The sequence below is a fragment of the Numenius arquata genome, chromosome 8, assembly GCF_964106895.1.
Source record: "Numenius arquata chromosome 8, bNumArq3.hap1.1, whole genome shotgun sequence".
NCBI classification, from domain to species: domain Eukaryota; kingdom Metazoa; phylum Chordata; class Aves; order Charadriiformes; family Scolopacidae; genus Numenius; species Numenius arquata.
This window is the reverse complement of record NC_133583.1, coordinates 41,291,765-41,363,853: the sequence shown is the minus strand read 5'-3', so window position 1 is coordinate 41,363,853 and position 72,089 is coordinate 41,291,765. Positions and strand designations below refer to the sequence as shown.

General features: G+C 38.5%; 1 protein-coding gene across 2 annotated transcripts; it reads left to right on the top strand.

Moving 5' to 3' along the window:
* The first annotated feature begins 21,092 nt into the window (after positions 1-21,092).
* On the top strand, positions 21,093-52,627 carry PLPPR4 (phospholipid phosphatase related 4). Of its 2 annotated transcripts, XM_074152209.1 has the most exons (7): positions 21,093-21,170; positions 35,834-36,019; positions 40,835-40,964; positions 42,722-42,917; positions 47,767-47,824; positions 49,097-49,270; positions 51,290-52,627. In XM_074152209.1, exons 1-7 carry the CDS (start codon positions 21,093-21,095, stop codon positions 52,625-52,627), a joined length of 2,160 nt encoding a protein of 719 aa, XP_074008310.1. The 2 variants fall into 2 exon arrangements, with proteins under 2 accessions (XP_074008310.1, XP_074008312.1); XM_074152211.1 differs by lacking the exon at positions 49,097-49,270.
* Positions 52,628-72,089: the final 19,462 nt, after the last annotated feature.

Here is a 72,089-nt window from a genome sequence, read left to right as displayed (position 1 = left end):
GAAATTTCATACATGTGTGTTTCCACCACAAACTTAATTTGGCATGACATTAATTGAAGATACATTCTAGAGATTGCATCAGCACAAATGTGTTCTTTTCAAATTAATCCTGACACTCTAAGAGACAGATTTTCCCTGGCATAGCCTGGGAGATAAAATACAAACCAAGGCCTGGATTTGTCCAAATTTAATTATTTAACTGAAGTACCTCAGCTAGGAGCTTCCACTACACCAAAAGTCAGCAGAATCTCAGGGAGTATATCTGGTCATCTTAAAACCTGAATCACCCTCTGGAGATGCCTCTCTCTCACAAAACACACTCACTCTTTCCATTGACTATGTAAAAACCTGGGAGCTAAATACCTAAACCTAGGCAGAATTAATCTGTGCCCAGATATCTGGCCCAGATGTGGCCTCCATGTGACATGGAAGAATACAGCACTAAGGGAGAGTATTGTCATACAAAGAATGATAGAACAGACAGATCACAGTCTCCATGAGACATCCAAGAACCATGCAGCTTATACACTACTCACCTCCTGGGGAGGCAGCAAAATCACCCCTCTTTTCTTCTGAGAAAGACAGAAATACAGCTTAACCATGAGTCCCTTTTTCCTTATAAAGCTATTTTCATTAAACACAGATCACTGCACTGCTGGGCTGATAGTATAAAAAAAATTATCAATTGACCATAGAACTCTCCATAATGACAATTTTTCTTTCCAGCATTAATAGACTTTATATAAATGATAAAATGCAGTTATTCTCCATGCCACCTGATCTTTTTCACCACAGCACATACCCCCGAGAACTATAATGATCTTTGTGTTATAGGTTCCAAGATAGCCTTGCCTTTCCAAGTAGGAGGGGGGAACACCCTGACAGAGGAAGGTGAAGACAACTATATATGTTTCAAAGTACATATTCCCTTTGGTGCTGCATCTTCCGATTGACTGTCCCAGTTTTCCCAGTTCTCAAGTTTGGGACAAGCACACAGGACAGTCAGAGAAATATGGCCTTACAGGGCTCTTAGTCTATTTCAAATTTTAAAATTAATATAAGACAACTTGACCTAAAATATACAGTAAATAAATGTCTAAAATTCACATTGTGAGGGAATGCATATTTTGTTCCTGCAAAGTGTTCCCAATGGACTTTCTGTATTACAGCTATACCAAGTCAGCTCCTTCACTCAGGGGAGCTCTACAAATTTGCTGAATTGTTAACCTTTCCTTTCTGTAATACATAGTTTGGAGAGACATAAAAACAAAACACTAAACTATGTTTCCAAATCCTACTAAAAATGAAAGGAGCTACTCTGAAACACCAGGAAGCAATATTTGGTTCTAAAGGTTTTTGCACGCAAGGTGGTTATGTTCTGAGTAGTTCCTACCAGGAAGATATTTTGAAAGATTCATTAGATCCATTGACTTCAGTCATATGCTAGTTTCACTGGCTTAAAATAAAAATGAAGGCAGAATCAGGCTATTTCCTGGTTCAGAACGCAGCTGTTCTCCCCCGATGGCATAACTAATTCATTTAATAATATTCAAAGCATTCTATAACAACATATTCTAGCAATTTCCAGTTGTCCATTATTTTTTTTAGTTTCCCCTCATAATCAGACTTGACTGAGAGAAAATGAGAGGAAAAAATACATACATTATGCATGTGTAGTGCATAATGTCTGATCTATGATGACATTTCCCTTCATTTGAGCAGAGAGACAAAAATCATTTTCTCCTGGCTATGCCAATCCTGAGTTTTTCTTTCTTTTTCTGCTCACAAAGTTATGTTTTATAGTAATGATCTGACATTATATGGTACTGGAGGTACTGAAATGACGTAAGGCGTATCAGTGGGGCAGGAAATATCAATATTATTATAGGAAAGTTTGATGCTTTGAAAAATGAATAAAAATTTCAGAAAGAATGTTTAAAAGGTATCTTAAAATCTAGACAACTATGCCCGTTATGTATAACAAAGAAATGTGAGCTTTATGGGCATATGATTTAAATTTTTTTCCTCCCTTGTATCCTTACTAAGCTTAAAAAAAGGAACATAGATTCATTTCAGTAAACTATTTCCTTAGAGCAACAAAGGGGTGCAGGTCCTCATGAAATACTTTAATTTACAGTATTCAATTGGGACTGGATTTTTCCCTCTTAAGTGCAGTACTAATCTGAAAAGTAATTATGTTAAAATCGCCAGTTTTTATTTGGTGGATCACCTCTATTGAAATATTTGGTAACTTCTGTTGACTATAGTCACAAAACTATTTCCTTTGTGTCTTTTTAACTCTTAAGAAAACATGAAGGAACAAAACACCCTTTTGTTTGTTTTTTTTTTTTTTGATCAGGACGATAATTTACTAAGCAACACAATTTTGAAGGGATTGTGTCTGTTTTGCTAAATACCATTAGCATCCCCCAGGCCCTAAATACAGCATAATCACCTGAAAATCCTGGGGGCAGGGTCATTGACTGAAGATGTGAATGTTTCGCTCAGGCATCTCAGTGAAACCTCTGCCATCTCAATAAAGACAACTTAATGCAACTGGTCAAAGGAGCAAGTACAGAGCATACAAGTACATAAGCTTCATTTTTGCCTTTCTGGAGCCATTAAGCCATGGAAGTAGTAACCCAGTAGAGCAGGATGAAGCCAGAGGCCAAGACACGCCAGACTCACCAGAGGGCACAGCTGAGCAGTAACCAGCGTTTCCATATAGACTCTGCTGGGCACTTGCTCAGAAAAAGTTGCCTGGGCCTAACTCTCATCAATAATTCTCACAAACCAGCAGAAGGCAAACAGCACAGCACAGGGGTCAGCTCAACATAATTTGAAGGCATTGATGTTACCAGGTATAAGTGAGTAACTAATACAATCTGCAGATTTTAATTGCAGGTGAGGATTCATTGGAGGAAAAGACTCAGCATCATTCTCCCATCCAAGGTTAACCACTCAAGGCTGGAAGTGACGACAAATGATTGCTGCTGGTTTCCAACAGTTTTTACAGGGAAACTATTGAAGGGAATGATGTTATCCTGCCATGCTGATTACTAGAAAAATCCATTCCAGATAAAAGTGGCACTTACATTAGCGTTTCACTCTCAGGAGGTTGAGTACGTTGTCTGAAGGAGGTGGGAGAGGGCAGGGGTGAGGAACAGCTATGAATACTTCCTTTTAATTTTTGCATTTAATGAAAAATTAATGCATGCCACATTATACCAGATATAATCTGCACCTCTCTGCTCTGTATCTTATTGCAAATCTTCTTTCTAGGGGTAGATTAACTAGCAGAAAATAACTCAGAAAAACGCGCTCTCTTTTCTTTTTTTATGAAGTAACGTGTTCACTATAGATCTTGTTGTATCAGAGTTGACCTGAAAATCTATGCAACTTGCATTTACAGAACCATGTGGGGATTCTTCTCCCTCCTATCCCTAGAGTCCACTGAACTCCTGAAGTAAAAAAACAAAGAGGAATATTACACTTAACCTGACAAAATTTTCTTCAAATGCATGTGCTTCTTTTTTGCTGTCTTGCACGTGCTAGAGGTGTGGGTTTAGACATACTTTTTATAAATCACAAATGATTATAATTTTTCTTACAAAACTGCAAAAGACTCAGCTTCCATTTCTCCCATATTCAATACATTTTTCCAAAATACAAAAGCTCATCTTACTCAGAACTGGTTTCCATGACATTTGATCACTACACTGCTAACACTACTGTTTTACCACATTTCCATAATGGGAAAAAATTGGAAATATAGCTACTGCATTTGAAAAAAATCTCAGTCATGCTTTTCCAACCCTCATTTCTTTTCTTTCCCATTTTACATTTTAAAACACTCCTTGGAGACCCAGAAAAGATTAGGAAAAAAAGTACTTAAGAACTCAAGTATAGTAAAAGATGATAAATTATTACATTTATATAATAATCTTATGTGTTATATTTAAAAGGAAAACCTGTGACATCTAATTCATGGAACTGTATTAATAATATCCCATATTTCTTGCTTTCTGTGAAATTTCTACATGAAATTCATCCCTTCTGTCATTAAAAAAGTGTCATTGCATTAAAAAAGATACTAGCCATGGAAAATACCCATTTGAAGGCACAACCTGAGGTTCACTGTCTCCTAGAGGAACACTATATATTATATGGATATTCTTCTGGAGACAGAGAGGTAGCTAACAACTGCTGTATTGCCATTTTGTGACAGCATGATTGGAAGAGGTTAGACAGAGTAGGGGTGAACCCCTTGTTATCACACCTGATTTTAAAAATTCTAGGGACAGGAGAGGATTCCCATAGCTCCTCTGGGAAGAGGACTCAGTCTGTAATCTAAATGTATAGAGAGGCAAAGATCACAAGTATTCATTCTAGCTCTCCAACATCTTTAGAAGTTCCTGAAAAATTCTAACTCCCATCAACATTGTTAGAAATTGTACCTGAGTATATTTAAAGATTAGAATTACAGTAACAACAAGAGACTTTCTTCTAATGATCTCACAGTACTGAAGTTAATTATGGTTTACATAACCCTCGTATCATCTCCTGAGACTGAAAAGGACATTGTCCCCATTTTACAAAAGTGTAAACTTCAGCATAGACAGCTTATGAGAAATCAAAAAAAAACATGGAACAAAGTTAATGAAAGGAACAACAAAAGTTTTATGCACTGAGCCAATGCCACCCTCCTGCTTTTTGGAGGGGGATTTTATAATCCCATTTTTCTGGGTTTCAGGAATAGTCCCTGTTAAATCACTCTTGGAAAGAGTCACATAATCAAGTGGGAAAACTGGCTCACTGGAGAAATAAATTAACTACACACAAAGAATTCTCAGATGTACATATTAAGCAAACTAAAAAACAGACACACTTTCCCTAATCTTCTGTGTAGAGGTGGTACTTGCTAAAAGAGATGATGAAAATATTCTAGGCAAGAAATATGATTACTCTAGTTAGAATGCCTATGAAAACAAAGTATTGTGTGGAGCAAGGAGAAGTAAAGGTTGATCCTTTGTTCCTGTCAATGTCTCTCACCACATATTTGATACAGCAGATATCCATTACACACATTCTAAATGAAAGGTTAGGTCAACAGACTGGAAAAGTGTTCTTGGGTCTCAGTTCATAATATTGATAACAATGCGTAGAAGCACATTTTAAATGCATTTTCCCAAACATTTGAAAATAATCAAATTGGATGGTATGAACTGGATATAGAAAAAACCCAACATATCTGCATACCTGAGAACTCTAGCTAGGCAAGCGATTAGGGAAGCAGGACACTGGTGGTCTGTCTGTAATTTCATCTCCACGTAGAAACCGCATGTTCTTTCTGCCAAACTTTGCAACAAGAAGTACTGCTTTCCTCTGTGTTCATTATCTACTTCAGCTAAAGTGGTGTCTGAGCTGCCTGCACTGCAGCATCCAGCACCTTGAGATTGCTATCCTGGATCTTATTAGCCGGCCACAGATCAACAGATACCTCTGCCCAGACTGCAGGGGATTTACTAGTGTGAGAGAAAGCGAGGTTTTCTGGCTATGTCTGAAACCGCTTTCCTGAAAAGCTCAGCGGTAAATACTGAAATGAAAAGAGATAGAGAGACAGGATGGGACAGGGCGGGACGGCCAGCCATACCTTGGACAGCTCCTCAGCGTCACTTCTGCCTGCAGAAACGGGAGCGCGTCAGAGTGGCAGCGATGGCCTCCGTACGGGTGGTATTTAGAGGGGTGCGGTAAGCACAGGGCACAGACACAAGACAAGGGTGTCGTATTGCTCTTCACTTCAGGGCTTGGTCACCTGGTTTCTGCTTACTGTCTCAACTATTGCCCAAAGCAAGGCTGGTTGGCTGGTAATACGCAGGAGAGAGCATGGCAGGGAAAGCACAGAAGTGGAGCACTGTGGAGAAAGAGGCAGGGAGTTTGGAAATAGACATGGTGAAGGTAAGCAAAGCAGGCGAGAAGATTAAAACGGAAGACTGAAAGCACTGGATGAGAGAAAAGGATAAGGAAGGGAGGATAGAGGAGGAGGCAATAAAAGTAAGAAACTATGTAGGAGGGAGTGAACAAGACAAGAAGGTAGAAGAAAAGAGGGAAAAGGTGTGTAGAAAATGGAGTGATAGAACTGGGATGGTGAAATGGCAAGGAAAACAGGAACACGATATGAAAGAGACATGAACAAGAGATGCAGAAGCATCTGGAGAGCATAAAATGAAAGGACAACATAGAAAAATGTGTAGCAAGAACATACAGAAATATGTAACCCATATTATTGACAGTGATACCTGCTTCTGGAGCATCACATCCTTCCTCCAAACCTTACATCTATATCCCAAGACAAATCAATATTCACTGGTTCAACTACCAATCCATTAACAGATTAATGGATACACTTAACTCCTGAGAAGGTGTTAATACTTTCTACCCTCTTAACAGTGGTCATAATCTTGACATCACAGTGATTAAAATTGTAGCATTTTAACCTGTTTAATTAAGATGATAGGTGCAGTCATGGCTTTTAATTTTGCTTTTGCACCATAAATAAATGAGCTGATCATATCTAAGAGTTTACAATTTAACAATTTCCATCTGGTACCCAAGATGGTGATGTGGTTCATCTGCATATTCATCAAGTGGCATGCACATAAAAATGTTTTGCTGATTACTTGCCCTACTTCTTCTACTATAGTGAAATTCATAACCATTAAGATCTTCTAACAGCAGGTCAGACTATCTGAACTTAATTTGACTGTGAATGAAAGGAAACATTCCCACCCTATTATTTAATTATTATCAAGTGAGTGTAGAATTTTATATCAAAAAGGCGAACTTTTCTGTTGCCAAAGTGGTGTACGAGATGCAGAAAAAATAGTAGAAATAAATTATTGCCATTCGAGAGACAGATGAGCCCATTCAAAGAACAGTAAAATTAAGTATTACGCAGTAACAAAAATATCACCTCCTTCATATATTTTCCCTCTTTTTAGATGTATCCAATTTGCCAACAGTCACAGTTCCCATTTATCATTAGAATTTGTATCTGGAAAACATTCTGCCAGGGCAGGAAGGTAAATAGTAACAAAAAACACATGAAAATTACATTCTACTAAATAAGTGCTTATGTTGATGTTCTGTTATCAAAGTCTTTTAAATCCCAATCAACATAAAGAAGTCTTGGGAAAGATGTAGAAAACTAGCGTATTTTATATTTGGATTAATTTGGAATTAAGAAAATATTTGTAAGGCTTTTGCTTCTTTCAAAATCCAACAGTTTGCTTTTTGATTTGAGCTAGATTAAAGATATAAATAATGCCATTTCAGTGCAATTCAGGGGTACTGCTGAAAATTCAGCAGGGTGACATCCATTTATCCACCGCGGGAAAAGAGTTTTTAAACAATTTCTGGTATCTAATTAAGCTGCATATTAATCTGAGACCCTAGTATGTAAAATGCTTTTGGGCATTTTTAAAGTAATATTTCAGTAAAATTTAAAGGAATGTCTGACCATGGAAGACATTTTCTTCTTTTCTTCCATATTGTTCAAAATGAACTTCTCCCCTTTTATAGATCTCACCACATAATTCATAAAGCTTCTCCTCAGGCTGGAACTCCCTGGGAACGGCAGCTGAATTTTGCTAGGCTACATCTCTCCTCCCAAATCAATTCAGATGATCTTTCCTAAGTATCTGTCCTCCTTACACTACTAATGCCACATGTACGCTGAAATGGGTGCATCCTGTACTTCTCTATGTTAAAAACTCTTGATATCAACAGACAACAAGTCCAAGTTCCAAAATTTCTTATTGCATTCAAGCCCTACTAAATAGAGTGAGAGTTCAGGTAGAAGGGATAAGCTTACGCAGTGCAGGATGAAGCCTTCAGCAGGCCCGTCAGTATCATAGAATCATAGAATTGTCTAGGTTGGAAGGGATCTTTCAGATCATCTAGTCCAACCATCAACCTAACACTGACAAAAGCATCATTAAACCGTACCTCTAAGCACTATGTCTACCTGTCTTTTAAATTCCTCCAGGGATGGTGACTCAACCAATTCCAAGGGCAGCCTGTTCCAATGCTTAATAACCCTGTGCCAAGTACGGGGGGACTTCCCTAGACCTACTCACCACACTTTTCCTGATACAGGCCAGGATGCTGTTGGCCTTCTTGGCATGAGGCATTCATTCATTCAAATTAATCAGAGAAGTTGCCTCCATTTTACTCCCACTGCTGACAAGAAATGAAGTAATGGATGAATTTCTTGAAAATAAGGAATCCTTATGGTTTTAAGAGGACATCATTTTCTTGGAGGAACTGAGTTTCTTTTAGAAAATACTGCAGTACAAGATTCTTGTAACTGAAAGCCTTCGGAAAAGCAACATCTCTGTTACATATGTGCTTCCTTCAGGTACTGAAGGACTTCCAGCACTTTCCATCTGGTTGGTTTTAGTGACATACTGGAGAACATCCCTGGATGTAGACACTGCTCTTGTTTGTCACTTGATTGTGTACATCTATGTTCAATTTAATTTCCATTCTAGGTACAGAGTTTGGTATGAATAGAATTAAGGGTTTCTGCTTCCTTGTCTGTTCCTGTTTGGCTACAATTACACCAAGGTTGACTGGAGAGCCTCTGCTGAGCTACCTTCGTATGTCCAAGTAACAAAAGATTTTTTTCTGAGGTTTTGAGGTTGTAGGGACATTTTGAGCTATTCTACCAGGTGAAGAAACAGTAAGTCAATGTGATTGAATTTAACATTAAGCTTTTCTGTAATCATTAGATCACAGAGAACTTGGAAAAGTTGATTTATTCAGAGTTGCTGGGGCATTAAAATATTCAAGCTGCTAAACTTCAGCTATGAAACGAATGAGGTATAAATTTCAATCCAATCTAAATGACTAAGTTATCGAATAAATTATTAAAAGGGCTATACTACATACAGATCAGGATCTTGGAAAAATGTGGAAAACATCACAGTTTACGTTACTGAATTATTAAAGCATGAATGGAATTTTTTACATAATGATTAAAGTTATCAAAGTTAAATCATTTAGAACTATTGGGAGACTTGAGTTTACCTGGAGAAAACTACCTAGATTTCTAATTTCAGAGTAGGAATCCTGTTTTCACCTTTGTATGCAGAGATCCTTGTTTCAATTAAACAAAATAAAAATCCTACAAGCAAATCCTTGTATCTACTCAGGCTACCAGCAGAAGCCAACATGCAGCATTCGAGCTGCACAAACAATAAACAAATGAATCACAGAATCACAGAATATTTTTGGTTGGATGGGACCTTTGAGATCATCGAGTCCAACCAACAAAAAACAAACAAACAAACAAAAAAATCCAACCAAAAAATCCCAGAACACCAAACGCCAAAACCAAACCAAACACCCACAACCACACACCACCCCACCCACAAACAGACACAAACCAACAATCTTGGGCACTAGAGCATGCCCTGAAGTGCCATGTCTACATGTTTCTTATATACCTCCAGGGATGGCAACTCCACCACCTCCCTGGGCAGGCTGTTCCAGTGCCTGACCACTCTCTCAGTAAAGTAATTCTTCCTAATATCTAATCTAAACCTCCCCTGCCGCAACTTCAGACCATTTCCTCTGGTCCTGCCATTATTCCCCTGGGAGAAGAGTCCAACACCCACCACTCTACAACCTCCTTTCAGGTAGTTGTAGAGGGCAATGAGGTCCCCCCTCAGCCTCCTCTTCTCCAAACTAAACATGCCCAGTTCCCTCAGCCTCAGCTGAATGTGGGTTTATATTACATACTTGCACATAATTATTTAAAACTATGCATGTACCACACTGCAAGAAGACAAGAAAGCCAGTAGATGCCTTATAATGCATTTAATTACACATTGGCCAAGTTTTATTCTCTTACAGCTCAGCTACAGGATGTGAAAGGTGATGAATTTGGCCTGCATGTTTTTTCATATAAATATATAATATAACAAATCTACTGCAGTATGTATCTGTAACTATGTCTGCAATTATATAGTATTGGCTTTCCATACAAATTAAATTTTTTATTCTCATTCCAGAAAGAATAGATCATAACATCAACAGAATCTGTCCTCAACCCTTCCACTTAGGCAAAATTTACAACTCAATGGAATGATGCTGGCCCCATGTAATCAATGCAGGTGTTATATTCAGTATATACATCAACAAAATCAAACACAAAGACCAACTCCTATGAAGTTATATGAGTAAACCCTCATTTGGGACTTTCTTACAGTTCTCTGATTCTGCAGAAGCCATAAAAGTGTAAAAACTCCCTCTGAAGACATCAGTAGGCTGAGGGACACACTGCAGATATATAAGGCCAGCAGAACTTTCTACCACCCTGTCGACAAGGCAGAGGTTATGGTTACTAGAGCACTTCAAGTATTTGGTATTCCTGAATGCTTCCATAGGGCACCTTTGCAGGCAAAAAAGTTGAGGTACACTTGAGCTACTTCAGTTTATCTTAGGTAACACTTTGAGCCCTGATTTCCCCGATTTTATATGTACCCACTTTCTTTCTAGACTGTATCAAGTTCAGGAACAACCACCCAGGGACAGCCAGGTGCTAAATGGAAGAACATGAAGCTAAAATCACTCATTAAGTCATCAGATATGTCTAATTCCCTGCTCTTCCTCATTATTTTTTTTTTTATCCTACCATTGGTGTTTACTGGGGCAGTCACACAGAACAAGAACTACCTGCACACAGCTCAAGCAGATACACAGACTCCACTTCAGCTTGCCATATTGCAAAATCACCTTATATTTTCCACACATTCTGCAAACATAACAAGCTGTTGCAGGACAGTTATCTGGGGACTGAATCCAGGATCATCAGCAAGAACTGCCTACTCCCAAATGCCATCTGAAAAATCGGCAGATTTTTGTGGTATGTACCAGAAGACAGACTGAATTTAGACGCAGAGTTGACAGTTTGGAAATTATATGTCCTAATATGCATATGCTCCCAAGCATGTGTAGAAATAGCTATTCATTAAGGCAGTTCATTTACCTAAAGGAATTAATTATCAGTAATTGAATATTATTATTATTTTTTAAAAAACTTTTTGTAAAGTTATTGAGTGAGTACAATCATAGAAAATGCCACCCATTTAACTCTCAAGTACATGATGTACAGGCATGCCTGTACAGAATATGGCAGAATATAAGCAGAATATGGGCCTGTTGTGATTTAACTCCAGCCAGCAACTAGGACGACATAGCCTCTTGCTCACCCCACCTTCCCCCTCAAGAATGGTAGGGAGAAGAGGAAGAAAAGGAGGGGAAAGGGAAAAAAAAATCATTGGTTGAGAAAAAGACAGCTGAATAGAACAATATCGGAAAAGGAAAATAACAATAATAATAACAATAATGGTAAAAGAAGATGTAAGATACAAGTCACTCTCATCACCCGGCGAGTTGGGTGCCCAGCTATCCTGGTTGGAGGTAAAACTGAACCAGGACACCAGTTCAAACCTGAGCAGAGATTGCGGATTCCCCCTCCCCAGCCAACCCATGACATCTATGGTACAGAATATTCCATTGGCCATTCTATTGTTCTGTCTACGCTCCTTCCCATCTTCTATGGGAAGATGAATAAAGTCCTTGACACGTCACTTAGCAACAACTAAAACAGTATGCGTTATTAACATTCCACTCAAGTTAGAAACAAGCATCACCATTTTTTCTGCAAGTTACACCTAATAGTTACAATTCTTAAAAGTCAGTGAAAAGTTGTAATGGCTTGAACATGTTTAAGATTATTCCAGCCAGGGGAAATGAAGAATTGCACCAAGACAAATCACCCCCTTGCATGTTGGATATCTTCTCATTGTTACCGTCACCATTACTTACGATAATTTTCCTTCAGTTATTAAGCTAATTTATTGTCTGTGTTTTATTATTCTTTGCCCTTAGTTTTTGGCACAGGAAAACATGGAGGTTTGGTGAGTGGTTTAAGGCGCTAGCAAGACTCAAAAGATACTAGTTCGGCTCTCAGATTCCCTTCACGCAAATTGCCATGGCACAGCTTACAGAATTTGATTGTGCAACTATGTTGAGGAAAGTTTGACTTTTTTACTTCAGAAGCCTTAAAGATAGCTGTATTTTATACTGCCACAAAGTAAGTCATAACTAGGATAATGTATTCCTACTCTCCAAGTGAAAACCCATAAAGAGAATTTTTATGTCAATATCACTGAATCTGTATTGAGCTCTTACTAGTCTAACTATGCCAGGTACTTCTAATCAAACAGCTATTCCAGCAAAGCTAAGGTCTTCTTAAGGTCTTAGTCTTTCATATTTCATTTCTTCAGTTACAAAATAAGGATAAATATCTTAAATTATGAGGTACTCATTTAGTGTGATAAGCTAAATCAGTAATTTAGATGAATAATCATAATAACCCCAATACTGAATATGAAATGCCACAGCTCTTTGCTTACACAGATTGAAAGCAAGCCCAGTATACTTGTCACTAAAGTCTTCCACTTCCAGTTTTCAGTAAGTTGATAGCCATCACTATATTGCAGAGAATTTCAACGCTGTATTATAGTAAACTATACAGTATTTCCACTGAAGCCACATTTTAGGTAAGAATAAACAAACTGTATGTGTTTTATGAGCAGAAGCAGAATTCTAAAAGGGCAAATTTATACATAGGAATAGAGAAGAAAGTTTGATATTGGCCTGCCCACACTGGGAATGTTCAGATCACTAAAAGGACATTTTTACTAACTTCAAGGAAATCCCAAAGCCAAATTCATGGAGGCAAATAACTTCCCCTAGAACCAGTTTGACTATAACAGTCACACAGATTTTGTTGAGAAGAACTGGTTCAGAACCACTGCATCTGAATTTGCATAATTTTGAATGCTTATCGACCAGTCCACTTTGTGTCTTCTTTCTACATAAGCAAAGTACTACATTTTTATTTGAACACTAATGGAAACTCATTCCTAACTGCCCAGTAATATTTTGCTAACTATATGCAGCTCTCTTTTTATCATAGAATCATAGAATCATTCAGGTTGGAAAAGACCCTTGGGATCATTGAGTCCAACCATCTCTCCTACACCATATCCCCCAACACCACATCTAAACGACTCTTAAACACATTCAGGGATGGTGACTCAACCACCTCTCCGGGCAGCCTATTCCAGTGTCTGACCACTCTTTCTGCGAAGGCGGCCTTATGTAAGGCCTCATTTGTTGCTTTTTCCTAAAATATTTGAAGTAATAGAATAATAGATAATTTGAATAATAGATTGAAACAGAAAAAAAGCTCAATTATTTCAGAAACCAAATTATCAGCAGTCATCGATATTACAGGCCATCATAACTGCATCTTGAAAAACACATTCCTCTCAGTTTCAAAGGCAGAAGCAGTTGTATTAGAAAAATTGAAGTGGCAAAAAATACAGGCTTACAGTGTTTGGAACAACAGGTGCATGGGTGTAACACCTCTGTTCAGGGCTTGCACTCTTAATTTCAGCAATATACTTCTGTCAGACAGAAGTCCAGAAGTTTCTACAAACAATTAACTTGTCACATAGAAAAAAATTATTTTGTATAGAATAAAGATAATATTTAACTGACTGCATACGCCTTTATTCATTGGGAATGTATAGAAACTGAAGTGCATCCAATTAACTGTGTGCACAACTATGGTCCATAAAACTACACCTACTGCGCATGGGCAGTATTACTGATCTCTGTATGTGTGGTAAATCCTGGGAAGCACTGCAGCTACTGAACGTCTGCAGACAGATAGTAAAATGTATGTACAGTAGATTACATCATATGACAGGAGAAGGATTGCAATTTGCAACATCTAATGTCATTGGAAGAAGATTGAGCGCTATAGCTTTAACTGTTTGGAGAGCTAAATATCCATTTCTGCCACTGTCATTTTATGTTCAGTGCTAGAAACCATCCAGAGCATCAGGGTATGTCTAAGAAGCATATCTATTTGGCATACCTCTGTTATGCAGGCACTATTGCTCGACATAATTTTTTAACATCAAGTACTAAATCCTCAGTAATTTTCACTAGTGATAATGCAAACTGTACAGTTATATCTTTATCTATGGCAAGGAATAATTACTCAGTTACTGTTCCCTTTCTGTGGTGAACATCTATTGACTGCTTGCATCTACATGCCCACTGTTAACAAACTTTTCCACATTTAATTTAGTAATGGTTGATTTTAACTCACTTTTTTGTTTTCTAAGCATGATCACAAAAGGGCTGAAAGCCGCCTGACAGCTCTTCAGTCTCACATTACATAACCAAGATACAAAATTATTGTATAGCACCTTATATTTTTGCCCAAGTGTTAATTTTATAAAGAACTTCTCTCTGTGAATATTCAACTAGTTTTTAAAATCAAACTATTTCTACTCAACTTATTCACAGATCGGTTTTTCCACTTTTAGTCTATGATAGACTGATTCTTTAACTGTGCTGTTTCTGTATAACATTTATTGATGATGAGTTTTTCTGCTGCCTGATGATGTAGAATTTTTTCAAGGAAAATGTTATACAGATAACAAAAGATGCATTTCATGGTTTCCCCTTTTCTGTTAGTTCAGTGATACAGTTCTCTATATTTGCTATACAGTATAAATAGTTAATGGCGATATATATTGAGTGCTATTGTGAAATTGCAGTCATTTTTAGCTGACATGTTTTCATTCAATTGCCACATTGCATCTAAGCCTTAAGACCTCATAAACACATAAAAACATACTTATTTGCATACATACACATAAGGTAGGTTCTTATGGCTCAGTTTTAATAACTAACAGTGAAAATCAGTATTTAATTGTGGGGGACAGGAGTTTTCTTCAGTCCTGAGGCCATCTAAATTGTGCCCTCGACAACCAACAGCCCTATGACTATAGACTTCCAAAATAATTTATGTTTTGTAGGAAAGATAATGTTGGATTTAAATATTGCAAAAATAAAATATTTTTGTCTCTTGTGAATTTGGAACATCTAAGAACACTCTGAAAAATACATATTTTAGTATTTTAGACACTTTTCCTGTCAGCTCCTATAAGTCTTGTGTTTTTACTATTCACTTGCTAAATTTCCTTCTCGAAGCCACGCACACAGTTTGTCTTGTTCACAAAATTTGAAGCATACATTTTTCATTAAACTATATTGAATAATATTGTGTTTACACATATTACTTTCAGAAAAACATTTTTGAGGAGGAGGTTATTTAAGTCAGAAAAACATGGATCAGAGTCTTGGAAATGGCAAAACTAAGTTCAGATGCAAATATGTGCAGTGGTTCGAAAGGCACGGATTAATACCAACAGGCTATTGTTACAGTACTCCTCAAAATGTTAGACGTATATCAGCCTTTTTCTGACATTGTATTTCATGCAAACTGCAGGGCAAACAGGATTCCTGCTGGGACTTCTGCATTTCCATTTAGACAAATCGGTTCTACTGTTAATTGCATGACTGCAGCTTCTCACTCAACCTCTGCCTCAGCTCATGCACCAAATGGCTGATATTTAATTAGCTGGTGACAAGTAACTTGCCCAGATTCAAGCAAAATCTCTGTGACAGGTCACTGCATAAAAGTCCAGATTTGTGCCTTATTGATATCTACACAAAGTTACTTTAAAGAGCCATTGATATCTCAGAAACAGTATGGGATTTTCGCATTCTGACATTTTCATGCCTTCGTGCCTGTAACTAAGATCTTAAATCCAGATATACGCAGGTAACCAAGAATACGCCGTTATTATCATCAAAAGAAAAGCAAATTGGGCATAATACATAACATACATAAACTCCTTTTCCCATATTCCACATCAGCCTGCCACAAGGCAGCTTCACTAAAAGCCACATAACCACTCAGGCTGGTGGTAAATCTGATTTAAGGGGAAGCAGTTCATATAACCCACAGTCCAGATTATGCTTCCACAGCCACATAGCTTGCAACCCAAAACTCACCTAAAGTCAGAAAGCACAGGCACATGTTTGAAAAATACTATGTAGACATGTTCATAGGTAGTATTTAAAGCCACAGATTCAGAAGAATGATCCTAGCACAACTCATGTAAAACGTGCAAAATTAATTTTCTAGACCAAGCACTGGAGTGTACAACGCAGCAGGAAAGCCAGGAATCATTCAGAATTGTCTGCTACTTTAAAGCTGTGACCTATATCTAGTAGCCAAAGAAAAGGCATTAGAAGACAGAGCTTTACAGCAACAGGAGATTATTAGACATAGTGAAGAAACAATTGCTTGATGCAATTACAACTTCAAAGCAGAATTTAGCTCTCCCATCTGCACTGTGGATCTCTTCTGTGTTTTGAACTTGTTCCACTATGAATCTCCCAGTGCTGTCACATGCCATCTATCCAAGAGTGCTGCTCACAGGGGAGCTACAGATGGGTGAAAGAGGAAAATTTTGCCCTAACACGAGAAAGTAAGGAAAAAATAATCTTGCATTTGTGAAAAGCTAATGCAAATGTTAATAATTAAGGGGATGTCCTTGATATCATTCAGCTATCCAGTTTTGCCATATCGTATCATTTTTCCCTTTCATCACATTTACCAAATTTGTATATAGGGTATCTTGTTAAGATGACGGAAAAGATATTGCCTTGTTGTCTGACATGGACTTTGTCCTGCGAGCCACCATTTTCTTTTCTGCAAGTGAGGGACTATTAAGGGACTATCTAATCTTGCACCAAAGATTAGAAAGCATGTTTATGAAATATTTGTAAAAATTTATCTGTCTTATGACCACAACAATCTTTTTAAAACAAGCAACATCCTCTCACTTGCTCAGGGCAGATTTACTTATGGAATAACATGTGAATTCAATACACATAGCAAATTCCCCCAACCAGATATTTTCCTGAGGGACTGGAAGGAAAAAAAAATAAATGTATATATATACACACACACTGCTGCATTTGTGAATTCTGATATGGCAAGCAAAGCAGAACAAAAATCATCTGTCAGTTCCACACAGCAGAGCCCAGTTCCCATATGCCACTCTTTCTCCAGAAGAGGATTACTGTTTTAATATGCTGAGATCACATCATCTATTCCATGCTCAGTGGGCAAAACTAAATCAAAAAATCCATCTATATAATATGAAAGAGTTAACCGGGATCCATGCATACAGTCCCAGAAATCGTCTTTGTGCAGGGAAATTGTGTGGCAACCAGAGGAAAGCAGGTTTTCTTAGGCTACTAAGCAACAGTAACTGCAACTGCAGCTGCTGCTGCAGCAGCCTCTGGCCAAACTTCTGCTTGCTACAAACCCCCCAGTTCCACTGTCTGACCAGTGGATCTGCACAGCCACAGATCCACCAGCTCTCAGCCAATTCTAATTCTTCGCCAAATTATTTCATCCTGGTTTTGTGTCCCCACTTATGCAGTGTGCTTTCTGTTCCCATGGAAGCAGTGAAATCACAGCCACTGCCTGTGTCCAGCACTTAGTAAAGCCTGGGGATAAAGGCAGACTTTGCTGCAGAGGGAAGAGAGCACCTGGATAAAGAGATGATGACTTGCAGTCAAGTTCTATACCATGCAGCTTTGCCAATACACTAGACTATGCTGGAAAATAATTTCAAATCATGTTTCTAATAACTGTGGCAGCTCAGCTGCTGGTCTGCCTGATAAGTAGAAAGGTGCTTTGTTCACCTAAAGAAGCTCTACCAATAATACTTCTTTAGGGGGCCAAGGTTTTGTCTCAAGCTGAGCTCTTCCAAATCAGCTTGGAATCACCAGGGGCAATCACTGATGGCCAAGTTTCCTTTTTGTTAAAGGAAAAACAAACCTCTCTTCTTAAAATTTTATTCCAGATGAGTCAGAAGAGGCCTATGCTCCAGATCTATGAATTTTGTCTTTTAGTTCCCCAACTCCTTTGAATTTTTCTGTGAACTCGATTGGTTTTGCTGAAGCATAAACAGTTTTATGCTTTATGCTAACATGTTTCCATGACACCTCCCTGTTCCAGAGATTGCTTGAAGGTGGGTAAAAAAAGCTGTCGGTGTTAGTGCAGATCCTGTACATATGACTATCCTGCATATAGATAACAGGCATTCGTAAGTCATGCATCACCACACCTTCTTGTAAGACTATCTCGATTGAAATGGACATGAGACATTTTCTGAATTTTTTACCACCAACACATTTTCCTTTAGGAGACCATATAGATGAGATACTCATTTACACAAAAGCCATTTCAAACTGTTCTATCAATGTTAAGGGAACTTAGTAAGGATATGAATGTATGTTATACCCATTTGAAGGCTGCTTATATTTCTAGAGCACTCCAATGAGTTTTTATGTAAACGGGAATCAAACCCATAATTTCTAACAACTAACTGCCAAAAGAGCTGAATGCAACAGCACTGGGGAAACGTGTGTGTTTCCAGGTGTTAATATATAGATGAATCCCTTAGTCCAAAAGCCATATCATTACACCCAGCAGAGATTTTTCTCTTTTTCCATCAATATTCATGTGTTTGAAAGAGGACACACAGGAACCTAAATGTCAGTCTTGAGAAGTAGAGAAGAAATATTCTTACTCCATTATGTTAGATCAGGACATAAGGTCCAAATGACTGTACCTTGGTCACTTAGTCTTGAGAAAGTGGTTGCTACAGCTGTCTCAACAAAGAGCAAGTAAAAGCCCAGAGAGATGAGTGGGAAATGCACCCTAGCCATGTCCGTACTTGCCCATCAGTATCACCCTCAGACTAGTGCGAGGCAGGCCTGCCACACTGGAACCCCAGCACTGCTGATCCCTTTCCCCCTCTATTTGACTAGATAAAGGGCAGAAGTTCTTGTCAAGGTCTCTCACTGCCAAAAAAAGTAATTGCTTCACTTCAGCTATAACCCCTCTCCTAACCCCCTCTGCCAGTGTGTTCACAAAATAGTGAGAAAAAACCCCAGAGAATTAACACAACTCTTCCTGACCTTACAGCAGTCATGCAACTTGCATTGTGTCATTCCCACCAGACATTTATTGATGGTGAGAATTTGTAGAATAGGGGCTGGTTACTACCCTGTGTTTTACTGTGCCTATCATAGCTGCGCTCTTAATTGGCCTTTAGGAAATACAATAATGAAATGTAACTAATAATAGGGGGTTTGCCAATTTCAGAAGTTACATCACAATGTGAGTTTCTTGGTTCATTTTACCAAAGAAGCTCCCTAACCTCCCTGCTCTTCCAGAATGAAGCAATTGGGTGTGAAACGGAGGCAAACAAAGGACTCCTGAGTAATTTTTAATGATGTCTGCTAACGATTTTCAAGACAGACTCATGATTTCAGAACAAGCAAGGTTGATATAGTAAATGCAACTCTAAGTGGCCATCGCTCATTAAGCACTCTCCCCAATACTAGTTACATATTTGGCAGTAGCAAAGTCTTGCTACAGCTCCTCAACTCTTGCTATTTTACTTAGAATAACCCAGCAGGAATGCTAACAAAAAGGGACTTTTTCCTACTTAAAGGCTAGACCGCTGATGGGTAGGAACCACTATTAGACACCCCACACTGCCCAAAATAATTTACTGAAATTCGGTGCTGATAGTTAGGCACAGACCTCCACTGTTCACAGCTCCTCTTCTCCCAGAAACCCTCTTGGCCACCTCCGCTGCCTGTAGCCCCCCAACCTGACTTTCACAGGGGTACCAATGAGTCTGCTATACCTCTGAGTAGGCAGAATCCCTAGAAATCTTTCCTCACAGGATTAGAACAAGGTTATGTGTTGGTATGGCAACACTTGCAACCTGTTGCAGCTCTGAAAAGTCTTTTTCAATGATCTGGAGTCTGACTACAGATTTGCCTTCCACACCTGCCTGCAGGCATGGAGTATATTTTTGCTTTTACCCTCTTATGAAACTTCTTTGCGTGTCTGCTCAGTGCAGAGCATGGATTGGCACATTGTTGTGTAAATGAAAGGCGAACAGCTGGAAAAGAAAGGGGTCTGGTCAGAATCTTGACCATCATTGCCATAGCACAGTGGCTACAGGAGCCAAAATATCAGCAACCATCTCAACAAAACACCAGGTTATTTCCCATGTTCCCTCAAAAAAGGAGGGACAGGAAATAAACTATAACTGCTTGAGTCACACTTCTCTCCTTGAGCATTAAAGCTAAACACCACAATGCAAGAACAAGTTTACAGGCATAAAACAAACATTGCAGACATTAGTGATGTGCTACAAAAGAATGAAGATGCTATCTCATACAGAGAACTCCCCTAGGCCTTAACCAGGGTACTTCTCATTGACATCAACAGGAGCTTGCCTGAGAAGGGGCTGCAAACTTTGATCCATAAATAGGATCTCAAAATAACACACTTCACCATGGAAACAATTGTGCAGGTTAATTCTGTTCTCTTTAAGATTGGAGCAGGAACTGCACCAGATACCTCATAGATTAGAGAATTTACATGCCTCAGTATTACACATGGGGTTGAGGAGCTCAGTTTTGTCCAGTCCCAGTCACACCACTCCCCCTGACTGGCGCTGGGGCGAGCTGTCATTAGCAACGAGCTCAAAAAGAGTACACCTGCAAGAGAACATTGGCCATATAAGAATGGCATTCCCAGGGCCATTTTACTACTATGTTTCAGAGAAAGACTTCCCAGAAACAAGATAAAGACTTCCCAGAAACAGATGAAGACCCCAAACTCCCCATGTACCGCCCTGTACACCCTCATGCCCGCAGGGATCCTGCTCGGGCGTCTCGGTGTGCATTTGCAAATCGTCTCCAGCAGCCAAAGCTTCATCCCCGGGGCTTCCCCTTCATCCCCGGGGCCTCCCCTTCTTCATCCCTGGTTGCTCCGACGCTCGGCGGAGGCCCCGGCGCGAAGGAGTTAAGGCTGCCGGGACCCCCACCGCCCGCACCCCCGCCGCCGAGCAGCCTCCTGACGTCAGCCCCGCGCACGGCGCAGGGGACGCGCAAGCGGGCGGCGCGGCGGCCGGAGGAGACCCGCGGCGGGCGGCTGCCAGCGGCCGGGGGAGCGCGGGGCCGCCGCCCCGCAGCCCCCCGCCAGCATGTCCGCCAAGGAGAGGCAAAAGGGCAAAGTGACCAAGGACAGCGTCACCCTCCTGCCCTGCTTTTACTTCGTGGAGGTGAGTGGCCGTCGTCCCCTTCCCTCTCGGGAATGGCCGCGGCGGGCGCGGGGCGTCTCGGAGCCCCTCTGCTGGGAACGCCGCTTTGCCTGCGGCGGGGGAGCTCGCCTCGGCACTGGTTCCGCACTGCCTGATGCAAAATCCCTACGTGCCGCTTTGCCTCGGCGAAATCGGCAGAGAAGCCCCCCCGTGAGGAGCAGGCATAAATTAACCTCTTCTTTGCAGTCTTTTCAAGTGGGAATTATTTCTACGAATTATTCAGAAAATTAAAGGGTTGCTCAAGTAAATCATGCTATGTGCCCAGGAACCTCTCGGGAGGAAGACATGTTTCAAGAAGGGCTGGCTTCTAGGCAAACGCCGCTCACGTTGCTTTGGTAGAATAATAATCATGTTCGTAAGGGAATGCTTAGGAAAACAGAAATGTTCTCAAAATGGTAACCAGTGGTGTGTTTTTACTGAAACCTGGATTATGTGCTTCCTCTAACAGAGCTAAAAATGTCCGTATAGAAAACAGAATGAGGTTCTCAGCACATCTTAAAGAGCAAAACCTGCTATGGCTGCTCAGCTGGTAGCAGGTGGAGTTGCAGAGGCACTCACTGCTCGGTGTGTCACTTGGAGGCATTTAGCCCCCCACAAAATAGTCACGTATATACCTGTATAAAATCATGAGTAGACACGGTTTAGGCATAAGGAGATCGGTGTGATGTGAATTTGTTTAATGGCACAGCAGTAAGAGGGAGGTAAAAATGTTTTAAGGATCAAGCGAAGTGTTTCAGGTGACCCCACTCACAGGAAAGTGACTGAGGCGCTTTGAGGCACCAGGTAACTTGCCTCAGAGAGAGATTGTGAAAATAACGTGAGGAACTTAATGGCAAAATATGGTGTAAGTTAACTATAATTGGTATGCTAAATAAAAGCATAAAAATATATACAATACTTTAAAGTATAAAATATTAAAATATAGAAATTGGGTGAAATATGAAGCAAAAATTATTTTCTTTCAAGTGCCCTTGAAGGGCTTTGGAGGTTCTCTGGGAGGTAGAAGGGGTCAGGTCGAGAAGGGATTTTAGGTAATGGTGGAGTGTCTCTGTCCCTTGTGCTTCCTAAGCACCTGGAGATGGTTGGGACCTAACCCAAAGTAAGCTACACCAACTGGAAAGCCTTGCAGAGGCTGGTTATGTAGAAGCATCGGATGCATCCTATCAATGCAATTAGCCCTGCTCAAGGAACAGCCTTTGATGGAAGGCGCTTGCTGTGCCATATATCTTACATTAGCTTAGGAAGGAGGAGGTCAAGCTTGGGGAAGCCCTTAAAAACTGGTAAGGGCTTCCCCACTCTGTGCTGTCTTTGGGAAGCCAAACCAGAAGGGAGGTTGCTGGACCTGAGCTGAGGCATACCTCTCATGCAGGGGATGATGTAGAGATCCTGCAAGACAGAACTGTGCTGTTTGGTGGGCTGTGCTTTGGCCTGCGTCAAGCTGGGATGAAATACGGAACAGCAGCACAAAACGTGTGCATGCTGCACAAAAGAGGTGTCTTATATAAAATTGCATACTTACAGTTCCCCCAGAACTTCCCTGTAGCTGTTAAAGGAATAAAGCAAAGAATTCTGCAAGCAATGAAGAACTTAAGACTGAGCTCTCTGTACAGGTCCCACAGGGAACAGACCAGTTCCCCACTCTGGTGTGGACTCCTAAGACCTTCAGCGAGTCACTTATAGCTAGCCCTAAGAAGAGGTGAAGATTTCAACACCTAGCTGCTCTGAGAGGGAGTCAGAGTCCTTGCTTAAGAGAATGGTCTCCTAATGAACTTCTAGGATTTCTATGTTATTCAATCACAGGAGCAGAATCTAAAGCCTGCACGAGCCCGTCTTCCCCAGGAACGAGTTATAATTATTTAATTTCAGGCTTATGGCCCCTCTTGAACCAATGAACACGTAGGTATTCCATACAAGTAAAAGCAACATCAAGAGAAAAAACTGACTACAATACATCTGAGCCTAAACATTGATTAGGAAACTCTTTGAGTTATTAGTCCTCTCCCATTACACAGCAGGAGGCTTTGAAACCATTTTGCGTGTTTTAGTTGAGTACTCAACTCACTTGAGTGAAAGGGTGACAACAACTGATATGATACTTAGAAAGAAACACTTACCTTGTGCTACTTACGTAGACCCACCCTGCATTTACCAACATGCGCACTAATTCTAATCAGACTAATGAGAATGCCTTTCTAGAGCTTTGTAGCACAGGCAGATGCCAGCCCTTCAACAGCATCAGAAAAAGGAAACGATAGCTTAGACTCTTCTTCTGTGATTGGCTCAAGGAGAGCCAAAGATTTGAGTTGTTCCTCATAAAGAGGGATTTAATCAAAGATAATTTAATTGTAATGAGAAGTTTGCATGTGTAAGGGATAGAGGACTGACCCAGTGTGGTTGACTGGCATTACTGCCTAATATGGGTTTCCTTTGTAAGCAGGAGGTAAGTTCCTAATGCGATCCAACAACAGCCGACTGCTTAAAAACAAAACTTACCCAATTTAATTAAGGCACTCTGATTTTTAAAGCTTTTAATTTTGTGAATGGTAGTTGAATGGATGATGGGAAACAGGCTTTCAAGCCCTCTCCTCTGATTGCTGTCAATTCTTTTATTTTTCTTCTGCCACTCATTCACTTTAATTTTCCCTGTCCCATTCATAGCAGTCTGTCCCTACCCTGAATTGCAATAAAAAAACATAGCACATTAAGTTTGCATTTTCAAAGAAGAAAACTGGGATTTGCTGTCATCCACTTTGCATCAGGACCTAGGAGGTGTACACCAAAGGACAAGCAGACTGTTTTGAAAATACATTACAAAAAAGTGGGGTTTTTTTCCCTCAAACACCAGACAAAAGGAAAGAGGTGGAAAAAAGGATGTTGGGTCAAGGAGAAAAGTCAAAATTCCAAAGCAGTAGGAAAGGGTTGCATTCATGTTATACGAATGAAATATATTATACAGTTAAAGAATGAAAAAATATCTGTAATAACTAATATAATTCAGGCATGCAGAATGAATAAAGACAGATTCTCTGCTTCAGAAGGACCTTATCTTTAGAAATAGCAGCAAACATATACAGTTCTGACACTGAGGGTTTTCTGCTATTAAGATCGTTAAGAATGTGTTATAAATGAGACTTAACTCCCGTAAACAAATGTGTTTGGTAGCAGCAACTTTCAGGATTGCATAAAATATAATTACATAGAATAAATATGCAGGCCAACTGATGATAAGCCTCAAAAGAAATAGTCTAGGCCTGATTTTGGTTTCAGTCTAATTTAAGAATAATTCCAATTAGCAGATTTTACCAACAACAGAGTTAAAACATAAAACCAAGATGCCCCTCTTAAGATCATTGTTGTCATTAGAGCTATCCTTCATTTACCTAGGAAAAGGAAAAGGAGAATCAGGCTAGAGCTTTGGAAGACACAGAAATGAAAAGGAAATAAAATTAAGAGATGGAGCAGCTGAAAAATGTGGATGGGTCATTCTCTAAAAACGTCAGAGGCAAACAAATGAGCATTATGAAATAAATCTTAACGCATTTTCAAGTTTCATAAAATGAAATAAATTGGTGGTTTATCATATGTATCATAAGAATGTTATAGGTTATTTTAAAACGCTGGTAATAACTTCTGCTTAGGAGAGCCCCGGATCTGAGGCTCCTGAGAGTTGAATAGTTTTAGATTGCCTTGTGCATCATGCTCACCTGAAGCACGTGGTAATGAGCACTGCCAGGCAGTTTGGCCTGTTTCAGTCCTAATTATGCTTGTGGCATTTTAGGGCTTTGTAGACTGTATGGGTTATCAGAGCTTTATTTGCATAGCTGAGAAAGACAAAACTTGCCATGAAAATTCATAGTCCCTCTAGTCTAGTGGGAATTCATTTTCATGGTAAAAAGTCTACATGCCTCTGGGAGATATTGAAAATTATTATTCCTGGAATAAGTTTTGCTTTTTGTTAACTGACTTTCTTTTCAGCATATTCAGAGTATATCGTAAGTATATTCACTTACAGAAGAAATATGAATATGAATCTGGAAAACTTCCAGGGTTACGTAGTTTCTGTTCCTGGCAGACTGGTCACACTTTAGAGGCAGGACAGTCAGATAACATTTCTTCTTGATGAAGGAAAAAGACTGTTTTTCCCCGTGCTATCACAATTCAAAAATTCCTGGTTTAAATTCTGGTTTCACAGAAGTCGCTATGAATTTTGACTTTGACTTCAGTGGCCTAATTACTTCATCCTGTGCCCTAGATGTAGGAATGCAAAATGCCAAGGTGGTGTCAATCTGAGTGACTTGATGCACGTATTCTCCAGCTAAACTGTGTTCCTGTGGCACAGTCTTCATCTGTTGGTTGGTTAACTTCCAGAGACTAAAATTGGAGATGTTTCAGACAATGTTCCTTGTACAGTTTAATTTTTTCCTTAAGTTCTCTTCTAGACTCTTGTTTTTGATGTGTGCATACAGATACAGGTAGCTTCTTTTTCCAGAGCACTGCCAGGAGGTAATCAAGCCAGAATTGTTTGGAAACACTTCTTTAAGTACTGGAAGACCACTTACTTTTCTTGTTCCCAAAGGAGCTGGAATTCTCACCAGCAGAAAGCACAAAGATCTGTTATCATTGTAGGACTCCAGGCTGCAGAACACAGGAGGTCATCAGTTTCCATTGAAATAAGTACACGTAGAGAACGTTCACTTTGTCTCAGCACCAGATGCTTTATTTATATTTGTTTCTAAGATATGCTGACAGAGTGAAGTGTGAAACATCAAATGTTTCTACACATCACTTGGTAGCTCAGTGCCACTTCTTAGTCACATCTGGAATTTTTTTTTCAGCTATTCAGCCATACATGGCCCACCACACATAAAATTATGCACTTTGTTACCTGCAAGTCATGCATAGGTGTGACTGCAAAAGACACAAAAAGCCAAGGGAGTGCAGAGGGAGAGTAGGCTATAGGGCTAAATCTTTCTGCTTAAGAACAGGATGTTTGAACCTAGTGTAAGAGTTAAACTACACTGCTGTGTCTAGGAGGTACAGTGTAGTCACATTTGTCTCTAGATAGGTTTTTTGTTATGCTTAAATTAGCCTTGGGGGGTGAACCAACAAAAAACCCCAATTGTAGAAGATGAAATTATCCCCATACTGTGGAAGTAGCATAATACTTTCCAAATACATTGCTTTTTCTCTCAAAAGAGTCAGCCATGTGTGAGGGGAGAGGAAGAAGAAGAAATACACTTAACAGTCTGCTCATTGAGCTGACCTTGTCATGTGGCTGACTCACAGAGGATAGATGTTGTTTATAACAGTGCATTAGAGACCAGCATCCCCAAAATATTAAGAGGCTAGCTGAGGCCTGAGGAGGCTGCTACGCATTCAAAGCAGCTATGTAATTCGTTGGCCAAGTCATCAGTGTTACATCACTTCTGTGCCTATGGAAGAGCTGTGCAGTCTGCATACTACTTCCTTTTAGCAGATGAGCAGAAAAGGCGGGGGGGAGGGAAGGGAGGTGTCAGGCCTGTGACAAGGCTGTCCTGGGAAACAAAAATGCAAATGCCACATGTTAGATCTCCCTCTGTGTTTTGCTACTTGCTTGGCAAGTGAAGAGTTCGAGTAGTTCATAGTGAAAGAAGGCCCTGCTCCCTTTTCAGTCCTGCACCATTCTCCTGACTTAATATCTCAGTAGTAAAAGGAGGCCTGAAAATGTTAGAAATTAAAGCAGACTCATTTTTCCAAATGATTACCTCTTCCAAAAGTAGAAAGAATTTATACCCCTCTCTGGGATTTTCTTCTATAATTGTTAAAAATCTGTTACTGTGCAGCCAAATTAATAAAGAACAGCCTATTGTGGAACCTTATTACACAGGAACCGAGCTGTTACAAACATTGAATTTTGACTGATGATGTTATCGCTTAAAAGTTCAATTTGTAGGAAGGGAGTTCAGAAGTGGCAAAACAGCATGGGAGTAAGCCACTGGGGAGGAGTTGGTGCCCACAGAAATTTTTTGTATGGATGGGAACCAGTGTGTGTTAGACAGTAGAATGAATTGCAGTATTGTGCAGAGACTGGCAGCTTTGTCCCCTAGAGGTGGGGTTTTCAAGGAAACTTCTAGCTGAAGTTTGGTAACACTGACCCGAAAACAACCACCTTTTTTTGAAGTGTTGCTTTTCTTGATTTACCATAACCTTGCAGCAGGAACATAAAAGAAGTTTCATAACTTCAACAGTACGTGCAATATCCTAAAACAAACAGTACTTCAACAGTACGTGCAATATCCTAAATCTTATTGTTTGTAGTTATTTGCTGATTATAACTAATCATTGATTTAATCAATAATAATAATAATTTTAATCAATAATCATAATTAACTCTAATCATAATTAATATAATGAATCATCAATTATGTTTGAAGTCACACTGGAAAGAAATGCATTAATGGTGGGGTTTTTTGTTGTAAAATTTCTGCCTAAGGATTTACTTTCTCTTTAAGCACATATACTTAATTAAATTGAAATATTTTTAAAGTATTTTTAGATTATTCCTGTCTGAGAATATTTTTGTTAAACAATTTTTATTTTTTTGGTTTTTCCCTGTGTAATTGCTGCTTCACGTACATTTATTAAAAAAAAAAAAAAAAGAAATAAGCACTTCTAGGATTACCATGCATTTAGCATGACTTTGAGATTTCTGAAGTAAATAGGAATTTTATCACTGATGTATCACCTCTATTTTTGGTCTTACACATACTAAGAGGTTTTCTATTAAGATCTGGCAAAAGATCAAGAGGTTTGAGGAGCTGCATGAAGATATCTGTTATATTTCTAAAGCTAGACTCTAATTGGCAGTCACTGAACAATTCAATTAAACTCTAAAGTCAATGCTGGAAATAAGGATAATTTAATTTTCAAAAATGATAATAGATTTCAGTGACACCTGGGATTTGAAATTAAACTGTGAGTTGAAATTAAATCCAAGAGTGTTATATCTAGAAGGAGAAATACCATATTATGTTTCTGCAATTAGTTTCCACAAAACTTGGACAACAGTGAGGTAAAACTCCTTTAGAGAAAAGACCGGCTCTGTAGAGCTTTGGGCCAGACCTGCATCCAAAACAGGGACAAGAAGCAGCAGAAACTTGAGTTCAGAGAGAAAAGCAAAAATCCTTTATACAGATGCAAATTATAGACTTCTGAAAAGCCTGAATGCCTTCTCTTATAAACCTGAAACATTTAAAATTACATTTAGAACATAAAAAAAAAAATCTACCTTTTAGGTCAAGCAAGTCCCCTACTCTATAGCCATCCTGTGCTTAGCACCATCTCTTCAAAATTCCTCATGACAGTCCAGTTTGCAATGCATTTGAGCTTGTGCTTGGTCTTAATCCCAGCTCTGCACAGCAGTCTCACTGAGGGTGAAGGTACGGCACCGGTGCAGCTAAGCAGGAGCCATGGTGAGGAGTCCAGGGGTTCTCAAAAACAAGAGAAAATGGCAGAATTTGGGCTGATACCGTTTCTTCTTCCTAACCTATTTTTGGAAGGTATTCAGTCATAGTCATGACCTCAGTATTCATTTCTGTCAGGATAAAAGAGACCTGTCGTCCTTCCATTCTCTCCTCCTGTCTTTTCTCACAGCAAAGTACAACAGGACAACATCCAGGGCGGTTGAAAGCTGCAGTCGCTGTTAGTAGTTGGCTAAGAATAGGAATACCTTGTCTCCTCCAACCCACCACAGCCCTTTTTTTTTTGTCTCATCCATCTGTTGTGCCTTGTCATTTAGACCACAAATTCTTTGGCACAAAGACTGACATTTATGATACATTTTAATAGAATCTTCTACAATGCTACAGCCTTGCAGTGCTAACACAACACAGTTATTAAATAGACCGTCCTTCTCCCAAGCACTTGGCTGGTATTTTTCCCATGAGGAGAAACTGATGACACCCATTAGCTATCTTTCTGAGGCAATCCTGTTTATTTACTTGATTGCTTATGAAGATTCCCTGATTCCCAAAAAACAAGAGAAACACCAGGATGCAGCTACCGTGCTCAGGAACTTCTAGCTTGCCGTGGAAGGGTTGCAGAACGACCTAAGGATCTAAGAATTTCTTGGCCACCCAAGTCTAAAAATTATTTACAAAATATAAAAGATCCAAATAGCATATCGGGCATCCCTTAACCCTTTTTCACAGGTGGGCTAGTCATATTATCCTTTTTCTGCATCTGGCTAATCATGTCTTAATTTCCTCAGGAAGCTACCTACACACTGCTTCTCTCTTTCCTGCCTATGTTTTTATACAGGCAGGTAAAACTAATCAGTTCCACAGCCTTTTTATTTGCATCCAGTCTCAAAGAAAATCACTCAAGTCATTCTGGCCAGCACACTGAGCAGTGACTTCAATGTTTAACTATGATTAGAAGAGAGGCATTTCATTTTCCACTGACTTAGCCTGACGGAAATATAGCCCAGGCTAATCACCTTTGTAACCCATATTTAAAGAGTGTCTGCTGGTAGCTGCATCTGGATATGTGTTCATAATAAGGAGAAATGGCTGTAGTGCATTTTAGCAAAGGAAAGAGAGGTCATGTAACTGCAACCTAAAAAGCAGGTTCATAGAATGGTTTGGGTTGGAAAGGACCTTAAAGATCGTTGAGTTCCAACCCTTCTGCCATGGGCAGGGACACCTCCCACTAGACCAGGTTGCTCAAAGCCCCATCTAACCTGGCCTTGAACACTTCCAAGGATGGGGCATCCACAACTTCCCTGGGCAACCTGTTCATGCCTTTGAGTATGTGACACACTCATAAAGGCCATGGATTTTAAGATGTTATTCTCCTGAAGATATATATGGACTCTTTGCTTAGTTAAGTGCTGGAAAATACAAGAGTTAGATATATAACTACCAGCGTATGGTTTTAGAGAAAGGGAATTTATAGAAGCTACTAATTCCCAGAGAGTTTTGAATTATGTATGTATACACTTGCATATTCTTTCAAGGTAAGAGAGAAACTAGGGGGAGGTAATGGGTGTATGCTTATTTGTTGCTTTTCTTTTGGTTTGAGCCTCACTATCTCCATGATATTGGATATTGATCTCCAATCAATAATATCCAATTGCTACTGACTTGCCTGTAACACTTGCAGAGAGAATGTCATTTTAGTGAAGCTTTGATTTTTTGGAAATTCTCTGAGGGGAGGGAGCACCTTGAATTAGAAGTTTAGGGCTCTGCAGAGACCCTGTGGAATAGTAAAGTTAAAGGTCCTACATTTTAACTCAAGAGCAAGCAGTTTAGTGTTTCTTCCAGAACAACAAGTTTTGTGCATGGTAGAAGGCTGGAGACAAAAGTCAGCGCCCCAGATGCTGACCTATCCAAAGGACAACCTTGTGCTATTTAGGGTTCCATCCACTCCAGTAAGATTTTCCTACTAAGGCTTGGCCTTCTGCTGCCTCATTTGCAAGACCTCTGCTGTCATACCAGACTTCTATTCCTGCATTACAGAGGGTGCAGTGTGGAGGAGGTACAGGTGTAGGGTAAGAGATGGGGCAAATGCTGGTACTGGAGACCTCAAGGCTATAAACAACTTACCTAATGGTCAGATAAAGAAATGCAGAACTGCAGCTGGCAAAACTGATTTTAGGGGTAACAAATGTACGAAGAACAAGCATCCAACACATGTAAACCACGCCAAATATAGTAAATTGAAACATAATGTGAAAAGACAGACCAAAAGAGAAAGAGCGAGGTGTAAAAGCACGTTAGCAAACATAAAAATGAACCCAAGTGGCTCCTAGAGGGAGGAAGAATCACCATCAACATCATACTCGTCCTGACAAAGGATTTGGGATGTGCAACACTAGAGTGGTAAGTAACTCATTTTATACAGAATAACTACTTGTTACTAGTAGATATGATATAGGTATAAAAATCATGCAGAGTTGTACCATACAGAGATATGTGAAAGGAAAACAAACTAGGCAAAGCCTAATTTTTAAGGTCATTAGAAAAACTGCTGTTAAAATTAAACTAGTTAAGAACAAAGTTCCAGGCAGGTCAAGACAAATACAGACAAAGCATGCTTGACAAGCCCTAATCCTGAGTCCTTGCAAGCTCAGTACAAAATCTGTGGCTTGTTAGTAGCAATGACGATACTGTATTTAGTGGGCTACAGCTCTACAGGTTCCTCTTTTCGTGCACTTGAAGCCATGCAAAACTGGTCATAGGGAAATTCAATAGAAACGTTTCCATCTACATGGGGGTGCCCCAGCAAGTTTGGGCCCAGTGGCTAAGGGGAAACCAACTTGTGGGGTTTGGGCAGAACCAGCATGGCTTCCTTGCTTAGGCTGTATCATATGACCAGTAACAAATTGTGCTGGCACTATGGGTCCTGGATAGTCTTAATACTCACAAGAAAACCAGAAGCACCCCAAAACAGCCCTGGGAGCAATCACAACACAAGAGCTGTTATCATCCACCACTGAACTCCTCTCACAGCCATCTCTTCTTTCAGTTCTCTGCAATATGTGATATATGACTTGTGGCTCTTGTCTAGGAGGAATATTTGTTACATATCCCATCAGTTCAGAGAAGTTATTGTGCTACCGAATGCTCTTTTGGTTTGTCCTAAACTAGATAAGAAACATGAGGTTTTCACCTTTTATTTTTCTCCTTACAAGATCTCTAGGTATTTACATCCTTGTTGAGCTTTTGGGAACAGAGATCATCTTGTGTCATGCTTGGAGAATTCCTAGCTCAATACAGCAAAATCTTTTTAAATATTATTAATATTAATTATTATTAATGCCAAAGTCCTATGGCTTAATAAAGGCTCTTAACTTTTAACAGTTTAAGAAAACAAAAGGAGGAAAAATTAAGAAATCTATTAAAAAACAAAAATAAACCCCAAATCAAATCTTTTCAGCAGCTATGCTGATTATGGTCCTGACTTTAAGACTCTAAGCCAAACAGAGTTTGACCATGTGGGTCAAACTCTACATTTACAGGTCTAAGTTACAAGCTAAAGAGGGATCTCTCTCTATAAGCCAACCAAGGAGGTAAGACTATAAAGACTTAGTCAAGAGATGTGAACTGAGGTTGGGGGTTTTACTATTCTAATTAGGAACAGGAAAATTCCTATTCCATTTTGTAATTAAAACAATACACACTCTACCATCTAATTATATTTGACATTTTCAAGGTGTTGGGAGCTGAAGTCTATAATTACAGAACTACTGCTGCCTTAAGCAGAACACTCCATAAATATTCATATATTAAATAGCCAGTTATACTGTTTAGAAGCTTTTAGAAACGTTTGCTTTTTTTTTTTTTAGAAACGCTAGACTTTTAGAAGACGCATTTTATATTTGTATTTTAAAAAAGATAGGAAGAAAAATGTCCTGTGGGACCTGACATACTGTATATAGCAAATTGACTATAAACCTATTCATTAGTATTATAAGCAGTCGTGTTAGAGATTCATAGAGTTTAGAATTGTTTCTTTCCTTTTAGCAGAATGGGTAATTATAGTCAGAAAAAATATGGGAGTCCTGTAGTGAAGTCATAAGACAGTAAAATGCAATTCTTACGATTCCTTGATTTTGTAATTAACAATAAAATTATAGCATACATACAGTAGTTTTTTTAAAAAAGTGTTAGTGTCTCACAATAAAATATCATTTCATGTATCATCTATTTTTGATAGTTCAATATTGCCATTTAAAACAGTTGCCTGCCTAAGAATACCATGATCAAAGTAGAGGTGGTCTTGTGGGTAATGCAGAGCCTGTTGTTCAAGGAGAGGCCTTCCTTTGCTTGACATTAGAGAAATGGAAAAATACACAATAAAGATGAATCTCTGAGTGCAAAGTGTTCCATGAGTCTGCCTGCTCTGTGTTTCCATTCTAGGAAATGAACCTTTGGGAACATTCAGATAAAAGGGCATAATTTCTGAAAAGAAGGGCAGTTTGCCTGCGTTGTCCATTTAGCTCATTGTTACAGGTTTGTGTCCTGTTATAAGATGCTTTGATCCATGGGACCTAGATCCTGGCTAAGTCATTAGGTATGACTTTCAAGTAGTTAATAATAAAAGACATTGCAAATGTTTCGAGAGTTAAATGCTGTGCAGAAATGAAGTTGCAATATGTGTGAGTTCAAGTGCTGTGCAGAATTTCAGTGTGCAAGTAAGAGCAGCAGAGACTTGGTGCAAGCTCCTTGCACGCCAGGGCAGCGTGCACTGTGCCAGCCTTCCGATCAGGATGCCCCTGATCCCAAACAGCTCCACAGTCTCTGTGCTGGCAGGTGTGGAGAGAAGGGCAGCCAGTCCCACAACACACTTAATTACTCCAAGAGTATGAAGACTTTAGGAAGTCCTCTTTCACCCCTGCACATCTCTACAATGACTAGAAACAGTCTAGCCCATGTTGACTAAGCATGTATGCTTGCATTATAGTCAATCAGGGACTGTATCCAGCAGAAAGTGAGTAGTATTATATAATGCATCCAGCTAAAGAATTGGACTTCTTCCTCTAATGGGCAGGAAGCAGGACTCAATTTAATTACATCGTTTATAATTAATCCATACATATTATATGTCAGATATTATATAATAGTTATATATAATGTATTCACAGAATGTGCATTATATATTGTGTATGTTATATGCTATACATAATATGTAATGTGTAATATAGTATGTGAGTGCAGATGTAAATGTATGTTTGGGTTATATGTGTATATATACACACTACTTGCTGAAGCAAACTTACTAGATGCCTAGTGTTATTTTTGTAATGCTCATAGCACTTAGGAATGCCAATACACATTCCCTCCCTTTCTACACAATCACAGTCTCTATACTACGTGACATTACAATGCAATCATCTTGAACTCACACAACCAGACAGACAAAATTCTTCTATTTTCCACCTTCTGCGGATTTTGCCTAGAACACTTTGAAGAGACAACTCACCCTCTTCAAATCTGTCCTTCAGCACATCAAAGATAAGCTGTTCTTTTCAAAAAAACCCTAAGCTGTATTAAAAAAGTTTCAGTGAAATTTAGCTAGAACTGTCCTTCCTTGACCACCCAGAATTGCATTTTATGCACAAAAAGTCTGCATTTTAAAAGCCCAATGTTTAAAAATCTGAAAATGACCAGTTAATGCAAGAAACCATTGTCCCTCTGCCATACATAGTAGGCTATATTCATCATTTTTTCAATATACATATTTATCCAGTTTTACCTCTGCTATTTTATTTCATTGTTGAATGGGATGTATGGCACTCATGTTAATCAAACCATTATTTTTGTAAATGTGTACTGAACATTGCAAGAAAAATATAACCTAACTCTGTTTGAAATTATGTTAAGACAATCCCTATTTCTCATAATGTGAGGTGCTTGATATAAGAGGAAGCGTTTTTCACTCAAGAGATGTGATACAACCTTATCAGATTTTTATGATTTTATCTAAGTGAATCTGTTTAGTAGTAGCAAGCTTTTACCTTCCAGCTGCAGCTAACAGTGAGAAAAAGTTCGTACAAAGAAAAAAGAAAAGGAAGGAGAAAGGCAGTTCACGTCATGTGACCCTTAGGTACCTTCATTGCAGTAGAGACACAGGGAAGGAGTTGTCTTATCTCAGTGGAGGAGCAGGCAGTTGTTCTCATGTTGCCTTGTTCAGTGAGAACTCTAGGAAATAACAAAGAAAAAAGGGTTTCTGAGCATTTACTAGGAGGATACAGAGAACAATCACATGCTGCTTGTCAACTCTGAATGTTCCAATGCCCACCTTGGGGGCAAGGCTGCCCTCTCTGTTCACTTACAAACCAATGTCTTCAATATACCTTATTCCTCTTTCTTCTCTGAAACAACTTCCTTCCACAGAGGCTTACAGGTTGAATTTGTGCTTTCAGGAGCTAGTGGCAAGCTGGGGTGAAACTATTCTCAGAGGGACCAATGTCACTCTTAATAAATTACTGGAAGTAATTGCGAAGGGGAAAATCACTAAATAGCTAGAGGATAAAAGAATTGTGAACCATAGTCATGATGATTCTAAACAGACTGAGTCTTGCCAAAGTTAATTGCTTTTTTGATAGAATTACAAAATGAACGTGCGAAGGCAGAACTCTGTATTATCACATATTTAGATTTTAGGGAAGCACTGGATACGGTTTTTCATTAACTGTTACTTTGAAACTTAATGCAAACTGGCTTTGATACAAACACTATCATATACATGACAGAGAGTTGCTAAAGGACCAAAAAGGATGATGATGAGCAGCAGAACGCTGAGGACCCACATGGGAGACTGCAGTCCTGGTACTTCCTTTTAAAAAAAAAAAATTGAAAAATCAAAGTTTGTCTATTAATCATTCATAGATAAAAGGCTAAATTATGTGGGCTGAAGATTGTTTTGACTAGCTTGGTAGACAGCAGGGTTATTTGATATCAACTGAATAGTATCATATCTCTAGAGAATTAATTATTTAAAGATGGTAAAGTGGATATGACAAGGAACAGTGAAATGTAAACAGCAAACATCACAGAGATTTATTAACAGACTATGTTGTCTTTGCAAAAGCATTGCTATTCCATTTCCAAATACTAATTTGTTGCTTTATTCTCTTATAGTTGCCCATATTGGCATCTTCTGTTGTTAGCCTCTATTTTCTTGAACTTACTGATGTCTTCAAGCCAGTTCACTCTGGATTTAATTGCTATGACAAGAGTCTGAGTATGCCATATATTGATCCTACACAAGAGTCTGTTCCCTTCTTGATGTTGCTTAGTCTGGTTTTTGCTGGACCGTCAATTACGGTAAGTTTGAGGTGCCACTTATTAAAGATTTTGAACAGAGTTTCAGTTGGCATAAAGAAAATAGCTTGTTTGCTTTCAGTTAGGCTGCAGAGTGTCATCCTGGCTAATTACTTTAGGATTTTAAATTCATCTTTTAATCTTCTGTAACAGAAAGAGACACACTCCTTAAAACATTCCCCATAGCACTTCATCTACCTGCACTATCCTAATTGTGGGCATTAATGTTAAGAAACAGCATCTACAATTAGGTGACAATAGCTTGAATCATTCCGTTAATGCTGTACAAATATTTGAACTCTTACAGACAGGACATCTCCCTACTCTGAGATACACCAAAAATTCAGGATTATGTTGGAAATGAAAGCCTTCATTTACAGTCCTGAACATGCCACTTTTGTTAGAACAAGCTTTATTCATTGAGAAGGTATATCAGCTGTGTCAGTGAAATCAATTACTTTCCCAAATAGCACTGGGACTCCTCTAAATTGCAAGTTAGTCATTAAGAGCAAAGGAGGCTGGTTTAATCATTCACCCAAAGGGAGAAGATGATTTCAGCAGAACAGAAATATGAGCAGTTTGATCACTATTTGTCATGGTTTAACCCCAGCCGGCAAATAGAACCACGCAGCCACTTGCTCACCGTCTCCCTCTTTCCTCCCCCTTAAGAAGGGTGGGGAGAAGAAGGAAAAAAAGAAGGGGAAAGGGAGAAAAAAAACCCACATGAGTTGAGTTAAAGATAGTTTAATAAAAACAATAACAGAAAAGGAAAAATAACAATAGTAATGACATGGGTCACTCTCACGGCCCAATGAATTGGCACTGTCCAGAGCAGTGATTGCGGGGTCCTGCCCTGCAGCTAACCCCATTTGTATATGAGCATGACGTCTATGGTATGGAATGGTTCATTGGCCGTTCTATTTTTCTGTCTATGCTTCTATGGGAAGCTGAAAGAAAAGTCCTTGAATAGTGTTAACATCATTTAGCAACAACTAAAAACAATAGGTATTATTGACATCCCTTTCACAGCAATCACTAGAAAAAAATTAACTCTTTCCCAGCTGAAATCAGGACACTATTTTACAGAAAAAAAAAATTCAAATTGTTTGATACAGGTGAGTGTTACCCCTGCTGGAACTGCTGTGTCAAATTAAAATGAAATCTAAAGATTTTACCTTTTTATATATATATACTAGAGGGAATTCATTTTGTCTGATTTTAGGCAGCTCAGACAGAAGCATTATTCTCACACCACTCCTGTTTGGCAAATGGAGAGAGAAATTCACCTTGAGTGGGTGATTCCATGCACCTAAAAAGCTGAATCAACCTTCTGAAAAGGTCTCTTCTCTCCCCTGACAGCAACAACTGTGCATCTTGGTTAGGTACTTCTCTAAGGCCACCTGCAAGTGGATCTCTGCTGCCAGCTCTGAATTCCCTTAAATTCAACCAGTTCATTCCTTTTATAATACTAGCCAATTTGCAACTGCAAAATGTATAAAATGTGGTGCCAATATAAAAATCATCAAGTGCTCTTCTCTCTTTGCTTTCCAGGATGTTTTTTGTTTAGTGAACTCTTCTTACTGTGTTTGGGTTTGGTTGCTTTAGAAACCATTTTTGAAGGATTTTGCACAACCATCAGGCTGAAAATTGTACTCATTTAGGAACTTGGAGCTAAGACTCTCAGCATTCCTGGTGTAGACGCTTGAAGCAAACACCAAATACTGTGATAAAAACGAAAGTTGTTGCTACTGCAGTTTGGCTGGGTTTCTTAAGTTTAGACAGTATTTCTGATAACAACAAAGTGGACTTTCCTGAAACAACCATAGAAGGAATTATATAGGCTCACTTGGGCCACAGCAGAGGGGTAAAAGCTGATTTTTACTTCAGAGTTTATGTCAAGCCTAGGTAATATCAAATACCTTCAATTGAGACGAAAGATACCCATTTTGTTATGTTGTGTTTACTAAGGGCTTTGATTACAGCTGAATTTCAGCATTGCATGAAATTTTGCAACAGAAAACATTATTCTTGCTTAAAACATTCTCCTACCAGCAGTACAGACAACTAACCAAAACCATTCTGTGTAAGGAACTTAAACCCACACTTGAGCATGCCTACCAAACATAAGATTGGTAAAGAATGTAAATCCTGAAGCTTCGAAGGGCAGCTGCTTAAAAGCTGCAAGCCTTAGGAAGGTATAGTTCACTTACGTTAGTGTGAGCATGAATGCGATGCTTGCATTAGTTGGAGAATGGGCTCTGATAGTGCGAAATACACAACCTCCTTTAATAAAAGGCACTGAAGATGGTGTAGAGCATCGGCTCTTTATTATTCAGTACCACTTCTGAAGTAAAAAACTAGGGTTTTTTTTGTCCAATTCTTCCCATTTTATTTGGAAAAACAGGCCAATGAAACTCAGTGCAAAAAAGATTACAGTTGTGCCATTTTCATCTTGTAGAGTTTAGCATTTTATAATTTCATTTTCATTAGCATTTCAATGGATTACACGCTTTATAAAATCTGTAAAATACAGAAAGCATGAGCTATGTGAGTAATTGAGGATCTCTAGTACCATAGCATATGTTAGCCTCTGTCTGCAGTTCAGGTACTTAGAAGAAGGTGGTCATCAAGACTCAATAAAATACAGCTGTGATTAAGACACATTTTAAATATTACCAAAGAGTGTAAATCAAAAAAAAAAAAAAAAAAAAAGAGGGGGTGAGAAGACAAGCAGATTCCAGTCTCAATCCCTCCTTAAAACCTTATATAAATATTACAATAGAAATTTTTTTCTCTATTATTTTTGTTGATATACTCAGTTTTCCCCAAGAACAGAGACTATATTAAATCTATTCACTTTATAGTAAATTTTTTTTGCAACAAATCTAGCATTTCATAATTTATTTTCGCAAGCCATTATTACAGGAGGATCTTGTGTCAATTTGGGGCTTTTTGTTTGTTGTTTTTTTCTTTGGGTATTTTGCTCATTATTAGTGAGCAGCAACTGCTTTAACAAGGTCTGTTCTGTAGCCCTGAAGCGCTACAGAAAATTACTATCAGTATTATTGACATATGTCTTATAGCTTGTGGCATATATGAAATTTTCTGTAGGTATTCATAAACCACAGGAGACTTCAGTGTGGAGCAACTGGACTTGTATGAAATTACTAACATGGATATTTTATGTCTGGAATATAGATATACCTGAATTGCAGTATGACTTCCATTTGCTTCAAAGAACTCTGAATCTGATCTTCTGACATATTTTCTCTCTAGCTATTAATTCAAAAATGTTAGGACCAGTTATTTGATCATATCAGTGTAGGTTCAAACCCTTATCAGCCACTGACTAAAAACCTACTTAAAGGTAACAATGTGCTTTCTAACAGAGATCACCAGGAAATTAGATTACATTGACCTGGGAAATCGATTTGCAAGGAGAGAAATTCACTGCTGGCAGTTTCAGTCCTACTGCCTCCTCAGCTGTGAGAGTTTGTTTCCTTGGAAATACCAGCCTCTGAATTTTCCTTGATATAGGCCTTGCCATTTCCCAATTTTCTCCTCTATCAGACCAGCTAATCCAGCTCTCTGGTGTTTTTCCCTGTGCCAGACATTCCTTAGAGCTTAGCTAAAAAGAGTTTCACTGTTTTCTAAGTTTGAAATATTACTGATTTCTCCATGAGGTTTCAGCTGCAAATTGATCAAATCGAGACAGATAATAGTGACCATAGTTTTCATCTAATTAAAATTCCTTAAATAACACTTACCACTGACTTTTCCAAGTAATGAGATAACTAACCTTCACTACTTCAATTTTTCTGTCAAAGAAAGGAAATTTCAATTTATTAAAACCTTAGCTAAAAAAAGAGTTAGACTAAGCTTGTTCATCGTATCTCCCTTCTCCTAGGGTGAGGAGTCTTAGCATGCACACACTTCAATGCTAATTGCAGCAGATTCAGCATAATTCAGATGCTTTAGCATCTCGTTGCATTGTAAGCTTTGTGCATTGCATATATTAGTTTTCAATGGATCTGTGGATAGACGAGGCGAATCACCTCTTAGTGGTGAGAACTGCCTCATTAATTTCAATATTTCAACCCAACCCTTATTCTGAACTCTGTACAAGCCCTGTACAGATTTCCAAGTTTTTGCACTATTTAACAAGGAAAACAATCAAACCTGGGACTGCAAATATATACATGGATCTGGATTTTCCAGCAAGTAGCAACATTTTTCATTTATATTCTTCTCTTTATTTTTATTATAAACTCTTGTCTAGGGCTTCAGTCAAAATCTGGTTTGTTTGGTATGTTCAGAGGGACCATAAGGACAGAACTTTTTCTACTGTTGTGGATCTGGTTAAAACCCAAGCCAAATTAAACAAACACAGAAGAGCAGGCTGCCACGTAATTAGAAGCTGTTAGGGATTGCTAGGCTTGAGGCCAAGACTGAGTGCTAAAACTACCTCAGGAGCCCTAAGATATTGCAGCGGCTCTAGATTATTTTAGAGGCAAGATTTTCTAATTATTCATTTCTTACTGTAGAAGCATCAAATTTCAGCTGTGGATCAAAACGTCAATTCCACTGAGCACTGTATACTGTATGCCACTTGCATTTAATTTCAGTGCCACCCTCTTGCTTGCCCTCATTCAGGCTAAGTTGCATTACTGAATGTTTGCATATTGATACAAACCTTTTAAAGGAGAGTACATGTCAGTGGATGACAATGGTTGTGGTATAGTTATATTTCAGCCCTTTAAATTCAGTGTCTTCCAAGTAACTGCTACATTTAATTTAACAGCTCCTTTGTCATTGCAGATAATGATAGGAGAAGGAATTCTCTACTGTTGCCTGTCCAAAAGAAGAAATGGGATTGGAACAGAGGCCAATATTAATGCAGGAGGATGCAACTTCAATTCTTTCCTTAGAAGAGCTGTCAGATTTGTTGGTGGGTTTCAAATGTTAGCCACAAAGAAGAGCTTTCCATATACGTTCAGTTTCCACCATGCAGATTTCCTTCTCTGAAACAGCCTTTCAGAACAGTGCAGGGCTGTCACTGGCATAGTTCTTCTGCCAGAAAATGCAAGAAGAAACTGTCAAACGGAGTGACAGAGTAGCCCCATACTAAGTAATGCAGCATCTATACTCTCCATTTTTCCTTTCCTCTCCTGTACTATTGTCAGTGTTTCTAAAAGAATAATTTGTTTTTCCTTCTCTGCCCACCTTGAGCTGGCTTCCTTTTAATGGTTTCAGTATATAGTTTCCCCTGCCTGTCTTCAGTGCATGATAAAGATTCAACCCACCTGACACAGTATTCAGCATGACAGTAAAAACTTGTCAGAAACTGTCAGTAGATTTGACATTCTTTTTCTGGGATGTGTTTATCTACCTCTTGAAAAAGGGCTAGAATCTGGCAACCTAATGGTAGAGGGAAACATGTTGAATCATTTTATTTTACTTTGTATTAATTGCCATTTATGGAAACTGAACTTGAAAAGGCAACTGGACTTTGTTCCCCTTCTTACAGTTAATTTCTTCTACCAATGAGTCGCTAAAGGAAAGGTTTTCTCTGTTCCAGAATTCTTTCATTAGAAAGGCCAGCCTAGGCAAAGACAACCAGCAGGACAGCAGACTCAAAACCTGGTAGGAGGACTATGCACTAGGTTTCTGTGGTCTGGCAAGCAGGGAGGTGATGACAGGAGAGGTTATACAGTCTATGACCAGTAAAGCATCCTCTTAAGAGCAGCAGTGAGGAAGTGAGCAGAGGGGGTGGTAGATTACAACATCAGCAAGGAGAACTGTATACAAACCCCATGCTCTCCTCTTCTCCTGTGTGGCATCCATTCTATCACCAAAAAAGATAAGCTCATGATGATAAGATGCATGAATCTCATTCTTGATTCATACTCTGGATTTGCAGTTTCTTCCATATTTTTATGACTTTAGCATTCTTTCAATTTTAAGATGAAAAATAAATTTATTTATATGAATACAAGTAGGGAATTAGAGGTAAATCTTTAGGGGACAAGCAGTTGAAAATGCTCAGTAAAACAATTGCATTTACTTCAACTGCCTTGTGAATTTGGCATTATTAAATGGACAGAAACATTGATCAGTTACCGAAAAGACTTAAATATTTGGCCTTGTGGCAAGGTCTGAGTCAGACTTCAGACACACCTCAGAAATATCAGAGGTGTGAAGGTAACCAACCTAATTGCCAGCTGATGAGTCTCTGTTGGTAAAAAGAGAACAGGTCCTCAGAGCAGTGATTTAATGGGCAGCTGTCCATGTTATTAAAAGCCTGTATCCCAGTGGGCAAGTTTAAGGACTGGATGAGCACATATGCTCTCCTCAAATAGTTGGCTGCCCTTTAGTCAGTTCAGAAAACCGCTTTCCAGTTGAAGCAGCTCCAAGGTAGTTCACTTTTATGAGAAGATGTTGGAGGACACCAAGCCATCAAAATGAAATGTTAAGTATCAACAGGAAGAAAAAAAGCATCAATAATCTTGATTTTTTACATTAAAGAATTAAACTTTGCAATAAGTCTTCATGAAAAAAATACCTCTTATTCTTCAGTTAAATACAACCAATGTCAAGTCCAATGACACAAGCCACTGGAATTCTGTTGAATGTATTTTGTCACAATTAATTAATCTAATTTATGCATATACTAAAGTTAACAAGCTCTATTGATTTCTTTCCTAGGTGTTCATGTGTTTGGTCTTTGTTCTACTGCTCTTGTTACTGATATTATACAGCTATCAACAGGATATCAGGCACCCTATTTCCTGACTGTTTGCAAGCCTAACTATACATCCTTAAATGTATCCTGCTCAGAGAATTCATATGTTGTGGAAGATATTTGCTCAGGATCTGATCTCAATATTATCAATGCTGGAAGGTTGGTTCTATCCTTCATTGTGTACATTTTTAAGTATTCATTTTGTTTTTTATTTTCTATCCCAGTTTCAAGATTTTTTTTCTAGTTAAAGTCTGAATGAGTTTTGACAGGTTTTTTTGTAACAAAGGTGAAAGCATAAGTGTCTTTTTAGCAATGTTCAGTTTTCTGTATAAAGATACTAGGCCAACAGTGGGCTTTGGAAGACTGTCAGATTCCAAAGTGCAGTTAGTAGCTAGTTATTTTCCCTCCTTCTAAGGATACAATTTCCTATACAATTATTAATAAGTATAACTTCTGTTGTTTTTCCCAGAGGGATGTGGGTAAGTTCCCCATAACAGGCAGGGGAAGAACTCACCCAACTACTTTATCTAAGAGCCAGTATAACATACATTACTGTCTTGGCATTTTGATCTTAGTTTGTGAGGCTTGGTTTTGGGATTTGTTGGAGGAGTTCATTTGTTTGCTGTTTCTCTAGTTGAGTTAAGTTTTTTATATTGACAGCATTGAAAAAATCCCTTTATTAGAGGAAAGACCACAACAAGGAAATCTGTGTGTTCCCAAACACGTGCCTTTTCTTTCATGGTATTTCTAACTGGTGTTTTATCCTCCCTGATCATTTAGTCTTTAGGGTCCCTACAGAGATAGCCAGGAGAGAAATTAATATTGTTTATAGTAGCAGGTTTTGGACATGCATCAGTCAAGGTATAAACCAGACTATACTTGTCTTATTTTAAACAAGCTCAATGTGATAAAATAGTGATAATTCAATTACTGATGACAGGTCATAGATTTAAACAAAGAATCTGAGGATATAAGCCATTGAGTTGCACTGTTCCAATACATCTGTTACTCATTAGTTCAAGGACTTCATTACTATAAAGTGTACTAAATATAGTCCTAACTACTGAGAAATCATGAAGCTCTTCACTGACTAAAATAGTAGTCTTCCATATCTTTTCCCCACCAGGTTAACCTTTGTTGCCTGATAGTCATTGAATGTTTGAATATTTTGCAGTCCTTCAAAATTTTGGTGCTTTTTTAAATTTCCTGCTCTGCAAAAAAGTTACAGCAAAATTATAGAATGCTTGACTACAATTTCTGTCTCTGATTCAGCTGCATAATTTTTCTGTGTACCTGATTAGTAGACATGAAACTGTGTTACTTGTCACATTCACTTCATTAAAGCTTTGCACTCCTTTCTTGTTCTGCATGCAGCCCCAGATGCTAGCTTCTGTTTTAACTTTACACCTCATGGCATTACATTTTTGTCACATGGATATTATTGCAATGTTCTGTCTATACATTAAGGCGCCTCTCCCCCAGTTTCTTTGCTTTTCCATTAATTTCAATGGTCGACACACTTGGGAATCATGAAATCATTCACTTTATAAGTATCTTCCAGCAAATCTCAGAATCTGTCTGCTTTCACTGGGACAAACCAATTTCACTGGTGTTTAAAGACCTGCAATTATCTGGTCTTAAATATGTCTAGTGGGCTAAGAATCCTAATTAGCATTGATTAATTTGCCATATCTTTTCAATTTATATATGCGTGCATGATCCAGAGCTGGAATGAAGGACTGTAGCTTTATTCAGCCCAAATAATTTGGTGACAATAGTTTTAATAGTTTTGGTGAAAGGCGTAACCAGAATTACTATGTCAGCCTTCACCTCACTCTCTCTTCCTGTAACCAGTTGCTGTTACTGGGATACTGCCATTGAAGCCTGATACTTGCAAAGAGTGTCTCACACATACATGGTATCCCGGGGAAATCAGTGTAGATTTACACGTGAGCGAGCAGAAAAATTTTCGTTATTCCGTTTCATTCATTTCATTATTGTCTCAGATAAGACGCCTACTGCTCTGAATTGACTGCCTGTAGACACTCAAAAAATGCTGATCATTCCTAAGTTTAAATATAATCTCTTCCAAAAAATAAGTGAAACTACTTGTAACATATTAAGACTAAGCAGTCAGTTTTTGTGTGTTTCTTTAGGAAGATGACCATAATTGATATCTCAAATTTATTCCCATCAGGGATACATTTGGTGATCTATAATATTCTGGCACCACTATTGCATTTTTCCTTTATTAAATTGTTGCTTCCTTATGCCTGGCTCAACTTTAACAAAGTGATCAGTACTTGTTACTGGTTTAGTACTTCCTTCGGTCATCTATTATAGGACTTACGGTATAACTTCTCCAGCCCAGGAGGTTAATTTGACTTCAATAATTTCAGCCTGTAAGGGTCTTGTTTATCTGAGATTGCCTTCATTTTTCATTTGTACTTTCCAGAAACGTTGGCTCCAGAAATTTGCCTCTAGACTCCCCTATGGAAAGGACAGAGAACACATAATGATCCAGCTGATTATGTGAAATAATTTTCTGCAACTTCCCCAAATATCCAGTAGTTTCCTTTGTCCATCTTTTCCTTTATTTATCTTCAAAGAGCCTTTTCAGTCATTTCTGCTCAGATCTCCAGTGAGTTCTCTATCCTCTATAATTTCTGATGTTCTGACTCAGTATGACTCTCTGTCTTGGTATGACTCTTTCTCATCATTGTTCCCCCTCTACACATCCTCGTGCATGAGCATTTAGAGTGATACACTGTCATCTGAGTTCAGAACATGTTTTCTAGGAGATCTTTGTTCACCTTTTCAATACAGAGCCATACAAAAAGGCTACAGATTTTTTAGCTTGAATTATTTTCATTTTAGATTAAAAGATAACAAATAGAGGAACAAAAGCAGTGTCACCGTTAGAGAGTGCACAGAGCGCATTTAGTGTGTAACATGCTGTGCTTGCCCTGAAAGCATAAGAATAGAAAATAAAATAAAGAGAAAATTGACTGTAGCATAGTGTCACACCTTATATACTATAAAAATGCCATCAAATTAAGATTAAGTTCTGAGTGGTTTTAAAGTTCATAGTCTCAAATCCACACATCAGCTCCACAGAGACTGTAAGTAGATTTATGCTTCCACTAAAACCTGCACAGGGTAAGGGAGTTGATTAGCCATTATAAACATTTACATTTTTTTCATGTCTTTATCCTCCTGTCCTCAACCCTGAAGTTGTTCCCCGGGGATACTAATTGTGAAAGGTTTGTTCAGGGGGAAAAAAAAAAAAGAAGAAGGAAAAAAAAAAAAGAAGAAGAATTATTTAGATTTATCTTTAGAAAGGAACAAGGAATCATGCTGATTTCATCTTGGCCAGAGTCATGAACCTTCTGGAGCCATGGGCTCAAATTCAGGTCAGCAGTGGCATTCACACTGAACTACATGCTCACGTTTAATTGCCAATGAATTATTTAGAACAGACAAGGCAAAATGCATAGGAAAGAAATTTAGAAAGTAGACTCTGATACTTTGCAGAAGAAATGTCTTTGTCTAAAGCTAAAGGACTACCTATCAGTCTTTGCTATTTTAAACTAGCTAAGTCAGGTACTACCAGGAAAATGACTATATGTGGAGCCCAGTTAGGGTGGCAAGACCCATCTGTGAAGCTAAATGATTTTTCAAGTATTTATCCCAAGCTGAGCTTTCTCAGGTGAAGTGGCTGCTCTGGCTGCAAGATAGACACACCCTTCTTCACCAAGACAGACAGCACGTTGTCTGTCATTACATGTCCATGCCATTTTAAGGAGATAAAAGTACAGATATAAACTGCTATATATCTTCACTGCATCTTACTCACTTCTAGAGCTCAGAGGTCATAAAAGTTTTTTAGGGTTTCTACAAGCTATGAACTAGATGTGTGCCATAGAATAGGTGTTATTGAATCCAGCCCTAGCTAAATTTTTCCCTCTGTTGTGTAAAAATGTCTTCTTCATGTTCCCATCACTTTTCTTTTGTTGTTTTTAGAGGACTGAAATGGTTCTGTAAGAAGAGTAATGTTTAAATGTTAGCGGGCCTCATGTGATGGTTCTGTGTAGCTGCTACTCACACAAACCTTCCTTTTCTTGGTCAGAGAAGTAGAATCTAAGCTGTCGCTTTTAATTTTCATACCTGTAGTTTCTGACTCAAGACCCAGTCCGCGTCATTCTGTGGGTTTCAATGGGAGCAGAAGGCCCTCAGCAATTTCAAGAATAGATCTGATATTGCCTATTGTCTCACACAGTTTGGATGTATTTTCATTGACTCTCTGTTCTGGGCTTCAGGAAGGGGCCCGATAACTCTTAAAATGCCCTGTCCATGTTCTTGTGCTCCATTCTCTCCTATCATGTTATAAAGTGCTGAAATTTAAAAAATAAATGTGAAGACATAGTAAATAAAGATGTAGATTGCATCTCCCTGAGAAGAATGTCACCCTGTCATCCCCCCATTATTAGAGCAACAAAGCAGGGCACAAAGGTGATTAATTCAGTTGCTGAAGTTAGGGCCTGATTATCAAAGTGTGTGACTCCTTTGTAAAGAGTCCAAGTGAAGTCAGTGAGAATAATCATAAGATCAAGGTTCATGCACTAAATAAGTTGTATAATTAGGTACTTACTGAAAAGTTATTATGGAAATTTATTTATAGAAATAAACATACAGATATTTCTCTCAATCAGCATTCAGCCTTTATCTTGTTCCCACAGTTCTCTCTCATTCTCTTTCTCTTATCTCGTTCATGCTTTTCTTAGTACACAAAAAGAATTTCATGCTAAGTATTTATTTCAAAACAAAGGTATTCATTAACATTTGTCCTATAGAAAAGAAAATTATAAATTTAATGTTACTGATCCATCATATGTTGCTTAGGAAGTGTAAGCTGAAAATGACTGTACCACCCAGTGCTTTTTTCAAGTGAACACTAGCGTAGTGTATTTGAACTAAGAAGCATAATTTGAGTCTCCTTCCTTGGCAGAAAGTCATTCCCTTCTCAACACGCCACCCTGGCAGCCTTTGCAGCAGTGTACATTTCGGTGAGTAACCAACTCTGTTCATTTTCATTTATACAAAACAAAAGTCAGAAAGTAATTTGCTGTATATTGTAAAGTGATGCATTGCCTGGTTATCCTGGATGGGCGTAAGTTTTTATCCTCCCAGTCGGAAAGCAAAATAAAACTACTAGAGCTGGTTTTATTGTAGCTGCTATTAAGAATACAGAAAAAATTCAACTGCTTCATATTCTTTGTTAAGAAGCAATAAAAAGTGTGATTTTAAAGTATATTTGATGCCTCATATTATTCATATAAAATGCAGTGCTTATCTGTCTTACAGGATGATATTTTAACTTACCATCCAAATGAACCTTTATGTGTTCTGCCTTTTCTTTATCGATGTCTTCACTTGACTTGCTGCTTTTAAACTTGAGGCATTAAGGAACAAACATTTATGTGATGTAGTTTCATTTGACCTCCATAGAATTGCAGCATGGATGAACTGGCACAATTACTCCCAGAGGCCTCCAAGGTGCTACTGCAAAGCAAGTGAATAAAAAACCATCAGTAACTAGCAAGGAATTGTAGGACATGCTGCAGTGATCACAGCTGATTTTCCACATCTGACCAATGACATTTCTTCAGTATGGGCTACAAAGTTTGTATGAGTGACCACTTACTTAAGTTTGAAAAAAATAAAAAAGTAATTCCATCATTCATGCTATAAAAATCAGAGGAAAACAACAGTAACAACCAGTTAATCAAAGTAGATAATGGAATTGTGCATGTACTGGGAGCTTGCTAGTATTTATTCTGCTGAGGGAAAGGCCAAAATTTGGAATAATGATGAACCACCTCCACTTAATTTTTGTGACCTCCCTGACATCATGGCCCCCAGCTGAGAAATGGATCTTTAAAGCATCTGGTGGTACTTTTTGTTAGAACAGGCTATTGCTTTCATCTGGCATGACATCTGGCTTCTGTGTTTCAGAAGCGATGGCTCCTTAGTCACATTTACAGAACATTTAGTCTCTGACTGTGAACAGTATTTAGGCATAAAATCCTAATCCTAATTGATGTCAACAAGCAACACTACCTGTGTTTTTGGAAATCCATTCCTTGTGATTTCAGATCTTCCTACAGTAAGTGAGCAAATTTTAACAGGGCTGTAAATTAAAGTTAAACTGATTATTTGTAGTATTACTGTGTAATAGTGATCTATGTGTGAAAGAAATGTTGAATGCCAGAAATTAATATCCTCTCAGGTATATTTAAATTTCTTCAACTGCTTCTTCATTTCTTTCTTTTTTCAAGATGTACTTCAATTCTACATTAACAGACTCCTCAAAACTTCTGAAACCCCTCTTAGTCTTTGCTTTTATCATCTGTGGAATTATATGTGGTCTGACTCGTATCACCCAGTATAAGAATCATCCAGTTGATGTTTACTGTGGCTTTCTCATAGGAGGAGGAATTGCTCTCTATTTGGTAAATATAATATTCATGTAGTTAAGTTTTAGCAAATAAAACTGATAAGGCTATAATAAGAGTATTTTTTATTAAAACCTTTCATCATGGTCACATACCATAGTTAAAAATATATTCAAAATGTGTTGAAGATGATGATGTTAGGGGTAATCACTTTAAAAATAAACAGGAAAAAGCAAAAATGTATTTCAATTTAAAGTGCCATAACAGTGCACAAAGTGGTATATAATCATCTGGCATTGTATACAGAAACAGCTCTAACATTATGTGCTTCATTAAATACTTAAAGATACTCATCTTTTCTACTCCACGCTTACAAGCATAATGCAAGAAAAATACTGGATTAATTGGTGTTTGTTGCCAGTCTGAGTTTTTATTATGAACGTTAGCTTTATGATCTAAAAAAAAAATGGTTGAATTAATATGCAGCAACTCAGATGAGTAAATTGCTGATCCTGCAAGAAATCAAAAGCAATATTATACCCTTGTGATTCTTTGGAGCTCTTGGGGAAATTACGCAGGGGAAACAGGATGCCCAAGCCAGGTTAGTCCTATGCTTTTCCTCTATACTTGGTTGAGACAGAGGGAGCAGCTCAGAAGGGTCCTGTAAGGGAGTATGTAGGATAGGCCTGTTCGTAACTGTCAGTAGGAAGCTCATCAAGCGTTTGCTTTTGCTTGCTGCTCTCAGTATGTCTCCAACATGACTTGCTGCCCTAGCTGTTCAGCGCAGTGTCAACCCAGATGCCTGTGAGCAATCAAGAACTTCTACTGACAACATTTTTGCTCCAGTGTGGGCAGGTGAACAAAAGAGTCTTAACAGCCAGTGGGATGTTTTTGACCCCTAAGTCAATGATGAATTTCAGTATAATACTAAAATAAGTTCATGTCCTATCCCCCTTTTATCTGTGATAAGATAATGTAAGGTACATGCAAATGGTCTTCAAAGGTGACTGAGAAAAACGGCTTTCACAGTGACAGAAGAAACAGCAACCAGGGTAGATAATAGAAACCCCACAAGCTACTATAAAGTCAGTTTGTATGATTGCACTGTGAGCAGATAGGCACTCTGTTGACAATATTATTTCAAATTATTAAGCTGTTGCAGAGTCTGATAAATGGAGCTGTTGTTCCCATGTTTGAAACCCGCAACAAGTATGTTCTTTGTTAAGTCTTCTCCATATATTGTCGGATGGAAACATATATCAGAGAGTACATTGTTCTGGATACCGAGTAGTCAGTAAATCTGCCCTGAAAACTTACACACCAGTAAGAGGGAGGGCAGGGAAAATAATATGAAACTACAAATAACTCCTGAAAGGAGTGTAAAGAACAAGCAACCTAAGTGATTGAGTCAAGGATTTGACCCCTTCATAGAATATTCTGTCTCAGTGGAGTCTTTTTAAAATGACAGCATTTTGCAGTGAGTCTGCTGAATAAGAAAATGTTGTATAACCAAATCTTGTTACAGTTCTGCACAGCTTGGAAAGCAATTGATTTAAAGTTGATAAATTGTTCTATCATGTAGATATTGTATTACACAGTTATTATGCAGTAGAAAGTGCAGAATCATAGGGCAGAGAACAACTCAAGCTGTAACAAGATTCAGTAAATCAGAGCAGACAGTGGTGTAGCTGTAAAATAGCTTTGCCTAGAAGACTGAAAACATTTATTTTTTTATTTTCATAACAAAACATTGCTTCTTCAGCTGTATCTGTTGCTTTATAAAATGAAGAAAACTCGAGGCTAAATCTCCTCAACTATTTATTGCCATGAATTATGTGCCCTGGTTATCCTACTGAGGCTACTTCATACATATCTAGATGTAGCAGACTGAGGACAGAATTTGGAATAAGGATATACTGGTGAGGAAAGGAAAGTGAGCGTACCTTGTCAGTTGGACAATTCTGGATTAATTCTGTTGCTCAATATTTATTTAAAGACAGAAGAATATAATTAAAATACTTTAAAATGTATCTTTTTTTCTATAACTGATTGTTGATGCTTCTGTTCAAATACCAGGGCCTTTACGCTGTGGGAAACTTCTTACCAAGTGACGAGAATGTGTTTCACCCAAATTTTCACAGAGAACCTCTAAGGTCTTTGACAGACCTCAGTCAAGATGCCAACAGAATCCTGCCGGGTAAAAATGGTAGCAGTAGCGATGGCATTGTTTCTCACCGTACAGAAAGTATCCTGAACAGAAACCACAGAGATTCAGGGTCTCTGACCAATATCAAGAGAGCAAATGCTGATGTAGAAATAATAACACCACGAAGCCCCATGGGAAAGGAAAATATGGTTACTTTCAGCAACACTTTGCCGAGAGTCAACACACCATCCTTGGAAGATCCAGCAAGACGAAATGCAACAATACACGCATCAATGGATTCTGCCCGTTCCAAACAGCTGCTTTCCCAGTGGAAGAACAAGAATGAAAGTCGAAAGTTGTCACTGCAAGTAATAGAGACTGAATCTGGCCAGTCACCACCAAGGGCTATTGAAATGAGGTCAAGCTCCGAACCCTCCAGAGTGGGTGTAAATGGTGATCATCATGGTCCAACTAGCCAATACCTGAAAATTCAACCTGGCAGTGTACCGGGTTGTAACAACTCAGGTCTTTCTGGTGGGCCAAGGGTCTCTATTCAGTCACGTCCTGGCTCATCCCAGCTAGTGCATATTCCTGAAGAAACTCAGGAGAATGTGAACACATCACCCAAAAGTAGTTCAGCTAGAGCTAAATGGCTGAAAGCTGCTGAGAAGAGTGTTGCATGTAGAAGCAATAGCCAGCCAAGAATCATGCAAGTAATAGCCATGTCTAAGCAGCAAGGGGTGCTTCAGGGCAGTCCAAAGAGTTCAGAGGGAAGCACAGTTACCTGTACAGGAGCCATCAGGTATAAGACCTTGACAGACCATGAGCCAAGTAGCATTGTCAGAGTTGAGGCCCATCCAGAAAATAACAGACCTGTAATTCAGATGCCATCAGAAGGTGAAGGAAGTGGGTCATGGAAATGGAAAGGTCCTGAAAAAGTCACCCTTCGTCAGACGTATGAGCTAAATGATCTTAACAGAGACTCTGAGAGCTGTGACTCCTTAAAAGACAGTTATGGGTCTGGTGACAGGAAAAGGAGCAACATAGATAACACTGACCATCACCATCATGGAATCACTACAATAAGAGTCACGCCAGTGGAGGGAAGTGAGATTGGCTCAGAGACTCTGTCCATTTCTTCTAGCCGGGACTCAACTCTTCGAAGAAAAGGTAACATCATTTTAATCCCTGAGAGAGGGAGCAGCCCAGAGAACACCAGAAACATCTTCTATAAAGGCACATCCCCCACACGAGCGTACAAGGAATGAGAGGAGACATATCAGCTGGTCCGTACCACCACAAAGTAAACAGATCTTGACACAGGTTCTGCTCTCTTTGGTTTGAGCCGATAGTTACCTTTGATGTGCCAAATTATTGACCAGCAGCCCAACTGTTGTTGAACACTGCTGATGTGCAATGTGCATGAGCCTGTGAAAAGCATGTGGTGGGGGGAAAAGCACAATGCCAGAACCTAACTAATGTGAAACATTTTTCATGCAACTTGTTTCTTCAGACTCAAAACGTTTATCTGAGGGTGATGATGTCAATCAAAACAATGGTCTTGAACACAGACACTTTATTTCCTGAATGTGCCAACTTTTTATTTTATTTATATTTGTGTCCAAAATCGACTGAATTTTTCACAGCAAAGGCTGTATCAGTGGTATATATTCACCTTTGCAGAATTTGCACCAAATCTTTAATACAGGATGGTGCTGATGATAACTTTAGATGTTTTGAAAAATTGCATACTTATTAGACTCTACAAACACATGACATATTGATGTGCAGTTACTTCAAAAGTAATATTGCTAATACTATGATGATGCTGGCTGCATTCATTTAGCGTAGGAAATATTTACAGCTTTGTTATAGTGGATCTGTCACATTCAAAGATTGCAAAGGTTTTGTGTAGTTCTTTAAGATGTCTACTGCAACAAAAATTGTGTGGGTGACATTCCATTAGAATGGAATATCTATCTATTTTGAATAGTTTTGCTGCTACTGCTCAACTTTTGTTTAAGAACAGGTGCTACTAATGAAGAGGCTGCTTCTTAGTGGGCTAACTTGTAGAATGTTTTAAATTATGTTTTTTTTAAGGGGTCTTTTAAAGTACTATAAGTAATTCAGATTTTACATTTTTAAACCTCTTATTATGTCCTTCAGCAACCCTTCCATTTTTCTATTAGTTTTTATCCGTATAATGCAGGACACCAAGAACTGCAAGATGTGCAAATGTGTCATGGTTTGGGCCAGACTGGCCACTGAAATGAATGACTGAAAGGTGAGCCGTGAGTAAATAAAAATAAACAGCCACTTTCCCAACTAGCTTCCAAGGAGACAGTAATTAATATCATAGCTCACACTTAGAAGCAGTCATTCACCTCACTTGCTTAGCATGCCACTAGAACAGTCACAAGTTTCACCCCAGTCACCATCATTTAGGGGATTTATGCTTCGCTTTCAAAATGGAATGCCTTGGTATTGCAGAATCACAAATGAGTGTTGCATTGTGCCACCACTACTGTTCACCTCCCCTGTGACATCCTCCAGAGCCTTCTTAAGCATTATATTTTTTCCCACCAATGCCACTTAAGAATATGGAGGGTCTCTGCACCTAAGAGAACAGAGATTATTTTAGTAAATTGAGCTTCAAATATAACAAAAGAACTTACTTGCTAAAAATCTCCATTACCAAAAATTGTTGAAAGGATAAGCTCTGAAAGGAATAAGCATTGCATGTCCCGGGCATGCTAGAAGAAATGCCTCATTCCATTTGGCTCTTACTTTAATAACTTAAACCATGAAAGAAGCCAGGGGCAGTGCTTGCCCAGTGCAGCTCCTCATTCTGTGAAAAAGAACCTGAAAGAGAACTATTGGACACCTCCCAGCTCCCCTGCTAGAAGGAGGAGGGAATGGTTTAGCAGTCCCCTCACTGAGTAAGCACATCAGGTCTATTCTCTGGCTTCTTGAAAGGAGTGTTTTGCTCTAAGTCCTTGTCTGATTTAGTGATAAATACTACTACTAAATAGTCAGAACCTGTCTACCCCACAGATCCTACCCCACAGAACTCTGAGGAAAAGACCACCCTACCCCAGCCAAGTAGTAGGCAGAAGAAAGAATCATCCCATCCCAAGAAAATAAATAGCACAACACACACAGAGACCAAAAAAAAAAAAAAAAAAAGTCCACAAAAATCTCAAAACCAAAACAAAATCCCAACCCTAAGTAATTTCAGAAGTATGAGGATGGTGTTTGCTAATCTGCATAGAAGGGATTCAAGTCAATGGAAGCTTTATATACTTTCCCAGTTATACAGGTGCTCCAGGCTTAGCTGAGTGCTGCCAGCCAACCCTGTCAAGCAATGCTTCCCTCACCTGCCCATCACCCAGGGCTGTTGAAGGGCATTGGTCCTTAAGGAAATGACCACACTTTTCCTGCTAGTCGTAGAAGATGACCTCATCATACACTGGATGATTAGGAGGAAGTATTTTGCAGGTTACATGTAAGAAGCTAATTAGTAGGGTTACAGCATATTGTGTATGTCAACGGCACAGTATGTTGAAGACACACTTTAAGGCACATTAGCTGGGAAAAATAATCATAGATGCCAAGGAAAGAAAAAAAAGGTAATTTTTTAGAAATATGTTCTCAGACTGTAGTATTTACAAGTCAGGATTTGTTTTTTTTCTTTTTAAAAGGATGAGTCTTTAGTCCTTGGTATTTAATATCAAATTTTGTACAAGGTTCCTAGGAATTACAAACACTTGGATTGTCATGAAAAAACCCTTTGGATTTAGTTTAGTCTAGGTACATGATAAAGCAGGTGGGATTAGCTTTAAAGGAATGGGTAAGACACAATCACTGTTGGCCTATCAATGCAGGGAAATAAGATGCAATCATTTGTTAGTTTGTAAGTGCAGGGGAAGAGAACATAAGTAGATGAACCTGGAAATAATGGAAAATTGAAATGGAGAATAATGGCAATAAAGCAAAGATTAGAAAATGTTCCCTCTGGCAATTTAGCTGTTTTGGAAACAGCAGGATTCCTGGTGGGAGTGTTTGTTCTTTATTCCTTGGTTTTAGTCAGATATATATTGGCATATGTGTTGCTTTTATTACTCTAAAACTTGCTGCACTATTTCAAGTGCAGTGTGATATTTTTCCTAAGGTTTCCTATTTCTTAACAAAAGATTTTAAAGCTCTTGTGTAATCATTGAAATTGTGTTCTTTACATAAATATTGATATATTCTTTTTTACTCAAAGTGCCAAAGGCTACTGTTTTTAATAATGGCGTATCAAATTATATTATGTTAGAGAGCAGAAATGTAATAATATATACATTGGAACTCAGACCTCTGCATGTATATTTGATAAGGAGCCTTTTGTAAAATTACTCTTTGTTTACATTCCACTGATACCTTAATTTAAAATTAATCAAATAAATTGACAGGTGACATCTTCTTAGTGTTCTGATTTTCTTACTTGCTAACAGGCACGAATTTCTTTGTTAGGCTGTGCTTTACTGAGAAAAGAAAATACTCAAAAATAAAATATGTTTTTAAATGAGAATTCTCTATATAAAGTATTGTGTTTAATAAAATGTTATGCAATGTTTTCAAATGGAAAAGAATTTGTAAATTGCTATAAATGTATTTTGTTAAATAAGTACAGATCAATGCTACTGTGTGAGTTTATTGTGCTAACATCATGAAAATAAAGATAAAATTCCTCATTAATGTTCAGCCATCTCTGTGGTGAATCAAAGTCTCATTCACCCCAAATTATTTTTAAATATCAGGTATCTCATGACATGTAAAACTGGTCATCGGTGGGAAGCTTCAAAACCGTGTGTAGTTGTAAGTTGTGAGGAAGTGTCCAAGCAAGCTTGTCTCTGTCCAAAAATCATTTAACAAAAAAAGAAAGTGAATTGGGAGATTTAGGCCATGTGAGGACACGTCTGCTAGATCATTCTGCAGGACCAGCTGCATTGCTAAGCCCCTAATGCCTCTAAACTACCTTGCTGGTTTTGGATAGTGCTGCCGGACACGGTAAGAACCACCTTGCATTTGTGAATAAGAACAGGGCAGATGTCAGGAGCAAACCTGAGAAGAAGGGCTCTCCCCAGGGGAAGAAGTTACAATGCAGGAGTCATCAGGTGACATACACCCTTTGCTGGCCGCAGTGAAAAAGTTACGCAGAGCAGCATGCTGTCAAAAATACTGCCTTATCTAGAAGCTGCACAAGATATCTAAGAGCAAACACTGTCTCCAAGAGTGTCTTGAAACATCCTGAAACAGGGCAACAGCAGGCCCCAAGTGCCTGGGATGGATGACACTGCTGTAGCTGAGGCATGCATGGACATTGCCAATGGCATAAGGACCACAGGGCCTAGCAGGGCCCCTGCAATACATGGCAGCAAAGCAAACTGAGAAGCTTTTCCACGTGTGCTTGGGCCTTTGTGCAGGCTGCTGCTTTGTAGTTGCATGCCCTTCTAGCAGGTGACTTGCCTTGGCTGGGGTGGTGGAGGGACTGGGCAGCTGATGGCACTGCTAGCTCCAGTCTGGCACCACACTGCTGAGTGGTACAGCAACATCATACACATGCCATGCTGGCAGCAAAGGCATGCTGCGGTTGACTGGTGTCATCCGAAGCTGTGGTGCAGATCTGGGTCACTTGGCAATCCCTGTCCCAGGACTTTGATGACAATTTAAGATGGGGGACCTCAGATGAAAGAAAATCAAAAAACAGTATGTTGTCTCTCGGAGAAAGAAAAGTGTACATACAACTGTGATAATGCTCCCTCTGTGGTGACTGAAGGAGCTTTCTGCTTGTAGCTGGGGCTGGAGAATGTTCTGACCCCACTGCATAAATAGCCAGTTTCAGGAGAGGCCTCTCCTTTGGGCAGCAGCAGATGCTGGTGTGGCAGTAGGTTATTTGCTGCAGCAGACTGTATGAAGCACGAGGGCTGGGGACCAACGTTATGGTGTCCCACCCTCTAGGACATGTATTGGTAGCCTGGGAAAGCTACAGGCACTGATGGCATAGAGACCCTGGGAAGGAAAGAAAGGGAGTAAAACAGATCCTGACAGGGTATGACTGCTGAAAGCTGACGTCCGATACATATTTGATGAGTTCTCCTCTGGGAAAAGCTCCTTCCGTGCACTAGAAAGGGGCCTAGACAATTAGTTCAAACTAATTTTAAAAGGCATATTTTAAACATCTAAAGTTAGGCTAAAAATGAAGGGCCCCTTTGAAGGGGGTTATGTTATAAAACTTGATATACGATGAGCAATTACCTCTGCTGACAAAACTTGTCTTATTCTCTTAGACCATTCTGGCTACAGCAACACTGTCAGTAAATTAAGAGAGCTCACTATGATCCAGACTGATGACTCTATCTAATTATGCAAAGGAGTTTTCAAAGGTATGAGTGATCAGATTGAATATTAAATCTATTTTGTGCTGGATTTGAAAAGAGCTTCAGAGGTGTTGATATAAGAAGCCACATAAGGCAAGATTGTAACATAATCAGTTTGGTATAGATTTATGAAGACTTTTTATATGACAGGTCAGTGCACAGCTAATTTGGCAGGAACATTTTAAAGGCGTTGCAACCCTGGGCCATAAAATCATGAATAAAATTTCTTAACAAACCTTATAGTACAGGATGTATCAAGTATTGGACAAAACTAATAAGTGTCTCTATATTGCACATTCAAAATGAAAGTACGGGAGCTCCAGCTGCATACAGGTGCATACACACACACACAACACAAAGTTAACATGTTCAAGCCAGGCTTCAGAAAGAGAGAGCTAAACAGATAATTTAAATAGAGGAAGAAGACAAGGCTGCAAATACCGTCTCTAAAATTTTTCTGCTTTGCCTGCAGTAATCTCTCCAGGCATTCGAAATATGCATAAAGACATCATTTGGTTATATCTCACATAGCAGAAATCTGTTCCTCTAGTGGTTTGCCATAAACAATAATAGGAAACTTGCCATTCCGTGGCTTTACCAGCACAGCCCTGCTAAAAAAAAGAGCTGAGAAGTCACCCAGAACTCAAATATATCTGCTGAGACCTAGAAAGCACCTCTTAAGTTTAAGGAAAAAAAAAAAAAAGAAAGAAAAAAGAAAGAAAAAAAGAAAAAAAACTTTTTTTTCTTTTCTTTTTTTTTCCCCCCACAAAAATCTCCCTACCTTCAAAGGCCAACTGTCATTCAGCTTTTTCCATCTATATTTTCCAGTGATGCGCAGAGAGAAATGACAGTCATGGGGATTTGTGGATCTGTCAAGTCTCTGCAGCTACTAAATGATGCATACAGGGAAAGCTCTTCTCTCTCACCAAATCATTCATAGGAGACTGGAGCATATCTGCATGCGATGTGATCAACAGAATTTGATTCTTTTCCTATTTCTGTTTCTGCTTCAAACTGAGTTTGTTGATTACAATGACTGTTCCTACACTGTACTGGGGTCAGAAAACTAGCTCTGCTAAGAGAATAACATCACACAATTGGGAGCAATAGCTTTGCTCATTTTTACCTGTAAAGTATATGAAAATATAATCAATATTTTGATTTTTTTTTTTGCCAACAATAGTCATATTTGAATTTTCCCTAATTTTCCCTAAATATAAAGCTTTTTTAAATTAGTACAGCTTATGTTTATCAGTCTTCAGTATGTATTCTTTTTGTATTCTTTCATATACATATTCATGTGATGTTGATTGCCCGAGCTACAGAATTCACCTCGAGGGCCAGTCACCCTGGAACTTATTTGCCTTAGACCAGAATAGGTGTGGATACTTAGCAGGGTGCCAGGTGTGCACTTTTTTTAGCAGAGCACCAACAGGAGCTGAAAATCTGTTCCCAGGCCCAAAAGAAATATTAGCTAAAACCTCTGCACGGTATCAGCAGGCCAAGGGAGATGATTCTGCCCCTCTACTCCACTCTGGTGAGAACACAGCTGGAGTTCTGCATCCAGCTCTGGAGCCCTTAGCACCTGAAAGACAAGGACCTGTTGGAGCAGGTCCAGAGGAGGGTCACAAAGATTATCAGAGGGATGGAACACCTCTCCTGTGAGCAAAGGGTGAGAGAGTTGGGGTTGTTCAGCCTGGAGAAAAAAAGGCTCTGGGGAGACCTTATTGCAGCTTTTCAGTAATTAAAGGGGGCTTGTATGAAAGATGGGGTCAAACTTTTTAGCAGGGCCTGTTGCGATAGGACAAGGGGTAAGGGCTCTAAACTAAAAGAGTGTAGATTTAGACTAGGAAGACAAAGAAGAAAGATAAGGAATAAATTTTTTACAATGAGGGTGGTGAAACTCTGGAACATGTTGCTGAAAGCAGTGGCAGACTCCCCATCCCTGTAAACATTCAAGGTCAGGATGGACAGGGCTTTGAGAAACCTGATCTAGTTGAAGATGCCCCTGCTCATTATAGGAGGGCTGGACTAGATGACCTTTAAAGGTCCCTTCCAACCCAAACTATTCTATGATTCTACACAAGTAGAGGAATTCAGATATAAGGTAGCAAAAAGTAAATCTTATAAATTACCCAAGAAAAGAAAACGAGTCAGGAGAAAGTTTAAGGTGCTTTCCAAAATGGAAGATTAGGCAGCACTTAACAAAGCAGAAAATCATCATTTGTAAATTTGTACATGATATTTATCAAGTGGAGTAGGCGGATAATTAGTACAATCAGTGGTTTCTTAATCCGTCTTCAATTATTCATCAAATAGTTGAAGACTGGGTCACTGTAAAACAATTAATTTCCTCCATAGTTAAGATACAAAACGTGCCTAGTTTACAAAGCCCCTCAAGCTCTTGTCATTGAGGGGGAAGAACCAAAGGAACTGACGAGAGCAGAGTTTAATCTGTGAAGTGACACAAAAGCTACATGGATACTTTAGGAGATTTAAGATTAAAAATTTGGTAAATGACAACAAGGAAGGAGAGCAGCTAATTCAGCACTGGACATGGAACTAACACAATCAAAATACTTCACAACTCATGAGAGGAACTTATCACTAGGTCAAGCTCACAGAGTGGATTTTTAGCAAGGATGATATATTGGGCAGTAGCAGTTGTGTGCCACTAAGCAGTGTTAGACTATAAATGGTCTGTTGTTATAAAGAAAAACCTGCAGGGAGACATGGCAAGAGATCTGCTGCCATAGAAACAAATGTAACTGCTAGATATACTGCATCATTGCTACACTAACCCATGGATCAGCAGAATACCACAAACTGCATCTAGCTTGCTTTGTTCAATAAAATTTAAAATCTGAAACAGATACATGATGATCAATTATTCTGTGTAATACAACATAGCTGCACAGACTTAATATACTTTCTAACAGGACTTAGTAACTAGTGGAAAACTGGAGACAAAAAAACTCTAAAAAATTAAGGATTAAATATTATTCAGAAGCTTTAATGTGATGTCCAGAGTGCTTTGCATCTTCAGAAAAATGAAAAAAAGCTATAGTGCTTGATTCTTCATTTCTTAGCCAGGTAATGCCGCTATAGCAGTTACAGGGTGCTTTACTTGTGCAGTTTTTGTACCTACTTCCCACAGAATGAAGTTCAAATTCCATATTTCTAATGCAAAAGCATCTCTCCTATTCCAGCCGATGGTACTTCCTTGTACACAAGGAATCCAACCACCAGAACCATACATCACAGCACTGCACATCTCATCTTCTATCACAGCCCGTCTTGTACCGGTCTTGTAAAGGCTTGCCAGCCTGTTTCACCTAAAGTGCAACTTCTTTATGTGTTATCAATGAACAAACGAAAATAAGACATTGTCTAAATCACTGCAGAAACTGGGATTTAAAGTTTACTTTTTAGAAAAAATCATAATGACAACAGTTCAAGGCTGAAATGTAATTTCTATGTAGTCAGTGTCTCATTATTCATAACTCTATAGCGAAGTGCAAATGTATTTCTGCTTTAAAATTATGGCACCATGCAGCATTAGACTATCCAGAGAGAGTTCAGCATTGATATATAGCTGATACACTGAATTCTGAGCCCACCTGATTCTCACTCCCTTAAAAGCATTTGACTACATGAAACAAATCAGTACTATAATAACTTACAGGGAGAGATATAATATCTGTTACGTGTATTATATTTAGGGCAGAAAGATGACATTAGGTAGATATTTTTTCCACAATTGTATTTATCTTGACTGAGTGCTACTACTTCCTGGTAGAATTCTGATGATATCACTTAAATGGGAAAAAAATAATAATTGTATGTTTCAAAATTATTCAGTTTTTCTCTCTTCTGTGAGACCAAAATAAGATGTTCCATTTAAAGGCACTCCTACATGGATTCGACTGCATAATGGTACTTGCTGGCAGCAGCTTACACAGTAATGCTGCTTCATATTAAAAAGCATGGACTGACTTTATATAAAATTCAGTAATTGTTTCCTGCATTGATAAAAATATTTTTCATCTTTCCAGAACAGGAAATTCAATGGAATTAAGAAGCTATTAATCCAGATATTTGCAATGTTTACATATCTCTGGTACCAACTTCATAGAGCAACCTATGCAAGCAGAAGCTTCTGGATATGAATATCACACACCTATCGCATTAAGCATAAAAGCGTTGAAAGTATTTTCAATTTATGTATTTTTAAGAAGACATATACTTTCCAAAAATGGAAGCAATACACATTTCTAGATGTTTTACTGAGCATCCTGTTGATTCTGGTGACTCTTCACCTTTCTGAGAAAACGACTGCCTTTTGGTTCAGTAGCATTGGTCTCTGGGAACATATTGTGCCACATCTCTGTTGACTATATTGTCTCTGCACTGAACACAAATTTCAAATCTATGAGTCTTCTGCTCCTAACTTCCTGAAAGGAGTCTTAAGAAAGAAAACTCTTATATTTGGTTTGGCCTAGTTTTTCCTCCTTGAGAGTGCTTGGTACATACCAGAGTAATGAATGTTAATTAAGAATGTGAGATAAAAGGACAGAAGGTTTGTATATTGTATGCTGTTTCTTTTCAAACTGTCATCTTCATCACTTTAAAAAACAAAAAAGGATGTAGTGGCTCTTGGGACAGTGAAGACCCAGTTACAATGAAGAAGATCCTTTAACTATCGTAGCTGATGTTAAAAATTTCTGCAAATCTGCATTAGTTAACATAATCACTTAGAGTTTTTGAGATCTGAATTCCATTAAATTCACTGGAACAAAATAAATCTGGGGGAAATGTATACTGCCAATTTAACCCAGGATTAAATAATCTCATATGTTGAAATCTAACAGGGAATCTTCTAGCTGCTGCTACTACTTACAGGTCTGCTCAAGTAAGCAATCTTTACGTGACATAATGTCAAAAAACATAGCACATACATGGACACATATGATTTCCAGGTGGATTAAATTTACTTCTAAAAGATTAAAAAAGAAAAAGAAGCATTCCCTTGAAATGACCAGAATTATTTGATAACTGGCAGTAAGAAATGAGATGGACTATGTATGTACGAATGACTATGTAGAACATGTGGATTCACACAGGCTCAGTGAAGCCCTGGCTCTCCTTGTTCAGGCACAGGTGTTTGTGTGAGGCTTTGGGCTTTGAAAATTGTTAGCAGTAAGAGCCTGTGAAATGACAAACCTGGGCTAGTAGTAGCAGGGGTCAGCGATTAACCAGCATGGAGATTGCTGACAAGCAATAGAGCAAGAACAAGAGGAGAAGACAATGAGGTCTGGACATCTTTGCTGTCTCCAGTTTATTCCCTTCTCCTTCAATGCTCTTAGAAAAGTGGAAATCCAGGTATTTTTAGAATTTTATACTATCTAGCCCTCCTCACCATAGCACTGATGCCATGTCCTAGTACCCAACCTTCTTTTCTCACAAAAACTAAAACTCCATACAATAGGTTCTCTTTACCTATTTCTTCCTTCCCTGTAATTACTTTTATTTTTCCTTAGATTGCACATGTTCTGGGAAGCACAATCTCTCCCAGTGTTTGTTATTACACAGTGAGAAAGATAGTGATTGTAATCTATATAGATGGCCATACGTCAAAAAGTGACCCTAGAGGCTAATCTATGCCCAGCATTTATGTGCTAGCAGTCAGGACACCAGGGAAGGCTCTGCCTAACCCAACATTAACTGCTATACCACAGCCCACTGAGACAGTATTGGGCCCTACCGTATTGGCAGTATGAATCACTGGCAGTGTTATGCCCCTTTGTCTACAGAAACAAAAGCTGACTGACACACACTTCTGGCAGGCTGATACTGCTTCAAGATGCCTATTTTTAATGCTCTCCATTCTTTCTTTCCCTACCAAGAAAGGACAAAAAGATTCTACAGAAGGGAAGTGCAAATAATGTGCAGTACCTCACATGTAGCTTTCAAAACAGGAGAGTGTCTTCCAAAGCAGATTAAATAATTAGCACTAGCAAAACCATCAATGCAAGCAGGGGCTAATTATTAGTCCACACTAACAAATGAAAGCAGCAGCATTTCAGCTCTCCTCTTAGTGTTAAAATTCAAAACCTTGAAATGAGAAATGTTCTACCTGGAACCTAGCAAATGTCCTAACCCTCCCTCTCACCAATCTGTCTTTCCCACCCATCAAATCCAATTGACTCGCAGGCAATTTTTATGAGCCTTTGTACTACGTAAGCTCCAGTAATTCCTTCTTTTAGAAAGCCTTTCATTCCTGCTCACTGTAAGAGGCCAAAAAAAATGTGTCTGTGTGAAGAGAACAAGTAAATTTGGCAGAAAGCAACCCATCAACTCCCATTAGCACTACTTTCGAGTATGGCAGCTGGGATGGCCCAATGGCCATAACTAGCCACTCTCTCATTATTTTACTTAACCTCTGGAGAGACAGTGATGAGATCTTATTGGCCCAATTAGCATCTAAGTCTTGTCAGGCTATTTTATCTCAGACTTAGTCAAGATTGTTTGGACAGATGAAGCTATGGAGCTAAAAATACTGAGAATGACACATTTTATGATAGGAATTGGTCATTTCTTCAAGGAAGAGAAAGGATTATTTCTCTCTTACCATTTCCCTAGCAACAGAGACAATGAGGGGTTCTTTTTCATTTATAGAAGAGCCTTGATTTCAGGATTGCTGGAAAATAGAAGCATCTGCTTGTAACCAAGGCATCTTCTGAATACCATAGGACTTTCAGTTAAAACCCTAAAAGCTTTTTAGATCTTGTGTCTTATCACGGCAATTATTTCAGATAAAAGGAAATTACAAAGCCTGAGGTATGGGAAGGCTTTCATCACACCATGTAGTCCTCATAACGTAATCCCTACCTAGGAGAGAACTTGCTTGACAAATACTATAAATAAGTGCCTACATAAAAGGATAAATAATTATTCATCTGCTGATAAATTCTTACAGATCATCTTTCCTATGCAATTTGAGTGAAAGACATAACCAGAAAGTCCTTGATCTGTTAATGGGCAACTAGCTCTCTAAATCCAAACTACATTGAAAAATACTGAAAGCTTCAAAATGTTAATTTCCATTTTTTTCTTTGTCAGTGAGGTAGTATCACTGAACTCTAAGCACCATATTGACATAGGATTGTGGGGGGTTTATTTGTTTTTATGGCTTTTTTACTTTTTCACCCTATTAATGCTTAGTAGATTTATTTTCATTCTAAATTAGCTAAGTTCTAAGCCTAAATTCTCAAGCATTGCTTTCTGTCAGGGTGGCTGGCCACTCTCTCAGTTGAGAGAAAGGGTTCAAATGAATCGTAGTTAATTAATAAATATACAAAACCAAACATTTCTTTCCAAGCTAACCTCGTTCTTCAGTCAGAGTCGCTGTATCAATTTCAAATGGACAAGGAGGTAATATAGGAGAAAAAAGCAAAAAAAATCTGCAACCTCCAACTATAATCCCATTATGTAATGATTGCTAGAGTCTCCAAACTAAGAATTTCAGCTAGTCTCATTCCTACACAGACTGAAGAAATTTTTAAGGCAAGGCACTTGGATGACTATACAAATATATGTCATTAAATAGAATGCGGAAATGGAAACAGACACCATCTCCACAGCTTCTTTCCTTCTGTCCTGCCAGTTTGCAGGGGGAGAAGGTTATTAGTGCTGAAGATGAATGAGAGAAGTATTTCTCATTTTCCGCCAGACCAATTATTTTTAGAATCCCTGTGCTGCTGACAGTTTGGGGCCTGCTATGATAGCAGATTTGAAAAATCAGAATAACACACCTGCAGTGTACAAAAGGATAATGATTTTTAAGAGATTTAAAAATACATGAATGCATAACAAGCTGTCTTCCAAAAGTCTTCCACTGAAGCCATGGGGTGGGGCGGTGTGTGTGTAAGTAATAATATAGGTTTTAACCATGTGATATGGCCACATTTTTCAGATATTTATAGATATTTTGTGGAACAGCTCAGGGGCTTTTTTTTTTTTCCCATTTTTGCCAATAAAATGAAACATTTAAAATAACATTACAATAGTTCATATTCAAAATGAACCCTCCGTGCCAGATCTCTGAAGAATAATGATGCTAAAAATAAAATGTTACCAGGGAAACTGAATGGAACAGAAATTAGCAATAGGGCCTGATCTAAAGCCACTGAAATAAATGGGAACAGGATCAAACTACACTGAAGAAAATAAATCTGTGTTCCAGAATTTCCTCCTTTCACATTTTATTGGCTTCTGTTCCATGTTTGTGAAGAAATCAGAGTGAGATGAAATAATACATAACCTGCCAATAGAATACAGGTTCCTAAGCTTTGCTGTGTGTGAATTTTTTTTTTTTGCATGGGCTTGCCCATTTTTGCTCCCTTGTCCTTTAAGGATACAGACTAGAAATGAGAAATACACTTCAATTGAGGCAATACTAGAAAAGAGCAGAGGAGGAGACAATATAGTTGACTTCATGGGAAACGTGCAAGGCACATCTTACCTTGGACTTTACCGTGTGGAAGAAACGCAAGGACAGGTGGCAGACACAGCTAACACATGGCATCCCAGAATGACGAAGGAGAATATACTGGCTGATGGAGGAAACGGGCCAATTGGTTGGATGATGGGCTCAGCAAGAACACAGAAAAGGACATTCCTTCATGGGAAGGAGGAATGAGATTGAACCCCAACTTCCAGTGACCAGGGTGAGGCAGACACTGCAAAGGAAATTCAGTATTAAATTGGTCTGTGTTTCCACATAAATATAAAGAAAGCAAAAAAGATAAAAAGACAAACTGGCTCAATTTACTCTCAGAACTAAGAGGTATTGTCCTTGAGAACATTATTTACTAACTTTATTATTGTGCCATTGACATCTGCTGTTATTAATTACTTGGCTAATATGTCCTGGTCCTGGGGCCATAGGCCATTACTCTGCTTTTTTGGAGAGGGAGAATATGAAAAATGGGGAAAATCTCACTGAATAAAAATCACCTCACTTTGTTCCATTAGTAACAGAAAGACACAGCTGAATGCTAATGTTTTCAGGACCCCCAAAACTGTATTCTTACAGCACTAGACCAAACATACAGATCTCATGCAAAAGAAGTGGCTTTTGTTAAAATCCCCACCATTGTCTTACTACAAAACCAAAAGCCCAAATGCAATCTTTGTACAGGAACACTCCCATAGCAGCCCAATACACCAAATATTTGTGCTTGTAAATAACATTATTGCTATCCATAGGAATTCTTATATAATCATGCCTACACTAATGTGATCAAGATTCTGCTATTTTACTCCTGACAGAGATCTGTTCTTGGATGTCATATTACTACCTATAGCTCATTTGTTCTGCCTTATTGTTCATTACTAATTTTCATAGTGGTATTTTGTTTTCCAGTGCAAAGAGTTTCTTAGCAAGTCTGGTTTATAATTTTTTTCTTCCAGCAATATAGGAAATCTCAGAGTACCATATTTCACTACAGCTAATTAGGCTACTCTTTACCTTTGCTCATGCAAATTTCTTAATTTACTAGCAGAGTATTGGGGAAGGAGAGACAGGAAAAAATTCTTGTTAAGCAGTTCAGCATTTCCTATTACATCAAGAATGAGGTAGACTCTGCTCTTGTTTACATTGGCACAATCACATTGGCATGCAGAGGAATACTTCAGCCATAAGTATATTACAGTTAAGGTAGCAAGCATGATTTTTAAGCAGTATTTAAAGGGGGCTTTTAAGAAAGATGGGGTAAAACTTTTTAGCAGGGCCTGTTGCAATAGGACAAGGGGTAATGTTTCTAAACTAAAAGAAGGTAGATTTAGACTAAGATAAGGAATATATTTTTTTTTACAATGAGGCTGGTGAAACACTGGAACAGGTTGCCCAGAGAGGTGGTAGATGCCCCATCTCTGGAAACATTCAAGGTCAGGTTGGACTGGGCTCTGATCTAGTTGAAGATGTCCCTGCTTATTGCAGGGTGGTTGGACTAGATGACCTTTAAAGGTACCCAATTATTTCTTAAATATGGTTTCAAACTCAAAACAGGACTATTTTCATGTAGATTTGCAGTAAGGTTTATTTTAAAACAAGAGAGAATGTTGACGTACAACTGAAATAGCTGAAATAGAAGCTGAAATAGATGTCTGATCCATTTCTTCGTAAGCAGCTCAAAGGCTGGTTATCTCTGTATTCCAAATTCCCTGTTCCAAAGCCAATCTCCTATTTAGGAGTCACTCCTAGACTTCCATATAAGGTTATTGCAATTACAATCCTTCAACAGCAAAAGCTTTACTCTGTTAGTATCTCTGGTTATAAAGCAAAGCAAAAATGCAGCTCCTGGCATAGCCTTTTTCAACTGTTTCAATGTCCTCATATGGGGGTGAGCAAGACTCTCAATATCTACTTAGAGCCAACTGGCTGCAAGGGGTCCCAAAGCGTGGCCTTTACGGCATGGCTTTCTCCCTTCACATAAGAGCTAATAACTTGAGTCAGTTTTACATAACTGAAACTTCACCTATTCTTTCACTTATATTAGCAACTCTTCCATTTTATGTTTCTAAATTCCTTCTGAGAAAGCAAAAAGGTGGGAAATTATTCAGGATTCATTAAGTGTCTAGATACTTTAATTTCAGCATACATATACACACATACATAAGGAGTATATAGTCACCTACCTCAAAGGAAAAAACCCAAACTTCTCTATTTCTGCTGCCAATTAACTATTTTCAGACAGAAGACAGTACTTCAGGATTAAATTATTTACAGAGAAGTACGACAACTCCAGACTTGACATCTCCATCCCACAATTGCTAATTTTAGCACCAATCTCAAGCTTATTTCCTCACTTCACCCACAACTTCACTGTGGTATTGGTATCAGAGATATCTGCCACAATATCCATTCCTACTCAGTGATGACAGAAAGGCTCCCCTATTCACGCTACTGCTCCCCATATAAAGAATCTTAATGTCTATAACCTCCTTCAAAAGAGTGAAAGCTTATTTTAGAAACAAAAACACCAAAGAAAATCTATGCTGTCTGTGACACTGACAGCTTCACACAAATCAAGCCAGTCAGAACTCACAGAGGGCACACTGCCTGATAGGAGCACACTGCCACATATGAAAGCAGCCTAATTCCACATAGCAACATCTAAAGCACATTGCATCTTCAAAGCACTGGTGTAGCATAGTTATTTGACCTTTGCAGAACAGTGGTGAGCTAAAAAAGGATCATTATACTACTATATACATAATATATACATAATAAACAAGAAGAGCGAGCTATGAGGCTTGTTATGTTTACAGGGTCTTCTCAGACCTCTGATCATTTAGTTTCTCTTCTGTAGTTCAGAGGCTTACCTCTCACACAGGTATAATTTAGGCTGTACTTGGTATAAAAGTTTAAAAAACAATCTGTAGTACTGAACCCCACACTCTGAGTTGTCTTATTTCCTAACCATTTAGGAACTTAGTGCTATGCTTTTTCAAGCCATTACTCATCAACTTAAAGGTGGTTTTCACTCTCCCAATAAAAAAAAAAAAGAGATGCAGAATTAACCACAGCAGATCATAAGCTAACACTGAAAAGCTTTAGGGAGTTTACCTAATTCAGAGTTCTGAATTTTGCTGGAGAAGTCAATATAATCTGCTATACAGAGAAGAGAATGGAATAGCACCTTTAACTGGCAGTGCAGAAAGATATTGGCACATGACAAAAGTTTAAAGTAGCAGAAACTCAGTGCAACCTTTTCTGCAAAGAAATTTTCCTTTTTCATGAAAATTCTAAAATTAATAGCTCCACTTGAAACAATCATTAAAATATTCAAGAAGCAGTCTATCCAGCACCCATAAATACAGTATGACTGCATCAAAGAACTGTCCCCCCGGTTGCATTTATAACTCTACTTGCATTTATAACTTCCTCCTCTCCCCTACATGGCTTGTTTTTTTCTTTCCTTCCTGTAATCCATGGATTAAACCAGGGTACATTTGCCATGAAGAACATTGGCAAAGATTCATGACACCACACTGCAGGGTTGAGGCTTTTTGGTAGTAAAAATTGTCACCACCCTCCGATAGTAAAAAGTAAAACTAGAGAAGCTCAGAATAGGTGAAGGATACAATAGAAATCCTAGTTCAAATGTGTGTATGACCAGATGTAACTTCTTTATCTAAGTCTAGAAAATACAAGTCTTCAGTCTTGCAAACAGCATAAAATATGTGATCTTTTAAGAATCAAATCAGATAACAATGGCCAAATAAAGAATTAATTTATCACATCATAACGTGAAGTAACTTCAATGCAGTCAGTGGAGCCCTACCAATGAGAGTGGCTGTTATACCAGATGCATACTCAATGATTCTGCAATCACTTTCATTTAGTCACCCAACAAGAAATGATGCTGGCAGCTCTCTGAGCATTATTTCCTCTAAATGTTATCGATTTTTGTTTTCCGGAATCTGACAGAAAGGTTCACAATATAGGTGTTAATCAGTGATTTTTAATGGGTATTCATTTTACACACATTTTTTGTTCTCAGGTCAGATTTCTATATCCAACTCAAATGCAGCTCAATATTATTATTATTATAATTAATCATTTATAATTACTATTAATCATTTGTTCAGAGTTGTCATTGTAGGCTAAACCTTTTCAAGTTGGTGCCCCAGGGTTCATGCACAAATTTGCAAACTCAAGGATGGATTTTCACGTGTTATCAACAGCATTTGCATCTTCTGTGTGATTACTCTAGCTCAAATAAAATGTAGGCATAAGGACACTAGAGTACAATATTTTTCTTCCTTACGTCTTAAAATCTTTCTATTGACTTTAAGCAGAGTAGATATTTTATAATCAATTTAACTGCAACGATTTTGCAGAAACCCTATTTTAGATTTACAGACGTAACCATTTACTTTGGCTTCCACGCCAACACTCCTGCTTGGCAAGAGAAACAACAATAGATACTTTATATCTCCATTCTTCCACCTCTCTCCTGCATGTCCCCAACACATCTCTCTGAATGCCGGGAATCAAAGCCTGCATTATATCAGTTCAACACATTAAGTTAAATTAACAACAAAACAAAAATCCCAACTCCGAATTGGTCACTTCTGAGTCATATACACATCAAAATGCTCAGTAGCCATGTTAATATAACTTATTTCCTAAGCATTATATATATTGTATTATTGCTACCAAAAATAATTATTCACTATAAATCATAGAATCATAAAATGGTTGGAAGGGACCTTAAATATCATCTAGTTCCAACGCCCCTGCCCTGGGCAGGGACACCTCCCACTAGACCAGGTTGCTCAAAGCCCCATCCATCCTGGCCTTGAACACCTCCAGGGGTGGGGCATCCATAATTCTCTGGACAACCTGTTCCAGGTTATCACCACCCTCAGAGGACATATCTATATCTAATCTAAACCTACCCTCTTTTAGTTTAAAACCATTACCCCTCATCCTATCACTACATTCCATGATAGAGTCTGCTTCTTTATCTTTACAGCATAGACGCTGGAGCCTGTTCAAAATTTTAAAACTACATGTATATAGCTGGGGGAGAGAACGGAGTCCGAAGAGCTTTGTCTCAGTTGCTATCATCCCACTTGTAAGAAACTGAAATGACAAGTTTAGGATTATTCAGATATGTTCCTCTTTCAGAAAAGGTCAAACATTTAATACCAACAAGCTATATCTCCTCCAAGATTTCTTATATATCACAGCTGGTTGCAGTGATGTCAGGAAGCTAAACATCAGGTGACTACTTTCAGATGCAGATCCGTGTCCGCTCTTGAAAATTAATTAAGGCTGAATTCATAATTTTGAGGCAGGTCACCTGCTACTGTGCCTGGCTTTACAGAAATGAACTCAATGAGCCAGGTGACACTGCTCACATTCCCAAAAAAAGTCATGACACACTTTGCATCTCTCCGCTGGGAGCCCAGTCTGATGTGCCCTACTTCAATGACCTGTTCTTAAAGAGGAAAATAAGGCTGGATCTAGACAAGGTCCTCAAACTTTTAAATCCATCAATAGTAGTATTTTCTGAAAAGCCAGAGTTCCGTAACATCAAGTAAAACTAAAAGCTCATATTGCAATTAAAAACAATCAGCTAATGAGGAGGTAGGCTTACAGTATTCTGAGAAGACTTTGAAAGATTGTCTGTTTTACACTCTTAAATAAATATGCATTGTTTTGGGCAAGATTTTGAAATTAATAAAAGTAATCAAGACCCTGTATATTTCACGTGGTTTGTGTGTATCAGTA

Coding starts and splice junctions, on each gene's coding strand:
- PLPPR4 (XM_074152209.1), top strand. CDS start 21,093: ATGTCCGCCAAGGAGAGGCAAAAGGGCAAAGTGACCAAGGACAGCGTC. Junction 21,171..35,833: donor CCTGCTTTTACTTCGTGGAG/GTGAGTGGCCGT, acceptor ATTCTCTTATAG/TTGCCCATATTGGCATCTTC. Junction 40,965..42,721: donor AAGAGCTGTCAGATTTGTTG/GTGGGTTTCAAA, acceptor TTTCTTTCCTAG/GTGTTCATGTGTTTGGTCTT.